Source organism: Chenopodium quinoa, unplaced genomic scaffold (assembly GCF_001683475.1).
Source record: "Chenopodium quinoa cultivar QQ74 unplaced genomic scaffold, ASM168347v1, whole genome shotgun sequence".
NCBI lineage: Eukaryota > Viridiplantae > Streptophyta > Magnoliopsida > Caryophyllales > Amaranthaceae > Chenopodium > Chenopodium quinoa.
In genome coordinates, this window is record NW_018743032.1 from 1,095,280 (window position 1) to 1,167,368 (window position 72,089).

The window sequence follows — 72,089 nt, forward strand, 5'->3', positions numbered from 1 at the left end:
TTATAGCTCCCACTAAACATCTTGTATACATAAGACTTTTTCTTCATTTTACGAGAACATCAAACGATTTGATTAACTCGCAAAATTAAGAACACTAACTCCATGATGCTTACTTACTCCATTAATGGATCTTTTATACATCTTTAGGATTATTGGATTTTCAGAACTTTTGATTGTATCATATACGAATCTTCTTCCATGAACAATTTCAAGAAATTTTGAAATCCATCTACCAAATCTCATAAGGTAGAAACCACTAAAATATCTTTAATAGATCTTTGAAACATGACTAATGTAATGGTTTCATCGTAGTCATAGTCATACTGTGAATTAGTTGAATCCTTTAACAAGTCTTTGCTTTAGTTAGAAAACATTTTTCTTTCTTGTCTATTTTGCTTATAATGGTTCTCACCTAATTAGGTAGTTTATTCAAGTGTCATACACTTGTTTATAGAATTAGAATCTATATCTGATTTCCTGATTTCATTTTAAACCAGCTGAGTTGTAACTTGTCAAATCATCTTTATTACTTGCATAATTATATTTTCAAAAATCAATATTTTGAAACTCTTAGTTAATATGATATCATATTTCTTTGGCTAAGGTTTACATATGCTAGTCATCATAGTGGGTTTTTTATGCAACAATTGAAACTTATACAACAACTTTGTTAGTTTCAATGAGAAACGACAATAGAGGATGTGCACTTGGAATGTACTACCTTCAACACATGGTTATTATTCCCATTACACTTAATGACACCACGCGTTTTCATTTGTAACATGAGGTGAATCATGCTCAAATTGTTGCTTTTATTTAATTATTTCTCGAATTTCTTCAAGATTTTTGAATTCAATTTTCTTGAACTTTTCAAGATTTTTGAACTCTTTCGAGATTCTTATACTCCCACTTTCCTTTTTAAGGAGGTGTATTTACCATAGGGTGAACTAACCATGGTTTGAACCATGTTTGTTTGTTACTTTTATTAAACTCTTTCGAGATTTATACTACTCCCACTTGACCTTTTGGAAACCATAAGGGCACCTACTTGAGCAACAAACATTTAGTGCTAAGTACGATTTGTGTAGTAGTACCTCGTGCTCTGTATAGGAATTTATCGTGCATTAAACGATTTAATACAACTTTTATTCCTTGCTTTGTAGAAAGACCTTTTAAGAACTCTTCTTGTTTCGGGGTTTTCTGATGTCCTGCGGGAGAGTTACAATTCCGAGACTGGAACCGGACGCCTGTACCTGCAAAATAACGGAGACTCCTGAGAGCTCCGCCTCCAACGGTCAAGTTAGTACCCGATTAAGGAGTAATCAATACAGAAATTAAAGTAATGAGATCTCTCTAGGTGAGAGTGCTTAGTGTTGGTAATCTGCGTTGTTAGCGAGATTAGCCGGTTGTTAATAAGTCTGTTCTTCTCTGCTTGATCTCTTAATTATTCGGTCTCTTGATTAATGAGGATTAATCGAGTATTTATAGCCTTGGGAAGCGTGCAACTCTCTAGGTTTAAGGTAAACCTAGGGCTGACCGGGCCTCTAGACTGGACTGGGCCTTGATGGCCGGTTTTTCCCATTTGGCATGGGCGGACACGTGGCGTGTCTTAAGTGGTCCGTGGAGGACGTATCTGTGATTGACACGTGGCAGGTTCCTGTTGGCCTTCGTGAAGAACACGTGGCGGAACCTGATTGGTCCACTTGTCAGTCGGTGATTGGTGGATAAAAATCCCCTAATCATTTGCCCCTCACAGGTGGCACGCGACTGGTCACGTGTCGCCTGTGACAGGTGTCGCACGGTGACAGGCGACGGCCTGTTACAGGTGTCACCTTGCAGACGGCCGAGAGATTTTCCCGCTCAAATTTGAATTTAGAAGCGACCCTTCGCCTTCTCACTTTGCCTATAAAAGGAAGTGCTGACTTCGGTCATTTTCACATTTGAGAACTTTTGCGAGAAAATTCGGACCCCTGAACTTGCTCTGACATTTCGGACTTTTTCTGCCTACCGCCTGTTCTGACAAGCCGACTGACCCGAACTTTCAGGACTTCATCAACCGTCACTCGTTCAGGTAACTAAGTTCTCTTACTCTTAATTTTCTTTTTATTTTTTGAAATGGCACCATGGAAGCACACGACACGCCCTAAGTTAGTGATCAGCCGGTCACCGGGGACGGCTGAATCTAGGACTAGGAGTGCCGCCTGCCCTTTTCTGGACCCATCTTTGCCCTTTATACAAAGTCCGACTGTATCTGTGTCTATGCAGAACGTGATGGCCAGAACAAAAAAGACTGCTATGATATCAAACTCAGACGGCTCCTCCCAAAGGGTGCTCCTTAGTGAAACATCTGACCAGGCGCCAGATGTAGAACGAGGCGACTGTCAAGCTGACAGTTCTGAGAGAGGGACCAAGGTGTTCCCTTCCCATCTTACCGTGGACATGTCTAATTTTCCTTCTGCTCCTTCTAAGGGAGAGGAGGCGGGCCCCTCTAGGAGAGGGGAGGAGTCGTCCTCTTCGGACTCGTCAGGGGACGAGTCCGAATCCAGCTCTTCTGACCATAGTTCTTCTGGCTCAGAAGAAAAACATAGCCGCCTACAAGAGGCGAGAAGTTCTCATGCAGTGGAGAAGGGGGATAATTGGGCAGAGCCGTCCGCCTCTTACAGAGAGGAAAACGCCCCCTACTACTGCAGGGTACCCCGGGGCCGGATTGCAACCATGCGAGACAACGTGGCGAGCTTTATTGCTAACCACAAAATGGGCCCGGAGTATTTACTGTTTGTGCCGGATCCAGAAGATACTGTCGTCTGGCCGGCTGGTACCAGCTATGGCGACGGCTGCTTTGGCTGCTATGTGGCGGCCATCAAAGCTGGACTGCGCTTCCCATTACATCCGGCTGTTCAGCGGATTTTAGATGGTTATGATCTGGGGTTATGGCAGTTAGCCCCCAACTCTTGGGTAAACGTACTCGGCTATGTGGCCGGGTGCGAACTGAACGGGGTGGAGCCAAGTTTTGAGGCTTTCGCCCACATGAACTATCTCAGCCGGACCCCTAAGTCGGGAGGTACCGGCTGGTATCAATTAACAAGCCATAGGGGTTACCTCATGACGAGAGGTAAGGCAAACAAATGGAAGGATTGGCGGAACACCTTCCTTATTATCGAGAGTTCAGACACGGAGCTGAACAAACGTTTTAACAAGTGGAACAGGGATCCGCCTCTTCTCGCAGGCGGCCGCAGCATGCCGCCTGTTCCCCCAAAGGCTAAAAAAGAGATCCTAGACAAAGGACTCTTCAAAGTAGAGACTAGGGTGAACTCTACTTCAGGGGTACGAGAGCAAGTACCCCTAAACTGCGTCCCGAGCTTCAAGTGGCTCTATGACGAGTACTTCTTGGCCGCCTGTGGCCTCAGCAGTCGGTGCTCTAGAGGTAGCCGGCCTGACGAATACTCTGTTTTTTCACGCCTTGTTTACTTGGGATTTTTACTAACTTTGCTGTTTATTTCTTTCAGCCGACGCCATGAGTAAAATAACAGCATCTAAGACTGCGGCGGCCATGCTGCGGGTCTCGCTAATGAAGCAGTCGTATGCCGACTCCCCCAGCAAGGAGGCACCCTTGGTAAGCTTTGAAAACTCTTCTCCTTTTAGTTGTCTTATGCATATACTAACTCTTTTTGTTTTCAGTCTGGCACTCCAAGGGCTTCTTCCTCGCAACAGCCGGACCCCAAGGCCCGGAGGACGACTGTTGCAAGCTCTCCTGGGTCTTCCAGGAAAACAGTGGCGGCTGAGAAGCAGCCGGCCACTTCTTCAAAAACCCAGGCGGGGCCGCCTAGATGTATGGACACTTGCTTGTTAAAACTCACCCTTGCTTCCTTCTTGATTAGGTCTAACTTGTTTTCTTTTCTTTTGCTTAATGCAGCCGGCCCCCAGGGACTTGACTTGGTTGAGGTAGCCAAGTCAATGGTTAAAGTAGTTCCTCCATCTGACAGGGAGGCGGTCAGGGGTGCCGGCACCCTTGACCTCGATGGAATTTCAGGGGTCCTTGCTGAGGTATACTTAGTATATTTTTGAGCTTTTGAGTTCCAGGACGCCTGTTAACTCTTTTGATTGGAAACTGACGCCTCTTTTTCTTTGTACTTAGGCCCTGCTCCGAGTCAACAGCCTTCGCAAGCCGATTGATCGGAAAAACAAAGAGGTAAAAGCCGCAAAGGCTATGGCCGCCTCCAGCTGTGATAAGGCAATGTTTCAAATTGCCCAAAATGAAGTACTGACCATTGATCTTCTTTATTATCAGGCGCAGGCGACCGCCGCTGTTCGGGCTCAGCTAGAGGCGGCCCAAAAGAAGGTTGACGAGCTGGAGGGGACCGTCACCAACCTTAAAGCCGAGCTGAAACCCCTTCGCCAAAAAATGCACTCTTACGAAGCCATGGAGAAATCTTTGGCTAACGTAAAAGAACGCCTGGTGAACCAGGAGAAGAGTCTTACCCAAGAGCTCTCGGACAAGGCCGAGCAAGAGAAACAAGAGCTCGTCCGGGAGATGGTGGAAGACTCCGCCCAAATCCAACGCATGACCTGGGAACGACTGTTCCCCAGTGCCGACTTTGCCTCATGGGAAAGAACGTACCGCCAGTGTTCGGAAATATACAATCAACAGATCCTGGCGGCTGCTGAAGAAGAGGCGTTGGACGTTGCGTTGGAGGAGGAAGAGCCGGTTGTGGCGCTTGTGCCACTTGGGGGTAAGGCATCAAAAGATGGTGCAGCTAAGGCCGAGTCCAGCAAGAAGAGTGCTGACCAGGCGGCTGCTGCTGATACTGAACTGCCCCCTTCTTAAGCTTTAAGTATTTTTTCTTTTCACGGCTTGCGTGCCGTTTGCTTTGTAATTACCCGGCCAGGGGGCCGGGGTTTTGAATATTCTGCTGGTCTTTTATGGCCGGCTCATTTTAATCAAATTTTTTGTTTTGGTTCAAATTTGTCTAAGTATTTGAAATTTGCTCACTAGACCGACTGTTGTGTATGGCCGAACGTTAAGACAGGTACAAATAGTAAGTACACCGCCTATGCCCCTGGACGACTGGTTGTCTGTTTCCAGGATAGATGATCAGTCGGCCATTTAATCAATCGGTATTCGAACTCTTTATTCAATTTGACCAAGTAAATAGAATTACCTAGTAGCCAAGGAATTAAATAGGAAAACAAGCGGCGGGTACCGGTTGTTTCCCTTTATTGCCAATGTTGGCTTTTAATTTGTTATTTGTTAACCTAGCAAGAGTATTGGTTGAGAGCCTTTGTTTATTAAAACAAGTGGACGACTCATACCTTTAGGCTCCATACTAAGTTTGAGTGACTATTAAGTTAACATAGGAGTTACTTAGTCTTTGTCACAATCTTGTTTGAGTAGTAGAGGCATCAGGCGGCGTAGGCCGGCTAGACCCCTTGATTTACCAATGTCTGTTGGCTATTAACTCAATAGGTTATCCAGTAGGAATAGGGGTTCGAGTGCCCTTGTTTGTTTAAAACAGGCGGACGACTCAAACTTTTTGGATTCCATACCAAATTTGAAGGAGTGACTATGAGTTAACTTTGGAGTTACTCAGTCGCCGTCACTTTTGTTTGAGAAGTAGAGGTACCAGGCGGCGTAGGCCGGCTAGACCCCTTGATTTACCAATGTCTGTTGGCTATTAACTCAATAGGTTATCCCCTGCATTTATCCCAAGTAATACAGGCGGTTATCTGACTCAGATGTCAACTGCTACCATTGGTTTGGTTAGTGATAGAGTTATCTTTGTCTCAAAAACGGCTACGTGGTTGCCCTTGGGGACAGTCGTATAGGTGCCGTGTAATTAGTTTATAGAACAATGTTCCACCCAAAAGGGAGCTGCTCTCTGCGACGAATTTCATCCGGAGGGATGCCGTCGGACGCCTGCTATGATGTTGGGACAGGTCGAATTAGTTTTGTAGTTTTGATCAGGTGGCTTGTCGCCTGGTCTGATCATTCGGCCAGTGGCCTTGGTAAGTTCTTGGTGAACGTAGGTGCTAAGTAAAAGAAGGGTAGCCGCCTGTTAGGTACAGGATCGGCCAGGCCCTAATCTTTTTAGCTAAGTATTGTGAGTAAAATACTCGATGGAGAGTAGCCGACTATAAAGGAACAGACGGCATGCCCCTCTAAAGATAAAGAGTGAAACTCAATGGAGAGTAGCCGACTGTAAAGGTACAGACGGCATGCCCCTCGTAATACAATATTGAATAGTAAGTGCAAACTTTATTAAGTAGCTCTTTACTTTACATCATTCAGAAAAAATATTTTTTAAGGTTATCTACATTCCAGGTTCGAGGCAACGGTTGTCCGTCTGGTGTTTCCAGACGGTAGGTACCGTCCCTGACTTCCGCATAGATTCGGTAGGGTCCTTCCCAGTTGGGAGTTAGTTTTCCAGACTCATTAGCCCTACCAACTGCTTCCATTTTTCTAAGTACAAAGTCCCCTACTTTGAGTGGACGCCTGTGTACTTTCTTGGGATGATCTTTCTGAAGTTTAGTCTTGACAATCATATCATCAATGTATGCCTCGACGTTTCTCCCAATCTGATCAAAGAACACTGTGTTTATCATTCGTTGGAAGGTAGCCGGGGCATTCTTAAGACCAAACGGCATGACCGTGTAACAGTATAATCCCTGATCAGTGACGAAGGCCGTCTTCTCCTGATCTTTCTTCCATAAAGGAATTTGATGAAAACCAGAATAGGCGTCCATAAAACTCATCAAGGCATGGCCGGCTGTTGAGTCGACCAGGTTATCAATTTTAGGCAGAGGGTAACTGTCTTTGGGGCACGCCTTGTTCAAGTCTGTGTAGTCTACACACATTCGCCAGGTGCCATTCGGCTTTTTAACAAGTACCACATTTGCAACCCAATCTGGGAAGTAACATTGCCGAATGAACCCTGCATCAAGTAATTTTTTGACTTCGGCGGCTGCCGCCTGACCTCTTTCTTCACCATGGTTCCGTTTCTTTTGTCGTACCGGCTTCTTTTTCGGATCCACAGCGAGTTTGTGTACTGCCAGATCAGGACTAATGCCTGGCATTTCATGGACTTCAAATGCAAAGATGTCCTTGTATTCTTTCAACAGGTTGTGAAAGTCGTCACCAAGGTTTCTCAGAGCAGTCGTCCCTACTTTAACTGTTCGGTCAGGATGGGAGTCGTCTAATATCAGGTCTGCATGCTCACCAGCCGGCTGAGGGCGGAACTCATCCGGCCGGTCCTCTGCCAATGATTGCTATTTTCTTGCTTTTCTTGCGGACTCAGTCTGGGGTGCCTTTCTCTTTTTGTCGCCTGTTTCTTGAACAGGCGCACTTTCCTTGACATTGTCAAGGTCTGTTTTTTCTCCACTTGACCCAGTGGCCATAACAGTGGGTTTGACATCCGAGAGATAGCACTCTCGGGCCATCCTCTGATCTCCCCTTAGGGAGCCGACTGTTCCATTGTCCCTTTCAAACTTAAGCAGCATAAGTGACGGGATTATAACAGCCTTGGAATTATTCAGGGTTGGTCGACCCAGAATCATGTTGTAGGCCGAGAGTTCCTCTACCACTAGGAACCGGACTACCATGTGTCGTCCTTCCCCTTTTTCGCCCAGGCGAATGGGTAGATCCACTCGTCCCAGGGGGTGAACGACTCCTCCTCCAAAACCTATTAAAGGGTGGGAGGCCGGATGTATGCAGTCCGTCTGATATTTCAGTTTTGACAGACATTTGCTGCTGATGAGATCTGAAGAGCTCCCAGTATCTATGAGGATTCGGCCAACTCTCTGGTTGGCCACTTTACATTCAATAACGAGAGGGTCGTCATGCGGCCCTCTTATTCCTCCTAGATCCTCTTCAGTGATGACAATCTCAGGAAAGGTATATTTGGACGGCCGTTCTTGGTGAACGGAATTTACATCTAACCGCCTTATATTATCTTTGTTGCCCCTAATAGTGGGGCCGCCTCCTGAGAAGCCGCCTGCAATGGTGTAGACGACTGCATCATCTGTATCGGAACTGTCGGCCTGTTGATTCTTTTTGGCCGACTGCTTTTTTGAGGAAGTATTCCCCGTAGATTTCTTGACATAAGTGTCAAGATCACCTTGATCAGCCAAGCGGTCTAGGTACCGCATGAGACTGATGCAGTCATTGGTGTGATGACCAATGTCATCATGATAAGCACAGATTTTGTCTTGGTTCCGGTTGCTCGCAGAACCCTTCATGGGGAGCGGCTTCTCAATTGAGAGCCGTCCCTTTATTTCTTTTAGGATAAACTGGTTATCCTTGTTAAACACATACTTTGGGGAGTATGGTTTGAATTCTTTTTTCTTTTTCTGGGCCGGCTGTTTAGAGGAATCAGCCGCCCAGACCTCTTTTCTTTTTTCATCTTTGTTGGACGACTGTTTCTGTCGTCCCTCTCTTTTGTCGAACTTCTTCCCGTCCGACTGTTTCATCGTACACAGATCAGTCGCCTGTATATAGGCTTCTGCTTCAATCAAGGCCTCTTGAAGAGTCGCCACCCTTTTTCGAACTAAATCAAATTTGAAGGTAGACCCGTCTTTGAGACCTCTAAAAAAGTCAGTATAAGCTACCTCATCCGGTAACCCTTGAATCTGTATTCTCATCAGGTTGAACCGCCTGATGTAGGAACGAAGCCCCTCCTTTTCACCCTGCTGAATTGTTCCCAAATCAAGGGTCGTTTTCTTCGCAGGGATGTTCATAGCGAAGTTGGAGGCAAATAAGTAAGCAAGTGTCCTGAAGCTGTTTACACAACCAGTCGGCAGGTTGCCGAACCATTGCTGTGCAATTCCCTTGAGAGTCGGTGGGAAACACTTGCACCAAGTGGGATCATCCAACCCTTGAAGGTACATCAGGTTGGTGAATGCCATCAGATGGTCTTCTGGGTTAGTAGTGCCGTCATAGGCGCCTACTAGAATATTTTTTACTTTGGCCGGCTGAGCGGCTTCAGTAATTTCCTTGGAGAAGGCCGACGGCTGTTCACCAAGTCTAAGCAGCCGTAGCTGCCAGTCCATAGGTTGGACGTTTTTTGCTGCAGGTCCACCAAATGGAGGTGGCTGCATAAAATACTGTTGTTGCGGCACAAATGGTAAGTTTGGTACCGCCTGGGCACTATGAAAGCCGGACTGACGGGAGGTGCCGCCTGACTGACTCTCATGGTACGACTGAGTTGGCCTCATCGAGGCATTTCGCAAACTGTCCTGAAAATTTGAAGTAGAAGCCGAATCTGATAATCGGTCACTCTTCTTCTGCTCTAGCAGGTGCCGAGCATCTGTGAATGTTTGCTTTGACCCGTCCGCCTGAATATGACGAACCGGTTTCCTATTTCCCGTAGGATAACGGAGTTTTGTGAAATCAAGAGCAGACGGCTCCCGCTTCTTGGATTTAGGATGGGGAGTCGCCTCTCGCCCTTGAACTGGCTTCCTCTTTAGTGAAGTGGAAGGTTTCTTGGCCGACTGCTCTTTGACTGAAGCAGGCGGTTTTTTGTTGATCAACTCTTGGATCTCTCCCTTGAAGTCCCTCATGAAGGTCATGAGTTCGTTCCTTGTGATGGGAGCAGACCCATCAGTCGGCTGTTGCCGAGCAAGCGGTGCGCCTGCTGGCTCGCTTCCTGTTTGAAGATACTCCCGTTCCCTCATTTCGGTATGACGGGTACGTCGGGCCCTTAGGGTCCCGTCTGGAGCTGTATGAGTTTCAACTTCAAATTCACTTTCGGTATCATGGTCCGACTGAACTTGAGGGTCGTCTAGGGGACGCCTCTCTTCTGGAGTCGGTACAGACTTGGATGCCATCTCTGAAGTACTCTCCCCACAGACGGCGCCAAATGTTTCGGGGTTTTCTGATGTCCTGCGGGAGAGTTACAATTCCGAGACTGGAACCGGACGCCTGTACCTGCAAAATAACGGAGACTCCTGAGAGCTCCGCCTCCAACGGTCAAGTTAGTACCCGATTAAGGAGTAATCAATACAGAAATTAAAGTAATGAGATCTCTCTAGGTGAGAGTGCTTAGTGTTGGTAATCTGCGTTGTTAGCGAGATTAGCCGGTTGTTAATAAGTCTGTTCTTCTCTGCTTGATCTCTTAATTATTCGGTCTCTTGATTAATGAGGATTAATCGAGTATTTATAGCCTTGGGAAGCGTGCAACTCTCTAGGTTTAAGGTAAACCTAGGGCTGACCGGGCCTCTAGACTGGACTGGGCCTTGATGGCCGGTTTTCCCATTTGGCATGGGCGGACACGTGGCGTGTCTTAAGTGGTCCGTGGAGGACGTATCTGTGATTGACACGTGGCAGGTTCCTGTTGGCCTTCGTGAAGAACACGTGGCGGAACCTGGTTGGTCCACTTGTCAGTCGGTGATTGGTGGATAAAAATCCCCTAATCACTTCTTATCCATATCATATATGGAGTCTTTGCTACATTTTGATTTGACATATATAGTATGTTTAGTTTTGTAGCTCATCTTAAAATTATATCCCTTAAACAATGGTTGGAATATAGGTAATTTCATCCATTATCAAAAGATATCTCATATAGATTAATAGCTCCTTTCATAAACACTTCACAAGGTTTTCTTCTCAAGTTTGTTGTAAAATGATTTTACAACTCTTGGATGTTTATCAAGGTCTTGGCTTAAATTCTCATTATTACGATCATATCGCAATATTTTGAGCATATATTTCCAAGTTAATGTCTTGACTCAAACTTTCACCATTACACTCATATTGTAGTGTATTTATTATCTTGTCAAGTTAATTCTGAACTTCATACTGGATTGTTGAACTTTTCAAAACTTTCACACTTTAGCTTCAACTAAGCATAAGTTATCATATCACAAATGAAGTTTCATTCTCCGTCTCTAGCCTTTGAACCTTTGGTTTTCTTACATCGATATGTATTCAACCTCAAGTTTGCATCATCATTTCTCTAAATGGTGACTTTATCAAAATTTCAAATTAGAATAATAATTACAAATATCAATACATTCATAATCTAATGATATTGAAAGCCCATCCCTTTGGATCTTCCGCATGCAATGTTCATTGTCATTCGAATTAATTGACATATTTGACAAGGGAATAAACGCGTCGTCAATTGTCTATCCCTAGATCAAATACAATTTATACAACCTAAACAAAACTAATACGAGTATAAGTTAAGCATAGGGGTTGAACCACATGGAACGAATAAACACCCCCAAATGTTATCGACAATAAAGCTAGTCCGGAATAAGAGACAAATAAACTAATTCTAAAGATGCTAAAACAAGAAATAAAACATTAAGGGAAATGGTTTAGGTTTAGCATTCACTTGAACATAAACAAAGGCATAGAAATTGAATTAATTATGAACTAAACATGCTCGAATACCGAAGTAAAAGATCTAATCTAGCCGCCTTCCGGGGTCAATTGGCTTCTCCTAACATAGCCTCTATGTTTTCACATTAGAACCATATACTAGGAGGTACTATTAAATAGCAATCGATAGTAATGAACCTTAACTAAGTCAACTTCCGTTCCTTGTTAGCAAAGATTCACCTTTAATCAACCAACAATGTGCACTTGCAAGAAGATTAAAGAATATCAAGCATATAAAGACTTTAATCACAAATAAATCAATTCTAAACCCAGAATATTCTCAAGATCCAACTACACCACAACCATCCCCTTAATGGGGAAATTACTCACTAATCATGCTAATAACAAGATTTTAAATTAACAAATAATCAAGAATAAACCTGATTAACAAGAAATACCGACAACTAAAATAATAATCAAAATAAAGCACATAAAAATAGAGGAGAGAGAGTTAGAGATTCTCATTGATTGAATGTGAAAATCTACAAGCAAGATGATCAATCTTCCTCTTCAATATCCAAGCTCAACAATGGTAAAACCCTTACTTTCTCTCTCTAAACTACTCTAATCCTAACCTAAACCTAGAGAGAGAAGCTCTCCTAAAAACTAATTAGAGAATAGAATAGATGGTAATTGTTTTTTGAATTATAATAATTACCCCAAATATGGGTATTTATACTAAGCTAGAAAAAATAGAAAAATAAAAGAAGGAAATAAATAAAGAAAGAAAAGTAATTAAAACCAAATAAGAAAAGAGAAAGGAAAAAGGAAATAAAATTAAAAAGAAAAGAAAATAATAAAAACCCAAATCCCCCACAAAACAATCAGACTCCATTCCTTTTCTTCGATCTCTATGGCTGCTCTGATTTGTGATCATCATACCACCATCATCAACCATTATCATTAAATCACCACCGTCAATCATCGTCTCTTATCATTGAGCATCAATCAAGGCCGTCCGTTCTTCATTAAAAACCATGTGTGAAGCTCGTGGAGTGGTTCGGTCGAACCATGGGTTGGTGTGGCCGAACTAATGGGTTGGTTCGGTCGAACCTTGGGTGTGTTCAACCACACCTCTTCAAATTACAAGACCTCAAAAGTTTCTGACTCGCACTTCGACTGAACTCTTATTGGTTTGCTCGAACTTGATTAATTCGTAATTTCCTCTGATTTTTCTCTATTTCATGCGCGAATTGGAGGGTTGAGTAGTTTCGGGTCAGGTGTGGTGAAGGGCTGCCGTTGTTGGGTGGCTGAAAGTGGTTGATTGCGGTGGTCTGGGTTGTGGTTTGGTGAGGTTGTTGCTGTTCGAACGAAGGGGCTGCTGTTGTTGTGGGTTGCGCGGTGGATGGATATTGAGGGTGAGAAGGTGAGCTGGTGTGGCTGGGTTGTGGTAGGTAGCGGTTTAATTGATGAATTGTAGAGAGGTTGATTTGGGGTTGACATCAGCTGGGCAGTGTTGCTGTGGCTGGAGGTTGGTGGTGGCTGTTGTTATTGCTGGAGCAGGGGAGTTGTTAGGTGGGTGAAATTGGTGGGTGATGGTGGTGGTGCGACTGCTGTGGTTGGAGGTTTGTGGTGGTTGCTCTGTTGCGTGAGTGAAGGAGAGGGAGCAGCAATGGTTAATTGGTGAATGGCGAGTAGGGGCTGTTGGATGTTGCAGGTTGCAGGAGCTGGGGAGAAGTGTGGTGTAGGATAGGATATGGTGGGGTGGAGGATAGGAAGGGCAAGGTGCAGCAAGATGAGCAGCAATTACGTGGAGCGAGGGGCATTGCACATTTGACTTGAACCTCGGACCTCCGAACACGATCCTACAAAACCAAATATACACAAGGGAGAATCGGGAAAAATATAAAATAAAATAAAATGAAAATAAAGAGAAAAAAAAACACAAACCAAAAATAAATAAATACGAAAATAAACTAAAACTAACAAAATTAATTACAACTATACAAGTAAATAAAGGAAAATAAAATAACAAAATAAACATAAAGGTTATTTAAACTATGAAAGTAACACATAGAAGGAACGAAATAAAATAAATCAAAAGCAAATAAAATACGAAAATAAACTAGAAACCAATTAAATAAAGAAATAAAATTAAAACACACTAAAACTAAGAAATGAACTAGAAACTTTATTAAAAAGAAAGCAAGATAATAAAAGGGAAAATAAACACGGAAATAACTCTAAAACTACTCCCTAAGAGTGACATAAATGTCACTCATCAAATTCCCCCAAGCTAAACCTTTGCTCGTCCTCGAGCAAAGCTAAGGCAAAAGAGAACAAGATGGAATTATTGAAAGAAAAAGAAACAAAATAGAAACAAAGAGAAAGAATGTACACTAACTCATTGTCGTAGGAATCACGCGTATGCATCAAGCCCTTTAAACCTACATGTCGCCAAAGAGGACGAGTAAGCTCTCGTGAGGGTTTCCTAAGAGGTTTAACCCACAACTCTTGGCAATACATAACATTCAAGGCAAAGGTGAAATCAAGAAAACTCGAGTTTTGATATTTCAAACCAAACACAAACAACGGGTTAAATGCACAATAATACAATCCTTTCTATACATTAAAGGTAGCTAAGCAAAAGAATAGCTAAGTTTGGTGCACACATAAAGCATGCAAAGGGTAGAGAACTTAGAGGGACTTACACTCCTCCTTATCTCCAACCAAACTTCTACGTCCTCACTTGTTTCGCATCCACTTTTAAGGTGATATCTCGAGATTCCTCGAAGGAACCGGAAGAAATAAACAATGAAAAACATTTAGGCTACCCGACATCTTGGCATCGATAGCTTGCTCAATAGGCTTGGCTTGATTACCCTCCACCGGTAGTGACTAAACCTCACTAAGGTCAAAAGGTCTTAAAAGGGTTGAAACGTTTAGGCTAGGGTAAAGGGTGTGGAAATAAATTTGGAAATTGGTGGTAAACTTAGAAATGAAGCAAGGTTGATCATTCCTCAATTCGAACTCAATAAACTACCAACTTTCAAATAAAAAATTCTAGCAATAGATCACAAAGCAACTCCTCCCCCAAGCTTATTCTTTTTCAACCAAACGAAAAATATTTTTGTATTTTCTCACTATTTTCTTTATTTTTCTTTTTTTCATTTCTTTTTATTCTTTTCTCTCGCCTCTTTTAACTTTGAGCGGCTTTTTCTTTCTTTTCTTCTCATTTGCTCAAACTATTCAACATAACAATGATAATCACAAGCACCAAGATTTGAGTTTTTCACTTCTTTTTCATTATTTTTCTCACTTTTATTAACCAAAAATACAAATCAAGTCCCAAGAATAATCACAAAAACTAATAAAGGTGAAAATAAAGCAAAGGTACATTGGTTTGTAATGTGGTTATGCCAAAGAAGGGAAAATGGCTCAAATTGGGGTACTAATTGAGCAAATGCAAAAGAAAAAAAGAATGGAAAATAATAAAATAAAAGAAAAATCCTAATTGCCTTCGTCTTCCCCTAGGTTTGTTCGGTCTCGGTCTTGGGTAGATTAAGCCAAATTCTCGATATAAGCTAGCAACGCCAAGGATCCAAACGCCACTCATGCAAGAAATGTAGAAGGCTAGAACAATATAGATACATCCTCACAAAAATGACGGTAGTGGAATAGCAAAAATCACCTTTAAAGCTTCAACTAGCTAGAGAGCGACAACCATCTTACCACAAAACAGAGTGAGCTAAGGTCTCATAGCCCTTAAGTTCTACTACCTTGGCAATTATATATGTGTGAACCAACCCCGACATCCAAGTGCACGAAAAACCTCTAACAACTAGGAAAGAGAGTATTCTAGGTGCTAAAGCCCAAATATGTCCAATATTGAAACAAAACATTTTGAAACCTTGACTTGAATGCCATGTAAAGACACTATACACACGAATATTCACAAAGCCAACAATACTCAAGAATGCATATACGATTGTGCAAGTATTCTTAAGGCTCGCTTGGTCTTTCGATGAAGTATTTTCAGGGTATGTGCCATGGGTAATATATTGAAGGATATGATCATACCAAGGATTATCTCCATCGATGTCAATTATTTCCTCTATTGCGTTGCAATATGCTGGTTCTTCTCTTCTATCAACGCATAATGGCATCATATTTAAGTGATCTGGAATGTTGATCATTGAGGCTAAATTTGCTAGCGCATCAGCAAATTGATTATCATCCCTTGGGAGATATTTAAAATCAATATGTTCAAAATTCTCGATGAGTTGCTCTAGGTGTGCTTGGTATAATAATATTGTGGAGTTCTTTATTTTCCATTAATTTAGTATATGATTTATAATCAAACTAGAATCTCCATATACCTCTAATTTTTGCACAACTATGCTAGCGGGTACTTCTAATCCGATAATGCACGCTTCATATTCCGCGGCATTATTAGTAACCTCAAATTCTAATTTGACATAGATTGGAGTATGTACTCCCTCTGGACTTATGAGTAACACCCCTATGCCACATCCTTTTTGATTGGAAGCACCGTCGAAGTACATTACCCATTTGTCATCTTATGTCATGAAAATCTCTTCATCTGAAACATGAGTAGTTTCTGCGTGACTTGTTTGAATTGGATGTTGTGCCAGAAAGTCGGAAATTACTTTCCCTTTTATTGATTTTTTAGGAAATATTTTAGCTCGAATTCGGCCAACATCACCAAAGACTTGGATATCCTTCCTTGTATAGGTGGTTGTTCAAACAAATACTTTATCATATTTTGTTGAGAAATTACATGAGTAGTGTGTGGTAGAATATAATGTCGTAATTTTTTAGTTTCCCACACTAATGCTAGACTCGTTTTTTCCAAGGTGCTATATTTTGTTTCATATTGAATGTACTTTTTACTTATGTACGCTCAACTTTTTCTACCTCTTGTGCTAACATGGCGCCTGTGGTCGTGTCTGTAATTGTGATGTATAGCGTAAGAGGTAGTTTGGGTACTGGTGGTGCTAAAATTGGTGGACTTTTGAGATAATCTTTGCTTTTCTCAAAGGCCTTTTGACATTAATCGTCCCATTCATATTTTTCCTCTTTTTCAGGTTTTTAAATATTGGCTCACAAGTCATAGTCAATTTGTTGATAAATCGACTAATATGCTGTAGTTTGCCAAGGAACCCCCTAATTTCGTTTTCTATTTGAGGGGGAGACATGTCAACAGTTGCCTTTATTTTAGAGGGATTGATCTCAATACCACGTGTGCTTACTATGTATCTAAGTAACTTGCCAGAAGTTACTCCGAAGGCGCATTTTTGTGGATTCAATCGCATTTTGTAAAGCTTTTATATGTCCCATTCTATCTTTGGACTTTACGATCATATTATCCACATACACTTCTATTTCTTAATGCATCATATCGTGCAAGAGATTCGTAGCCGTTCTTTGGTACGTAGCTCCTGCATTTTTTAAACCAAATGTCATGAATGTGTAGCAATATGTACCCCAAGGGGTAATAAAGCATGTCTTTTCTTCGTCTTCTTTTGCCATTAAAATTTGGCTATAACCGGCGTATCCATCCATAAAGGATAACATCGCATGTTCAGCCGTGTTATCTACCAATACATCAATATGTGGTAAAGGAAAATCATCTTTAGGGCTAGCCTTATTAAAGTCCCTAAAATCGACACACATGCGAATTCGACCATCCAATTTGGGGACTGGGACGATATTCGCCACCTATTCTAGGTAATTACATACGCGAATGAAACCTGTGTCCAATTGTTTTTGTACTTATTCTTTTATTTTTAATGCGACATCAGGTTTCATTCGTCGAAGTTTTTATTTTACTGGTTTAGAGGTAGGGTTCAAGGGAATGGTATGTTCTGCGATTTCCCTATCTATTCCAGGAATATCCTTGTATGACCAAGCGAACACATCTTCGAATTCTTTGAGCGTCGATATGAGGTCGATCGCTCTTTCGGATTTAGAGTTAAGCCAATTTTGACTTCTCTTTTGTTTTCATTGGTTCCTATATTGACTATTTCAGTTTCTTCAATGATAGGGTTCTTTTGTTCTCGTTCATTCATTAGTTCAACCAATTTATTAATGTCATCATCTTTATTAGATTAATTATTATAGCATTCGAAAGATTCAAGAGAAGGCATATACTCGGAAATAGAGCTCATATTATTAAATTCAAAAGAGAGTACATCAAGAGATTCCTTTTTGGGATCCTTGTCCTTAGAACTAGAAAATAAAGATTCAGCAATGGCCACAAGGCCTAAATTTTCAGCTTCCCTAGAGTATATACTAGATTCATCGTCTGATTCTTCAAACATCTTCCCTTCACCTGTGATGATCTCCAGTTTATCGCCTTTGTGATTGGTCCATTTGAAAGATTTCCTCCGTCCATGCTCAAAGGTTTCATTATCAGGGGTGATCAACGAGGTTGGGTCAAAAGCTTCATCTTGAATGGCATTCTAATTGGTCATTGTAGCGACATGATTTTGCTCTAGTCAAAATTGCAAGTTAAACACTTGCCCATCATAGCACCCTGGAGTTGGGCGTTTTGATTCAACGATTTTAAGATCGTCATTCAAGAAGTAGCAATCGTGGAATATTTCGAATCCAGGCTTCTTGATTCCTTCCAGAACTAATGGTTCTGGAAAGTCATAACATGGGTAATCTTCTCCCTCCCTAATGAATTGTCCATTAAGGGTCCGTTGGTAGGATGGGAGTAAAGTGATTATCCCTTTCTTGTTGTTGTCTCTACGTGTTTTGTTTTTTGCGTCGTGAGACTCTAGTTCTTCTTTGGTTGGTTTATATCCCAATCCAAAGGAGAAACTTTTCTTTGGGATAGGAAGTAAGAGGGATATCTTCATTCCCATTCCCATTCTCAAAGGCATCCCAGGAAAGTAACTACTCTTGAATAAGATGTTGTTTGATATCTTGGTGGAATATGGACCAAGCTTGAATGGTTCTTCAAGGCTTTCTTCCATTACAATTGTGTAGATTTCTCTGTAGCAAATCTCCACATGTCCTCTTCATCATTATCATGGTTTTTTTCAAAAAGTGATTGGTCATTTATGGCTATTTTGAGTGGAGAAGCATGTATAGTCATAGGAAGACCTTGATAGTTCAATCTAATCATTTGATGCAGTGAGGATGGTATTGCACCAAGCTCATGTATCCAAGGATGTCCAAGTAAAAGGTTGAATGTAGGTTTAATGTCCATAACATGGAATTTAACCATCTTTTGAATTGGGCCTATGGTAATTGGTAGCGTAACAGTTAAACACACCGATCTTCTCGAGTTGTCATAGGCCCTAATACTTTGTGTTGTTGATTGAAAGTCTTTTTCTGGATTAAGGCCTAAGTATTTTGCAATTCGTAATGGGCATACGATTACAGATGACCCATTATCTACCAAAGTAAGAGGGATATTGTACCCCTTGCACCCCACAGTTAGGTATAATGCATTGTTGTGGGTAGTGTCTTTTGAAGGCAAATCATCATCAGTGAAAATGATTGATTTATCGGATTTTTTGCTAGTAAGCAAGCTAACGAGATCCTGAGGGGTCGTGTTTGTGCTTACAGACAAGGCTGTTAGAGCATTCATAAGAGAATTCCTATGTTCTTTAGAAGTACTTAAGAGTTCCCAAATGCTAACATTCGCCTTGGATTAGCGAAGTTGTTTAACCAATGGATATTCCACCTCAAGTGGAGGTGGTATTGTGTTTTGTATTTGACCTTGAGTTTGATTTTGTGTGGTCGAAGATCCATTTGGTGGTGGTGGTGCTTGATAAACTCGCCCAGAACGAGTTAGATGATCCACTTCATTTGGATAAGTCGTAGGACTCACAAACCAACTTTCTTCTAGAGGCTTTGGATGTGCCTCCATTTCAAGATGTTCCATGAGTTGTGCTTGATGCCATTGTTCATCCAAGGAGAGATTTGATAGGTCTTGTAACTTCCCCAAGAAATGATCCCAATAAAGCGCTCCATTTGTCTCATTTTGTAAACAAGATGGAGGTGGGACGGCGGCATACTTAGAGACATATAAGTCTTGTAAGTCGTCGTCCCATAATCCACATACTTTGTTAGTTTCCCCTATGAGTAATGTTGCTAGAGGTTTTTCTATAGGTCTGATATAGTCCAAAGGATTGAATGTACCACTTCCCATATGATCCTCTTCAATATGAAACACCCCTAATGGGGATGCATTATTGTTAGGTTTAGGCATGGGAATTCTCCCATTGTATACTAAATCTTGTACTTTGTGTTTTAAGACATAGCAACGTTCAGTATCGTGCCCGACGCCTCTATGATAAGCACAATAAGCATTACCATCCCATTGAGGAAACCTTCTTTCTGGTGGAGTGGGTGGTGTTGGCCCTGTTAGCGCAAGTAAGCCTTTTTCTCTTAATTTTTCTTTTATAGCTTACAGGAAATGGTGTAAATTTTCTTTCTTTTGTCCACCTCCTTCTAGGATCATTATTGTTGTATTGATTTGTATTATTGTATTGCGTGGTGGTCGCAAATACATCAATAGAGGATGATGTATTATCATTCCCCTTTTTGTAGTTATTCTTACTTTTTATTTGCTTTCTCTTTAGCAAGATCATCTTCAATCCTAGTAGCCATAGAATAGACCTTCTGAAAAGTGTCTAAACCAAGTTAGCGTAGATGTTTGTTGTACTTTTCATGACAGTTGTCGATAAATTTTTGTACCAACTCAAGTTCAAGTGGTATTTGGGCAAGGTGGGCTGCCTTTTCTCGCCATCTACCATAGAAAGCAAGGAAACCTTCATCGTCGCCTTGCTTAAGCATTTCAAGCTCACATAGATTCGATTTAAACTCTACGTTACTCTCATATTGGGTAATGAAAGCCAAAACTACATCTTCCCATGTTGTTTTAAATTTTGGATCTAACCCATAGTACCACTATCTCGCGGTTGGGTCTAAAGATAAAGGGAAAGTCAAAGAATAAAGCTTAGGATCAACTCTCTTTAATGCCATGGTGCCAATAAAACACATTAAGTGGTTTTGTGGATTATTGGTCACCTTAAATATTGGCAAGTCCGTAGCTACGAACTTTTCTGGTAAAGCAAGTCCTGATGGAGGAGCAAACTTTTCTGCGTCGAAGTAGTTGTTCCTCATGGTTGAACGAAGAACAAGCTTCTCTAACAACTTTTCTTTGACGGATAATTGTTCCATATTTTGTTGCAAGGCTAGAGCCTCGACATTTTTCTTTTCGGCTTTTTCAAGTTTCTTAATTCTTCTTTCCTCAACCTCTTGAGCCTTTTCTTTTCTTAATCGAGAAATCTCTTCTTGGAGTTGTTCGATGGTTGACATTGTTGTTGGACTAGGACTAGTTGTTGAGGGAAGGTGGTATGAAAGAGGTGGATTAGTTAATGATAAATGTAGAATACGAGCGCCCGGGAGTCTTCTTTCCCAAGCTTGAGAACCGGCCCTAAAAGAATTATGAGAGGATAAGTAAATCGATACGCTTGTTTAAAAGAAAGGAAAAAGAAATGACGCAAGATATATTCGAACGGGTAACATCACCTTAAACAATTCTCCGATGAAGGTATTGTTTGAACGAGTCAACTTGTTTTTTGAAAAATCAAATTGACTTGTAACTGTGGGCGCGCGCAAGAGATTGAGCTGTGCAAGGATGGCGCGCGCAACAAAATCTCTTGTGCTGGTAGGGGTCGCGCAACTTATCAAGTTGCGCACGCCACTTATCAAGTTGCGCGCGCCACCAGCTCGTAAATTTTTTTTTTTTAATTCTAGTGTTTTTTTTTTTGTCATCGATTTTTTTTTATATTACCCTTCGAATATGACTCAAAATTACGAAGAGACTACTTCGTAATTGGGAACCTAGACCGAACTAAAAAAAGAGAAAAAAAAAAAAGAAGAAGACTATCCTAACACGTCGCATATAGTCACATAAGCACATACATCATATCATAAGCCAAGATTCACGCAATGCCATTCTAAGGTCAAAGAGGCTTGGGTGTCAAAAGGTACCATATCTTAATAAACGATGCACAAATCAATCACTCAACGTTTTGACCCATGACATCGTCCTCCCAACATTTTATTGGTGATATGGGTAGGATGATTGTTATTGATTTCGCGATAGAAGCCTAGTGTTGGCGACCCCTAATCAATGAGGCAATCCCCAATGGTAAAGTGTGCTATACTTATGCATGATGCAATGTTGCTTGTTTGGTTTTTACTTTTGCGCAAAAGGAAGATATTATGCGTTCGAGTCTCGCTCTCTAACTAGAGATTATTCAAGTTAATTCTCATTACAACCCATAGGAAACCTAGTGTTGGAAACCTTGGACCATAACTAAGAACTAATCATGTAACCTCTAAGTCCCTAGCGGAGTCGCCACAGTAACGAGGGTATTCCCATCGTAAGGGGATCCTTCCTTAGATGCCCATTGGCCCTTTAAAAGCCTAGGACATTACACTTGTTAGGGTGTATTAGGATTTGAATTCCTGACTGTTTGGGAGACCTTGAATTAGAAATGATACTCTCTTCAGGCTTTTTTGTAAGAAACAAGTAGGAGTCGACAATGAGTTTTAGGAAAACTCATAAACCTCGTTCATGCCTTTTCTTCCATGTAAAGTTCATGGAATAATTAGAACGAATCGTAAGTTTACCCATACCCAAATTGATCTACATAAACCAAAAATGAGTTCGGGAGCGAGGGTACCAAAATAGCGTTGCTTTTAGGGAGGAATCGCTATTCTAGCCCTAATACGGCCTCTAGTAGCTCTTCCTTTTTTGCAATTTCATTACCAAACTATATATTCAACGCGATATCTAAAACTGAGTTGATTTTATTTACACACGTTAATTCACATAGGAATTACGTTGCAACGTCGTTATTCTTTATTTAATCAATTTTGTGGAAAGAACAAGAAAATAAACAATATTCGCCTTGGCTTAAGTGATCAGCCAACAATTAATTATCCAATTCTAATCTTTATTTAACGCAAGATACTAAGTGGAAATAATTAATTAGTCCTTTTAAGGTGATCAAAAATCACTAATTAATTAATTAAGATTCTTTGAAATAAGAAAATAAATATGATTTATCTAAGTGCTCGGGAATTTACCACTTCTCTTTGCTAGATCTCCGTTTAGGACACTTATGGACACCTTCTTTTTGGGGAACCTCCACCGTAGTAACAAAATATCAAGGGGTGAGTGTTTAGGACAAAAGGGTTAGGTAACACAAGTTCACAAGTTTTCCGCCAAAGTTTTAGGTTATTTTTCTGTGTTTAAGCCTCGGATTAAGCCTCTATATATAGGGAATGGGTAGGATTAGGGTTTTGAACATTATGCTGCAGCAGGTGTCGTGCGCAACAGGATTAGTTGCGCGCGGCATACCAGCGCAAGTGATTGGGTTGCGCTGCTATGGGCAACGTAACTAAGTGTCTTGCGCGCGGCATTATGGTAAGATTCGATTCTATATTTTCGTAAAATACTAAATCATCCACGAGCGCATCTCTAGAGGTTGCGCAGAGTGTCGCGCACAACTGAATTAGTTGCGCGCGCCTGCCTAGCACGACTGATTAAGATGCGCGCAGATTTTCCTGTGGCAGCATTTAAATTTAACCTAGGCGCTCTTAAATCCGTCATTATTGGGTTAAGCATGGGCTTAAGCCTAATATTGATCGGATTTAGTTAATTGGACCTTGTTTAGCTTTGTTTTTTTAGTTTGGGCTAGTTTTTGTGTTTTGTGGCTTAACCAGTTATCCATAAGCATTCTCCACTTCAATCTAACACGAATATGGTTTTATTTATCGCCATTGCACTGATTGTCGAGATAGGAGGCCAAAAGTAGATGTCTACACTAATCAAAGCAATTAAACAAGACATGATGAAAGAAATAAGGGTTTTTCTAAGCTATACTCCTAAGGTATTCGAGTTTCTAAGGTGTACCAAAACTTTTTCAAGTTTCTAAGTTGTGCCCCTCAACTCACTACCATTACTGAATGGTACCCTCCTTGGGACTTCCACGTCACCTAAAGTTAACTATAAATTTCATAGAAAGATGATAAAAAGGTAAGGAAATGATAGGAGAAATAAATCTTAGCCATCACAACCCTAATAATGAAAACTGGTGCCACGATATCACACTCTCAAATAACTTTCAAGCAACTAATAAGGGTACATTTTAGTATTGATAAGGAGTTGAAGGGCACAACTTAGAAACTTGAAAAAGCATGGGTACACATTAGAAACTCGAATACCTTAGGAGTATAGCTTAGAAAAACCCAAGAAATAAAGTAAATAACTAAGATTAAAGTAGAAGAAATCGTTACCAACGTAATCGGAATTAAAGAGTTGAATTAAGAACAAAGTATATAACAAAGTTGTAGAGGGAGAAAATAATCTAAAACTAAGTAGAGAGAGAAAGTCAAAGAGAAGAAGTACTAAAACAAAAAAACATTAAATCGTATTTTATACAAAATAATTACTCCTAATTAAAACTAAGAAATTCCACTGAACAAAACTCCTCAAAATCTCGCGTCCGATCGGGCGAAGGGCCGCCCGATTGGGCCCGCCTTTTTCAATCATGGGCGTCTCTCACGCCCGGCCGGGCGCGCCTACAGGCGGTGCCTATTTTTGCCGGGCCACACTCCTTTGCAACTTGGACCACTCGATCCAAATACCTCATAAACTCAATTACTGAGCCCTTAATCACCGGTTTGACGACTCTAACTGGCCCTGGGCTATGAAAACTCGTCGTGCTCCTCCAATGCTCGTAGTTGCTCCATAAAAATCCCAAGAAAATGCTCCAAAGGTGCAAATCCCTATGAAACTCAACCAAAACTTCGAAAACACTAGAAAACACCAATTAGTAATAAAAGTGGCTCTAAAGAGCCAAAAACACTACCAATTATGACCAAGGGATGGGGGTAAAACACTATATAAAATGGACATATTAAACTCCCCCAAGCCAAACCTTTGCTTGTCCCTAAGAAAAGATCTCATCAATGAATAAATAAATACATGCGTCACCCCAAATAGTCAAAATCAATCACAAACAATTCAAGGCAAATCTAATAAACATGCTTCAACATCAACCAATCTCATCCATCCAATCACTCGTCCTCCCTAACAATTGTCAAATAGAGCAAACCACAAGAGCATATAGAATTCAAGACTAGTGCTCACACACTCAACTCTCATTTATGTGGCGAGTAAAAGATGTACTCGATCGCTCTCCATCCCAACCCCTTTATGTGAACAATGCCCTCCCAAACTCACAACTCTCGTGTGTTTAAAAAGACAAGCACTCAACCTATTAGTCGACTCGAAATATGTCAAGTCATTCCTTGCATTGATAGACAACACTTTCACATTCGCACGACTCTATGCACAAGGTCGGAAGGCCTTTAAATATTGTAATGTAAGGCTAGGGTAAAGGGTAGGATATATTTTGGAAAAAGTGAGAGAGAAGTCATGCTTAAGGGGGAAAAAACTAATAAAACCAAAGTCAAAAATAAATAATGACCAATCATCTCCAACATACTCAACTCCAACAAAAGTTCACCAAATATAACTCCAAACATAACAAACAATCCCAACACTTATAATATCACTCACAAAAGTATAACAATGTAGAACTTGAGTGAATAAACAAACTTTATTTTCCGAACATGATTTTCATTGAAACTTACTTTTTTCTTTGTTTCTTTTGATCAACCTCCAACTAGAACATTTGAACATTAAACAATTTTTTTCTTTTTTTGTACTTTTTTTTCTATTGAAGTTCACTTATTTGTTTACTTTTTTTCTTGAACTTCTCTTTTTTTCATATCATCATACTTTATTTTTTTCAAGAAGATTAAACTTTAAAACTCATCAAAAATAAACTAAGATCAAGAACAAAATAACTTCTCATAACCCACCCAAATTGTTCAAATAATAAGCACACTACAAACTCCCTCACCTCACTCACTAATAGCTCCCCCAAGCCAAGCTTGGGACTAGTAACCAATGGGGCAAAATAGTCTTGTAATGTGGTTTATAAACAATAAAAAGTCAAGGCAACAACATAGGTAGCAAGAAGGGAACAAATGTATCTAAAATCACTTGAAGACTACCTAACAGAACAAATGCCTTCGTCCTCCACAATGTGGATAATAATGAGACATGAAACACTACTCATAGTTGAAAATCAATACTCAAATTCATTGACATACCAGGAACTAACACACATTCCTAACCAAATCAACTAGTCAAGCACTATATTCACAAGTAGTTGGACAAAATTGACGCATGTTAGGGCATCAAAGCAATCAAACTTCAAATCATGATCAACAAATCCACAATGCTCATCATCATGTACCAAGAATCAAAACATTATTTTTTTTCAAGTATGGGGCACATGGAAGCATGATTTATAATTCATTGAACATATTTATTAATTTTTTTTATTTTTCATATAAGAAAGCAATAAAACTATACTAGAAAGCAATAAATCTAATCTAAGAAAACACACCAAAATAAAAGAAAAGGGAAAAATAAAGAAACCAAATCCAAAAATCTCCCCAAGCTAGAATCAGACAATGTCCTCATTGGCTCGGGAACAAGCACAGCTATCTAATCATCATCATCCTCATCCATGGAGCCGAATCCTCCACCGCTACTACTTGCACCACCTACGCCAGAAGAGCTACCACCAAAATAGTTAGGCTGAAACCACCCCCCCAGCCGGTCCCCCAAAAGGTATGTCCCGGTCGTACCCGTGGAAAGATGAATAGTCAGTATAATTACCACGGGCAGTGGGATCTCTATCGTATCCCTGGGGTAAATAGCATTGTCGGGTATATTGCCCCGACGAGCATAATCATCATACATAGGATGCAGGCCTCTACCCTGGTTCCTCTCAAGGTACCCTAATCGCTGGTTAAGGGAACCTACCATCCTTATAAGGTTTCTATGTGAAAACTCTATGCGTCCTATGGTCTGCCTATACTTTGAAGATCCCAAATTGTCTCAGAGTCGCTATGGGGAGGAGGTGGGGATGTATGATACATGTGAGGTGGTGAAAGCACTACCTCGGGCTTAGGGTGGGGTGGTGGTGGAACTGGTGGTGCTTGCCCCCGAGCGTGGGAAACTAAAAGGTCATATCTGTAGGACTCTTTCCCAGGGGGAAAATCGGTCAACTCGGGATTAGGCAAGGGAAAGATAGGCAATGGTTGCTTTAATTCTGTCCTAATGCACCAATGGGGGACTCGCTGGCTATCCAAACGTACCCAACCCAAATCCTCAAGGCACCTATCAGTCATGTAGGTGTCTAGTCCATAGTTAGTGAGATCGTAAGGTCTAGTCTCAACAAACCCGGCCTTCTTAACTGATATCCTGGTAATTAGGCCTCATAGACGAATCACGGTAGTAGCATGGTTACTAACCGAGTCATGTCTACTAAGGTGAAAGATGATGTATCTAGCAATGTTTAGTTTACCGCACCCAAACACATAATGTCCAATTAATGCTAGTTCATTGGTTTGGGCGTTATGCGGCTCATTTCTACCTAGAAAACAAACACTTGCAAATCTTTGCCACATTTTAGGTACAGGGTGATGGATAGGTTTGGCACTAGCATGTTGGGTGTTAGGTGGCGGTAAAAAAAGTCAAAACATGATAGATATCTTCCATTTTATATTGTTCATGCCATTAAATAGGTAATTCAGAATTCAAGTCAAAAATTTTACAAAAATCAACAAAGGTTAAAACAATATTTCTATTATTTAACCTAAACATCATTTTCGGACCATTTTTACTATTAACAACAAATAAAGAGGAAAGGAATTCACACGTTAATTCACGATTAGTAGGGTAGTGCATATCGACAAATTTCCTCATTCTTATATCGTTCAAAAAACGTTTAACATAATCATATAAACCATAAGACTCAAGAATAGAGCGACGTAACCGGCGTGAAGGGATTACCTCTCGCCCGTAGAGTTGCTCAAGTCGTTCTTTCCGGGTATGCAATTCAGATAGTTGGCCATTTAGAAAGTTGCAATTCCAGATCATATTCTTGACTTGAGCTAGAACTCCTCCCAAGAATTGTCCTTGACCTCTTTGATGCCATACTTGAAGAGTGGGTATGATTTTTTTTTATTGGAATTTGGGGATTTTGGTATAGAAATGTAGAGGATGAAGAGAGGGTTAGAACCATGTAAGAATTATTGGATTTGGGTGAGAAATGGAGAGGATATATTAGAGAGAAGTTAGAGAGTTTAAGGTTTTAGAGAGAGAAAAAATGGTGGAAAGAAAAGGAAATGAGAAAAGAAAGAAGGAAGAAAAATAAAAGCTGGGCGGAGAAGCTCGCGCCCGGTCGGGCGATCTAGACCTCTTAAATTATATAGCTTTCGCGCCCAGTCAAGCGAAAATTCGCTCGATTTTCTTCGACTCTCACGCTCGGTCAGTCGCCCTCTCTCCTAATAGAGCAACATTCAATATCGTATTCGTTAATTCTCGCACCCGATCGGGCGCCCTTTGCCTGGTCGGGAAAAAATTCTTGATTTTGGACCCTTACTTACTCTCGCGCCCGATCGGGCGATGCTTCGCCCGGTCAGGCCCGAGATAATACTTGGTACGAGAGAATTCCGTTTCTTTTCTCCAAATTTGACTAACTTTTTTCCTTGAAACCTGTAAAAAAATCAATAAACTCATTAAACACCCTCCTCTCTCCTCTCACAAGAAAAAGGAAGAAATCTATACTAAAAAGCAAGAAAATACGGGTTGCCTCCTGCAAAGTGCTGGTTTATCTAGTCCCGCACGACCCTCTTACCAAGATTAAAAATTAGTACCCTTGGCCTACCTCTTGATCAAGTGCTTTCTCACCCGATCGAGCGGTGTTTAGACCATGACTAGGCTTCCTGACATGCCCTGTAGGACGCTAAATCACCTTATCTGTTGGATCCTCCTTGTCGTGAACTGGGGGTTCTTTACTACTACTCACAAGAGTCCCCTTATTGACCGATGGTTGCTTCAAATTATCACTAGATTGAGCAATTGCAACTCGATCTGGTGGAACACTCACTATGGGCTCAGTTTCAGTACCTTGCTTGTTTGTTACCACCTTCTCATCTTCAAAGTCAAGACCGACAGTGTAGAGGGCTCTTTATATTACATCAACTTCCTTTTTCCATTTGTCTATTTCATCTGTAGAAGATGCAACACAAGATACCGCGTCCAAGGGATCTTTTACAAAAGCTTGGGTCTTATTAGAACAATTATCAACCATATTTACACTAAAACACTTCTCCTCTATCATGGGGCTTTTAGGGGTATTATTCAAATTGAAAGTAATTTTATCATCTCCTACTGATAGCGTCAGTTTGCCACATTTCACATCTATAATTTCTCCTGTAGTGTTAAGGAATGGTCTACCCAAATTAATTGGGGTTTGCAAATCCTTAGCCATATCAAGAACAATAAAATCAACAATTATATAAAATTTACCTAATCTAACAAGAACATCCTCTAAAACACCTAAGGGGTATTTCAAAGAATGGCCGGCCATTTGTAGAGTAATATTAGTAGCTTGTAATTTACCCATATTCAGCTTGGAACACACAGACAATGGCATGACACTAACGCTAGCACCCAAATCACATACGGCATTATCAATCATTAGATTGCCAATATGACAAGGGATAGAAAAACTACCTGGATCTTTCAGTTTAGATGGAGATTTATTTTGTAGTACGGCACTACATTCTGCAGTAAAAGCGACTGTCTCTACCTCACTAATAGATCTCTTTCTAGTCAATATTTTCTTCATGAATTTTGCATATGCAAGAATTTGTGTAATTAGTTCTGTGAAGGGGACCGTTACCTACAAATCTTTAACCATCTCCACAAACTTACCAAACTGCTTATCTAAATTTGTATTTAAGTGATGAATGGGGAATGGGGAATGGTAGTTTTATAACCGACTTTAGAGCATTACTTCTCTTATCTAGAGCTGCTATCTTCCCTTGAGTTGTACCCTGCAATGTATTATCAGAAATATTAATACTACTCTTTAGCCCTGTAGGGCTATAAGTAACCTTGTCAGGTTTAATGGAATCAAGATTATCATTATTCATTAAAACAGGTTCATTATCTCCGGGCATAGGGGGCCCTTCATAGTGTGAACCACTCCTTAGAGTAATTGCGAAATCTTGATCCGTAGGCCTGGTTGGCTATGCTAGCAGGGCTCCCTGTTGACGGGCTTGTAGAGTAAAAGAAATTTGCATAATTTGATTATCTACAATTTTATTATGTGTTATGATCGAATCAATTTGAGCATCTCTACTCTCCATATGCTTTTGCATACTAGCCAGCATCGCTCTAATTTCTGCTAAAGCAGGGTCGAAAGATGAGGAGGATTGTTGTGGTTGGTTTTTTCTGGCCAGCGTTGGGATGGTAATATTTCTGTTGTGGTTGTTGTGGCGTCTGTGATTGGTGTGGAGGCGGCGGATTTTTAACATTGGTGCTCCCGTAAGAGAGATAAGGATGATTCCGGAACCTGGATTGTAGGTGTTGGAGTATGGGTCATTCTGCCTATAAGCTTGAAAAAGACATTGAATTGCTCCACGGAACTCCTACAATCTTGCTCCTAATGACCTACAATTCCACAGTTTTCGCCAAAAGTCTCAATAGAATTATTATTATTTGCAGAAACATTAATTAGCTATATTTGTAGTACTAAGATTATCTAATTTTTTACAAATAGAGGTTAATTGAGCTTGTAGAAAGGATATAGAGTCGACACTATGTTTCCCTTTGTTAGCAAAGCCTCTAGGATTCCCATATTGGGAATTGTGGATTGTTATATCTTCGATAACTTGACTTGCATTATCAACATTAAGGTTCATAAACCACCCACTAACTGTACAATCCAATATTGTTCTAGATCAATTTTTAATTCCATTATAAAAGGCTTGGATCAACTTCTACTTTGCCAAATTATGGTGGGAACACTCCCTCTGCAAATCTTTAAATCTTTCCCAAGCCTCATACAAAGTCTCATCTGGCTCTTGGTCAAAGTTTTGAATTGCGCTTCTTAGCAAAGCTATCCTCTCTACAGGGTAATATTTGTTATAGAAATTTAAAACAAGAGTCTCTAAGTTAGTTATACCAAGTGCAGTTCTATTTAATCCATTATACCATAATTTGGCTTTTCCACATAAAGAAAAAGGAAATAGAATCTCCCTGATTTGGTCATGTGTGACCCCAGCTTGCCTGATGGTATTACAATATTGACAGTAGTCTGCAATATGAAGATTTGGGTCTTCACCCTTAGCTCCACTGAATTGCTTCCTTTCTATCATCGTGATAAATTGGGGTTTAATCTCGAATTGTACCCCAACAAGAGACGGAGTGGGAGTAAGGTGTGGAAAATCTGTAAGCGTCAGCTGTGAATAATCACTAAGATTCTTAGGTGTCGTCATCTCTTATTCTGAATCGGAAGGTACTTCTGAATCACTAGAAGGGTCTCGACGATTATTGTTATCCCCAGAACCCGCTAGGATTTGCCTATAAAGATTCTTTTGTCTATGGAAAGAGATTTTGATCTCAGGATCAAATGGGATATAACCTGATCTGGAACACCTAGGCATAAAAAAAGAACTAAAAAGCAAATATGAGACTTGCCTCAAAGAACTAACGTTCTCTAAGACAAGAAGAAATAACCTAGACTATAGAAAACAATCAGAAATAAAAATAAAACCGTGTCCCCGGCAACGGCGCCAAATTTTGACAGGCTAAAGTCGTATCACCCAATCAAAAGTAATTCCTAAATCCTCTAATTAATGCAGATAGGGAAGTAGGGTCGAATCCACAAGGAAATTGGTCTTTCTACTCTTAATTACTCAATATAATCTAGTTTATCAATTAACCAAAATTGTTGTTATTAAAAGGAACTAAACTAAGGAGATTAAGAGTAGGGAGAAATCAATAATAAAAGGCCTAGGGCATAGATTCACCAATAAATAACATTCCAGGGTAAAACATAACAATCAATCATCAATACATCAATTAATCAGATCATAAAGGGTTTTTGCTACGTATTACAATCACATAATTAATCTACCGGTATTAAGTCTCATCTCTCGAATCTCGACTTAACCATTTATAAATTAGTCTACCTAGTGAAACTAAGCCTAAATATCAATTTTAATCTCTAAAATCTCGAATTAATATTGCTAAACTCATACATAAAAGACCAGCGCTAATCTAGTTGTAGAGCATTAAATCAATCAATAGGAAATCAATAAAGCATTGACAATCAACAACAATAAATTACCCCTTCATATTATTTATGAATCCCCATAAACCCCAGAAAGAAAGCTAATCAGACATAATTAAAACTAAACTAATCAAAGCAATTAAACAATACATGATGAAAGTTCATTGTTATATTCAACCCTAGGCATGGATCTTATTTATAGATCGTATCAATAAATAAGAGTCCATGTCAAGCCCAAACACTTTATCCTAAATAAACTACTCTAGACCAACACTTTACATGGTATGTCATAATCTCATAAGGCCATTAATGGGCCTCTTACTTGCTTAAGCCAATACCCTTGTTGTGCAACCTCATAGAATCCATTCTATTGGGCTTTGGACTATTTAACTAGATCAAAGATCATTTTTCATATCTAGCACCAAACAATGACGACCTAAAAGAGCGAACTTATTATCTCCATAATAGTGATCCTTGATATATCTAGTAATTGCACTTATCCAAGGCATAGCTCCTTCAATCTCCAACTTGTCTGAGACAAGTGCGCAATATTTAAATTCCTTAAGTCAATGTGTGTCGATTTGATAATATGATTGCATCTCATGTCGTGATCATATTAATCATAATGATTTCGAACTAGGAACTTAAAGAATATATGAATTTAGTTCATCTGTGGGGTTTTATTCACCAGGTTATCAACCTTATGAGCCCAACAATCCATAATTATTTTGGAAATATTATTTAATTTCAAAAACCATAATTAGATAAGAATAATTGCTCTTTATACTAGACCAAGAAGACTTTATAGCTCCCACTAAACATCTTGTATACATAAGACTTTTTCTTCATTTTACGAGAACATCAAACGATTTGATTAACTCACAAAATTAAGAACACTAACTCCATGATGCTTACTTACTCCATTAATGGATCTTTTATACATCTTTAGGATTATTGGATTTTCAAAACTTTTGATTGTATCATATACGAATCTTCTTCCATGAACAATTTCAAGAAATTTTGAAATCCATCTACCAAATCTCATAAGGTAGAAATCACTAAAATATCTTTAATAGATCTTTGAAACATGACTAATGTAATGGTTTCATCGTAGTCATAGTCATACTGTGAATTAGTTGAATCCTTTAACAAGTCTTTGCTTTAGTTAGAAAACATTTTTCTTTCTTGTCTATTTTGCTTATAATGGTTCTCACCCAATTAGGCAGTTTATTCAAGTGTCATACACTTGTTTATAGAATTAGAATCTATATCAGATTTCCTGATTTCATTTTAAACCAGCTGAGTTGTAACTTGTCAAATCATCTTTATTACTTGCATAATTATATTTTCCAAAATCAATATTTTGAAACTCTTAGTTAATATGATATCATATTTCTTTGGCTAAGGTTTACATATGCTAGTCATCATAGTGGGTTTTTTATGCAACAATTGAAACTTATACAACAACTTTGTTAGTTTCAATGAGAAACGACAATAGAGGATGTGCACTTGGAATGTACTACCTTCAACACATGGTTATTATTCCCATTACACTTAATGAGACCACGCGTTTTCATGTTTAACATGAGGTGAATCATGCTCAAATTGTTGCTTTTATTTGATTGTTTCTCGAATTTCTTCAAGATTTTTGAATTCAATTTTCTTGAACTTTTCAAGGTTTTTGAACTCTTTCGAGATTCTTATACTCCCACTTTCCTTTTTAAGGAGGTGTATTTACCATAGGGTGAACTAACCATGGTTTGAACCATGTTTGTTTGTTGCTTTTATTAAACTCTTTCGAGATTTATACTACTCCCACTTGACCTTTTGGAAACCATAAGGGCACCTACTTGAGCAACAAACATTTAGTGCTAAGTACGATTTGTGTAGTAGTACCTCGTTCTCTGTATAGGAATTGATCGTGCATTAAACGATTTAATACAGCTTTTATTCCTTGCTTTGTAGAAAGACCTTTTAATAACTCTTCTTATCCATATCATATATGGAGTCTTTGCTACATTTTGATTTGACATATATAGTATGTTTAGTTTTGTAGCTCATCTTAAAATTATATCCCTTAAACAATGGTTGGAAGATAGGTAATTTCATCCATTATCAAAATATATCTCATATAGATTAATAGCTCCTTTCATAAACGCTTCACAAGGTTTTCTTCTCGAGTTTGTTGTAAAATGATTTTACAACTCTTGGATGTTTATCAAGGTCTTGTCTTAAATTCTCATTATTACGATCATATCGCAATATTTTGAGCATATATTTCCAAGTTAATGTCTTGACTCAAACTTTCACCATTACACTCATATTGTAGTGTATTTATTATCTTGTCAAGTTAATTCTGAACTTCATACTGGATTGTTGAACTTTTCAAAACTTTCACACTTTAGCTTCAACTAAGCATAAGTGATCATATCACAAATGAAGTTTCATTCTCCGTCTCTAGCCTTTGAACCTTTGGTTTTCTTACATCGATATGTATTCAACCTCGAGTTTGCATCATCATTTCTCTAAATGGTGACTTTATCAAAATTTCAAATTAGAATGATAATTACAAATATCAATACATTCATAATCTAATGATATTGAAAGCCCGTCCCTTTGGATCTTCCACATGCAATGTTCATTGTCATTCGAATTAATTGACATATTTCACAAGGGAATAAACGCGTCGTCAATTGTCTATCCCTAGATCAAATACAATTTATACAACCTAAACAAACCTAATACGAGTATAAGTTAAGCATAGGGGTCGAACCACATGGAACGAATAAACACCACCAAATGTTATTGACAATTAAGCTAGTCCGGAATAAGAGACAAATAAACTAATTCTAAAGATGATAAAACAAGAAATAAAACATTAAGGGAAATGGTTTAGGTTTAGAATTCACTTGAACATAAACAAAGGCATAGAAATTGAATTAATTATGAACTAAACATGCTCTAATACCGAAGTAAAAGATCTAATCTAGCCGCCTTCCGGGGTCAATTGGCTTCTCCTAACATAGCCTCTATGTTTCCACATTAGAACCATATACTAGGAGGTACTATTAAATAGCAATCGATAGTAATGAACCTTAACTAAGTCAACTTCCGTTCCTTGTTAGCAAAGATTCACCTTTAATCAACCAACAATGTGCACTTGCAAGAAGATTAAAGAATATCAAGCATATAAAGACTTTAATCACAAATAAATCAATTCTAAACCCAGAATATGCTCAAGATCCAACTACACCACAACCATCCCCTTAATGGGGAAATTACTCACTAATCATGCTAATAACAAGATTTTAAATTAACAAATAATCAAGAATAAACCTGATTAACAAGCAATACCGAAAACTAAAATAATAATCAAAATAAAGCACATAAAAATAGAGGAGAGAGAGTTAGAGATTCTCATTGATTGAATGTGAAAATCTACAAGCAAGATGATCAATCTTCCTCTTCAATATCCAAGCTCAACAATTGTAAAACCCTTACTTTCTCTCTCTAAACTACTCTAATCCTAACCTAAACCTAGAGAGAGAAGCTCTCCTAAAAACTAATTAGAGAATAGAATGGATGGTAATTGTTTTTTGAATTATAATAATTACCCCAAATATGGGTATTTATACTAAGCTAGGAAAAATAGAAAAATAAAAGAAGGAAATAAATAAAGAAAGAAAAGGAATTAAAAACAAATAAGAAAAGAGAAAGGAAAAAGTAAATAAAATTAAAAAGAAAAGAAAATAATAAAAACCCAAATCCCCCACAAAACAATCAGACTCCATTCCTTTTCTTCGATCTCTATGGCTGCTCTGATTTGTGATCATCATACCACCATCATCAACCATTATCATTAAATCACCACCGTCAATCATCATCTCTTATCATTGAGCATCAATCAAGGTCGTTCGTTCTTCATTAAAAACCATGTGTGAAGCTCGTGGAGTGGTTCGGTCGAACCATGGGTTGGTGTGGCCGAACTACGGGGTTGGTTCGGTCGAACCATGGGTGTGTTCGACCACACCTCTTCAAATTACAAAACCTCAAAAGTTTCTGACTCGCACTTCGACCGAACTCTTATTGGTTTGCTCGAACTTGATTAATTCGTAATTTCCTCTGATTTTTCTCTATTTCATGCGCGAATTGGAGGGCTGGAGAAGGGGAGTTGTTAGGTGGGTGAAATTGGTGGGTGATGGTGGTGGTGCGGCTGCTGTGGTTGGAGGTGGGTGGTGGTTGCTCTGTTGCGTGAGTGAAGGAGAGGGAGTAGCAATGGTTAATTGGTGAATGGCAAAGTAGGGGCTGTTGGATGTTGCAGGTTGCAGGAGCTGGGGAGAAGTGTGGTGTAGGATAGGATATGGTGGGGTGGAGGATGGGAAGGGCAAGGTGCAGCAAGACGAGCAGCAATTACGTGGAGCGAGGGGCATTGCACATTTGACTTGAACCTCGGACCTCCGAACACGATCCTAAAAAACCAAATATACACAAGGGAGAATCGGGAAAAATATAAAATAAAACAAAATGAAAATAAAGAGAAAAAAAAAACACAAACCAAAAATAAATAAATACGAAAATAAACTAAAACTAACAAAATTAATTACAACTATACAAGCAAATAAAGGAAAATAAAATAACAAAATAAACATAAAGGTTATTAAAACTATGAAAGTAACACATAGAAATAATGAAATAAAATAAATTGAAAGCAAATAAAATACGAAAATAAACTAGAAACCAATTAAATAAAGAAATAAAATTAAAACACACTAAAAGTAAGAAATAAACTAGAAACTTTATTAAAAAGAAAACAAGATAATAAAAGGGAAAATAAACACGGAAATAACTCTAAAACTACCCCCTAAGAGTAACATAAATGTCACTCATCAATATTAGAGATAATTTATATATTGAAATGGTTTAATTATTTCTATCATATAGAATTTTAAACCTATTCAGCAATTCAAAAAATATTATGACTCAATGAAGCATAGAACAACATTTTCTCCATGTTTTTCAATCTTCAATGCTTAGTCATTACTAACATTGATTAGTATTTCAATAATGGCAAGAATAAATGACATTCATTTAATTCTATCAAATAACTAAGTAAGGTGAAATATAAGTTCTACTTGTAAAGTTGCTACTTTTGCTTCTAGACTTGTAGATTCTACTTGTGAAGTAGCATCATTTGCTTCTAAACACTTGTAGATTTATTTCTCCCTTAGCCATAACTTCTTCCTTTAGTTCGACCACATTGTTTAATGAGTGAACTAAACAAGACATCGTATGTCCAAGAAGTATCAATATGTTAAATCAATTTCTATAATATACTTCTTAAATTGGAACATTTACATTCTTTTACCTTCCAACTATATGAGGTAGTTTCTAATCAATTGGAATTGGTCCATTTAATTTGAAACATTTGTTGTTTATAACAACTTTTAGCATGTAAGTAGTATAGGTTTGAAAAGTAGCAACTTGTTTGCATTTCTTGGCCTATAACTTCTTAATGCAATCCGCATATACTCCTAAACCTTTCCCATTTGAGCCACTTAGAACATTTCTCTTAGGTTTAAAATGATGCTTTGCTTAACTACTTTAAGCACTTTTCATGATTTTGCTAAGACTATTCAATCATCATTTATACTAGAGTTTAATAAACTATCCAAATCTATATAAAATCCATGAAAAATAATGTCATTTGATCAAATTTTGATCATAGAGATTTCCAATCACTTTCTTATATTCAATCATATTGAAGATAATAGATTTTATTGGACTTCTATACTTGTCTTTTAGAGGGTTTGTACCTCCTATCTCATTATATCCCTTGAAACACTTTTCAAAATGAAGATGTGTTGGCATTTTACTCAAACATTTTGAATAAAATCAACCTTAGACATTTAACATGGGTTTTTTAAACTTGCCTTTTAGATTCATCTTAGCAAAATTGGAATGTAGGTTTATGGAGTATCTTTTAACTTTTTGAGAACGTTTCTCAACTTTATTTTTAATCGAGGAGATTATATATAATAATAAAATTAGAACGACTTGTTACTTGTAAGTAAGCGTAAAATTCATTTATGTTTAATAAAATTTAAAGTACCATAAGCGAATTAAATTAGTAACTTTAAAACATTTTATTCAAATATTAATTGATCCCAATTGAATTAAATTATTCCAAAACCCTTTATTTGTATAATAGTTGACCGGATTGAGGCCCTACCATCAAGCATTAGATTTTCAAGGTGAGTAAACTCTTTACATATTACAACTCTTCTCGGATTTGGAATATTAAATGATGTAATGATTGAATGTGCCCCCAAAATGGGGGAAACCTCCCTATTTATAGAGTCCTTGGGATTTGTGCCCTTGTCCCAGATTACGGAAATGGAAACCTAGGCATGGTTTGGCTGCACCGTTTTAAGACTTTCTAGGGATTTGGGCCTTGAAGGCTACCAGTTCCCTAGGGGTATTTACCTGCCACGTGTCATGCCCCAGTTGGTTTACTTTGGACTCTTCATAGAATGACACATGTCATACTCTAAGAGGTCCACGTGGCAGGGTAAAAATACCCAAAATAATAGGTAATTTATTTTTTATTTTTTCTTTAATCTCTCTCTTCCCACCTTATACGTTCTTTCATGGAAATCCCTCCAAACCACCACCATAGGTACACCCCTCATGGCCTCACCCTCACCACTCACCGTCTCTTAAACCAAACCACACCCTCATCGCGCACCCCACTTCCACCTGACTTGTCGGACTAAAACCCTATCCCACTAGTTCAAAAATCCCACCTCACCTCGAAACCCACCATGTCAAACCAAAACCCCATGTGCGCACAAGACCTAAATCCCAACTGAAACCCGCCGCATTCGGTAAATACCCTACTTCGCCTCGAAGCAAGAAAGCCGGATTTTTTTTTCCAAAACATTATTTCGGGCAAAATAAAGTGGTCTTTTTGGGTCAAAATTTGAATGAGCCTAATTTTAACTAATAAATATAGTTTTAGGTTGCCAAAACCCTAATTATTATATAAAAATTGGGCTAGGGGGATTAGAATTCAGGCCCAAAAATCCTGTCCAAATCTTGACTTTTTTTTAAGGCTTGGCCAACTTTGATCAAGTTGCATAACAACTATTTTTTATTAATGTTAAGAAATCTACTATTACTCATTGAACCAAATTATTTAATATTTTTCTACGAGATTAATATTATGGCCTTGTTTGGCAAATGGCTATTGGCAGTTGACGGTTGGTTGATTCACTTGGCTTGTTTGACTATTTATAACGGCTTTTAAAGTTGGATGTTTATAATGGTTGTTTATAAATTAGTTATTGGTTGTTAGCTGTTTATTAGATAATTTGTGGGCCAACAAGCCAAAAGCCAACAAAAAAAGCTACTCAAAGCAGTTTTTTCATTTTGGCTTAAAAGCCAACTTTTTCACTGACCGAAAAACCAATTACCTGTAAGGAGGGTGTGCCCATCGTAGGGGATCCTTCTCCTTATATGCCTATGGCCCTTTGAAATCAAAGGACTTTACACTTGTTAGGGTGTATTAGGATTTGAATTCCTGGCTGTTTTGGGGACCTTGAAATGGAGTTTATCCTATCATTATGCTTTTTTTTGTAAGAAACTAGTAAGGAGTCGCCAATGAGTTTTAGGAAAACTCATAAACCTCGTTCATATCTTTCTTCCAAGTAGAGTCAAGGGATATTTAGCACGACTCGTAAGTTTACCCATGCCCAAATTTGGTCCACTTGTACCAGAAATGAGTTCGGGAGCGAGGGTACTACAATAACGTTTCCTTTAGGGAGGAATCATTATTCCAGCCCTACTGTGGCCTTTACTAGCACTTACTTTTTCACAATTTCATTACCAAACAATATATGCAACGTGATACCTAAAAACTAAGTTCGTGGATTTTATTTACAAGCATTAATCACGTAGGAATTACATTGCAAAAGTCGTTATTCCTTATTTAATTAATATTCGTGAAAAGAATAATAAAAAACAATATTCGCATTGTCTCAAGTGATCAAACAACTATTAATTATTCAATTTTATTCTTTATTTAACATAAGATACTATGTGAAATTAATTAATTAAAAGTTTGTTAAAAGTGATCAAACAAAACTAATTAATCAATTTAAGATAGTTTAAACAAGAAAAGAAAAGGTGATGATCTAAATGCTCGGGAATTTACCACTTTTCCTTGAATTGCTAGATCTTCGTTTAGAACACTTATGGACTCCTTCTTGTTCGGGAACCATCACCGTAGTAACAAATAAAGGGGGTGAGTGTTTAGGACAAAAGGGTTGATAGTACACAAGTTCACAAAGTTTCTGCTAGAATTTCGGATTAATTTCGGTCTGTTTAAGCCTCATATTAAGCCTTTATTTATAGGGAATGGGTGCGTTCTGCTGCAGCAGGTGTCGCGCGCATCTGAATGGGCTGCGCGCGCCTGCTCAGTGCAAGTGATTCAGGTGCGCTGCTACGGGCATCGCAACGGAACGTCTTGCGCACGGTATTATAGTCAGATTTGATTTTATATTTCGGGTTTTGAGCATTCTGTCGCAGCAGGTGTCGCGCGCATCTGAATGGGTTGCACACGCCTGCTTAGCGCAATTGATTCAGGTGCGCTGCTACGGGCAGCGTAACGGAACGTCTTGTGCACGGTATTATGGTCAGATTCGATTTTATATTTTTATAAAATTTTGATTCTTCCGCGAGTGCATCACTAGGGGCTCTGCTGGTCGTCACGCGCAACCCTATGAGTTGCGTGCACCTGACCAACACAACTCTTTGAGATGCGCGCGGATTTTTTAGTGACAACTTTAATTTTTAACCTAGACGCCTCTAAGTCCGTCAAAATTAGGTTTAGACTTCGAGTTTAAGCCTAATTTCTGATTGGGCTTAGTTAATTGGACTTTAATTCATTTCGTTTTGGGTTAGGCTACATATTTTGTATTCTTGTTGCTCAATCAGTTGTCCATAAGCGCATTATTCACGTTGATCAAACGCAAAAATGGTTTTATTTATCGTCATAGCAATTTCGGTCGGGACAGGAGGCTAAAAGTAAATATCTACATTACAAAATTTTTTTTTGAATGTTTGACCAAATAAATAAGTCAAAATCTAACCAAAAAAACCATTTACCAAACATAACCCATGTATTAACCGTACACCACAAAAATACCATAATCTAATTTCTCCGTTATTATTACTCTAATGATTACAAGAGTTGCAAACTTACAACCAAAACTTGTGAAATGAAAACCTAGAGCGTGTCATATTACAATTACGCTAAACGGATGTTCCATCATATTGCAGTTCATAAAATACAAGTACTAAAATTGATTTATCACTTCCGAGAGACTCTAACATGGCGCTCTCAACTACCACACCCTCATTTTCAATTCAAGCAAATAAAATCACAAATTACACTTCACCAATCTTCCTAAAAAAACAAGCTCTAATCTCTATTATCAATGGCATCTCCCCTTTATACCAACCCCTCAGTCAATCCAAGCCTTCTTCCCGTCGAACCCTTCTCACTGTTCCCGCCTTTTCTAGCTCCCAAGGTTTTTTTTATTTATTTTTTATTTTTTATTTTTTATTTTTTTTTTAAATTTGATTATTTTATGTTTCTTGGAATTTTGGGTCGAATTTGATGAATTTAAACAAATTTAACCAATTTAAATTGTTATTTTTAAAGGATATTTACATATTTTAAATATTGATCTGTGGCAGGAGTTGGGGCACTCGTTGGTAGTGAAAGCAATCTCTCTTTGTTGGATAAAGCTCTAGTTTTTGATTTGAATGGAAATGGAATTCCAATTTCTGATTTATGGAAGGATAGGAAAGCTGTGGTTGCTTTTGCTCGGCATTTTGGGTATTTTATTTATTTATTTATTTCTTTATTTGTTTATTTGTTTATTTGTTTTTTTTTTTTTTTTTTTTTTTTTTTTTTTTTTTTTTTTTCATCTTGCGAATTTATTTCTTTTAAAATTTGAATTTTTATTATGTATGTGGATTATGCTATCTTACTGTAGATATTGTGTATATATTTTTTTTTCCAAATTGCTTGCAACATTCATGAACTATCTATGTACCTACAATGTTGAGTATAGTAATTAATATGCAAAAACGATACTCAAAAGTTAAGAAAATAAGGTGGCAAGCAAGGGTTAGAGTTAGAGTGCTTAACAGAAGAGCAGTTCATGTTTTCGGGTTGAATTTTAAATGCCGAATAGCTAGATTACTAAAGTATTGGGGGTATGATATCAGTGTCCTTCGTAGCTTGCTTTAGATAGAGATTATCAATGATCACAATTTTCGACTTCTTAATTTTGACTTTTTATTCGGGAGTTTCAAATCAGGATGGATAAAGTACTATTTAAAAAAAAATAAAAATGTAATGCTTCTTTCCGTTGCATGTGAAAGCCTGTTCTTATATTTGTTGGTTGGTTGCAGATGTGTGTTTTGCCGCAAGCGTGCAGATTATCTTGCTTCCAAGAAGGTAACATGACATGGCCTTGCATTTGCTGAAAATATTAGATTCCTTATTGATGAATTTCCATTACAAAGAATGTGTGTATATGAAAACAGAACTAGACTATCTCAGCAGTGGATTGTATAGAAGCCCCAAAAGGCAAAAACTACCATATAATCTTTAGATTAAATAGCGGTCATAGATGCTGTTTCAAGTTTGCTGTTTAACACCCTCCTCAATCTAGATCCTCGGGGTGTAAACCATATTGTCCATATATAATTTCCCTCAACTCTCTTGTAACATATCTGAGCAACACTCAGGGGTATGTGTTTGCTGATTAGGCCGTCAGCAAAAAAATTTATTTATCACTAATGAAGTGCCTGTAGGACATTGTATCTTTTGTTTATTGTGGAAAATAGGGTTTTTCTTCTTGGCACTTGGATCGAAGTGTAAACCATAAAAATTCAAACCTGCAAATCTGCAATATACAATTAATGAGGCAAGAAAATACAGAAGCAATTATTTCATTGATAATTTGTGGGTTACAACTCTCGTAGATCTCTTGATTCCTCTCTCTAAAGGGCTAGGGTTTGATATTTGTTTGTAGTACGAGGCCTTGTTGGCTTATTCCATACTATGTACCTACAATGTTTGGTAGTAGGGAGGAGATGGAGTCTTTGTGACTTAATCTATTTGAGCTTCCTTAAACCTAGAAACGACGACCGGATGAGATGGGGTCTTTGTGACTTATTCCTTTGAGCCTAATTAAACTCTAGATTCGACCCTCTTGTACATAGAGTCGTAGAGTAGTTAACAAGATAATAATCAAATATTCTACGAGATCTTGAAGATAATATCTTATATTTATTGATATTATCTCCTAATTTACATATATTTAACACCTAAAAATTAACAAAATTTCGGTGTCAACCCGAAAGATTTCAAAAATGAAGAGAAACAAGATCAGCCAGACAATAGCGAGTTCTTTGAGCCATCTGTTTGAAATTAGTGATTTCAACCACTAATTCCTCATTGCTTTGTGCTACACTATATGTTTGTTATAGTTAACTAGTTGCTGGTTTTTGGCCGCACAAGGAATTATAGGTCTAGAGTTGAATCCTTAGCCTGAGTGTAGTTGAAGGAAATGAGGAAAACTGAAATTTTAAAGTACAATTGTTGTATTATTTGTTTCAAAGCCTTACATGGATTATCTTAGCTTTTTTATTATATTGGACTAGCTGAGCCTGAAAGACCTGCTGGTACTTTCGCATTCACCTTATATTCAATGATGTATATTTTGGCCCTGTTTGTGTTTCTGTAACAATCATATTCCCTCTAACTTGAAGAGTTCTGAGAAAATTCCTCATGTAGTTCAACCCTTACTTTCAAGATAATTTCTATTTTTTTGCATCTTTCAACAGCCATTTGTTTCAGTTTACTCTGTGGATGTAAAGTCTTTGAGATTTCTTTTTGGGGGAAATCAGGTCCATATTTGGTGGGATTTTAAGCTTCCAACATCTTGGCCATAGCTTTTTGTAGAGATGGATTTGGGATGCTTTCTTATACTGAGTTAGCTCATGTACTTGACTAATAGTAATGGAATTACTCGAGGTTTAGAAGTTTATTGTTTTTTGTTCTGAGTTGGTGAAATGTTTTTCCCTGATGGTTTGTCTTTTAATTTTAAAGAACGACTCAATAGGAAATGTTTTTGCCAAATAAAGCTGGTTTCTGCAACTGGATATATGCAAATCCCTGTCAAGTGGAAAAAAATAAAAGAAAAGTGACGGTTCCCTGGTTTTATCCTTGTTCAATGAACTTAGAACTTACAATATTGACTTTTACTTGAAACTGGGTGAATGAAACGTGGAAAACGATTTTAATAGGACTAAAAGCTGCACTTTTGATAGTCAAAAGATGTGTCCAAGTCAGTGACTTCTTTTATTATAGGCAGAAAATACCATAACTTACATGTTCTGGAATATCATAAACTCATCATATGTAAAACTAAACAAGCTCAAAGCTTTTTTTTTTTTTAATTTTTTTTTTTTTAAAGAAAATTTCTACATAGAAAAGGTGATGAGTGTTACATTTCCCAGTACAAAACATTACTAAGGAACATGTAATGAACAACTGGTCTTTTCTTATATTGCAATTTCATTAATAGAACATTAAATTCATAAAAAGGTTAATATCATGTGCCACAGAACAGCAAAATTTTTTTAGTGACAAAGTGGGATACGGCTGGCTCTCACTTCTGGAATCGGTAAATGTATTATAGTAGCAATAAAATCAGAAACATCACAAGAATTCAGTTTTTGGAACCTTTTTCCAGCATGGGTAATAATAAAACCAATCTTCTGCTTTACCGAAGAGAAAGGCTTCTTGTTGGGCCCAATTAAAAATAAGGCTGCAATTTATTGGCTTTGTTTATTTGCTAGCCTACAAATTGTATTTGAAATTGAGAACATATAGCACATCAGTTAAGTCAGTCATGTATTCTGATTGTTACTAGAAGTTGCTTTGATGCTTTGGCCATTGGCCAGTAGGTAAGAATGTGTGATATAGCATATATGGGGGGTTTCAATGGGAACTTTAAGTATGTGAACATGCTTTTAAAAAGTGAGTTATGGCTCTTTGTGCTGTTGTCAAAGAAAGGTTTCATAGCTAATGTAATTAATTATGTATTTCTCTAAAACAGAACAATCTTTTCATTTGTGTATGAATGAAATGGATATATTTTGCTGAACCACTTCATGTACAAGACTCTATCCAGCTGTTGCTATCTATACTGACAAATGTATGGTGGAAGCAAACTAACAAACTACAGTAACAGCATTAACTTGGTGCATGTTTTTTACAATAATTAATATACAAACAAACCAGGACTAATGAATACCATGGCCTCTCTTTTCTTGTGTGCTCTATTTGATTTAGTGAACTAATGACATGTATTTTTCATGATTGATAAAATTTATTTCATGTTAATGTAATTTCTTCCTCTCACCATCTCCCGCCATCACTTCCAAATATAAGAAAAACCCGAAAGGAATTTTTAGTTTCACCAATTTAGCTCAAATTGATATTCTTCTTAGACCACTGACGGGAAGCCCATTTACAGAAAAAATCCTTATGATTGTTGGTAATAACTTGGGCTTTGTTTTTTTACCAATTACTTATCATGTCAGTATATCACAGAGATCCAGAAGTTGCAATACCATATGTTTTGCTAAACCAAATGCCAGTTGGAGTGAATTGGTTGGTAAAATTTCAATTTCATCAGCTCAAACTCGAACAATTAATCAGAGTGGTAACAGATGTTGGGTGCCTGATTCAGAGCTACAGGAGGAAGTGTCACCACCGCTTCCTGTAAAAATAGTGAGCATTTGTGAAGATGGCAGCATCAGTCCTCTTAAATCTGCTCCTTGGCAAGATGTTCTGCTTCACACTGTAAGTAATTTGGAATGATTATATTAATACTTGGATTCTGAGTGTGGCACAAGGCCTGCTTTCTTTGAAGGATGTTGCACAATTGGATTAAATTTTCTTCCCATCTAATCTTTGAGCAGGCAGAAAGATTGAAGTGGGTTGATGAAGAAATTGAAATGCTTGTATTTAGTGATAGTCTCTGTCAATCCAGTGAAAGTATGGCTGAAAACCTTAAGAAGGAGCTTATGCATGCTGATATACTGTTGGTTGTTTCTGTAACCATTCAAGAATCAGTAAAGTGGATTCAGAATCATGCTCATAACGTCCCAAATGTTATATGTTTTGAGTCCTCTACTGTGTTAGTGAATAAACTAGGAGGCTCCCCTGTTAGCAATGGAAACGAAGGGAAGATGCTTGACATATTAACAGGCCTTTCAAAATCTAAGAAAGTGAATGAGAAAACTGAAGTAGTGAAAACTGTTACTGAAGCATGGGAACGACATAATTCCGATGACATTAGATTTTCCTTATTGGTCATAATCAATGCTTATTTAAAGCCAGTTTCTGTTTTGAAGAATTTGAGATCAAAGGGGTTTTCTACACTAAGTTGCATGGTAAAAAACTGCGGGCCCCAGATTCTGAATTGCTTGTTAGACCCTGCTTGTAGGAATGCCCTTCAATGCTTGAATAAGTGCAGTCCTGTGGATCAGGTATGCAATTATCGCTGCATTGCTTCGTATGAAAGTCCACAGCTTGAAGCATTTTCCCTTTGTGTATTACAAAAACATAATTGTTTGCAACTAGATGCCAAAATTCCTGACAAGCCATATGTACCTCCTATGGCCAAGTTTCGAGGATCTGAACTGTGCCATGAGACTGCTGAAGATCTCTTTGTTGGCTGGCTAGGGAGTATGGATTGGAGTTGGCGTGTTGTGGCAGGACAAAATCCTGCTTATGATCAATTTCCATGTCAGTACCAACTCTTCTATAGGGGAAAGGCCAAAGGTTCTTTTTGGTACGAGCCAATATTTCAAGTCAAAACCTTGGATGGAAAAATTGTGTGGAGAAGGAGAAAATATCGGGTGAAGAGAGGCCCAGTTCCAGGTAAATTCTTCTTCAGCGTTTTGGACAATGGTGTTGTCTCAAATGAGTCCTGGACAATTGTGGATGTTGTTGATGATCTTAGCTGGGGATTGTTTCATTATCACGGAGCTGCTCGAGTTGCAGGACAATCGTACACAGGGGCAGTTCTTGTTAGTCCAGATGGACGATTCCCTAGTGAGGCGGAAGGACCTAGATTAGATAGTGCTTTAGATAAGTGCGGTATCAAAAAGTGGGAGCTATTTACCGTTGATAATTTTTTCTTGTCGCAATCCACCGCTGGGAATTCCAAAAGGTTCAATCTTGCACTGCAACATTAAGAATTGAAGATCAGAAACAGGCTTGATATTAAAACATGTGATTACTTAGGGACTGGGACACCGTTCACGACATAAAAATTTCGAAAATTTTCAGAAGGCAAACTATGAGGCAAAATCAACATTGTATTAAAATTTGAAGCTTGTATAGCTTTAAAGTTATCCCCTGCCCCAGGGAATGATCTTACTCGAGGTTTAGGGTACTGAGCTACTGTGTTTTCTTACAAAGCATCACCGAAAGTCATTTTAGCTTCAGACTTGTTTCTGAGAAATATTTGGGTTTGGGACTGAAGGAGTTGCTAGTAGGATGTGATTATCTTCTTCTAGGGCCCTGTTATTTATTTAATTAATTTTTTTTTCCTATTATTGTATCTTTATGAGGACTTCATATTTTCCTATTATATTGTTCTCAAACTTCAGTCACGTGTAACAGTACTTATTTGATCTTAAATAGATGATTGAATATTTACGTTGCTTTGCTTGGTGATGGATGATCCGTGATTAGAATGTTTTCTACTTGTGTCAATTTATTTCTTTTAAATGGCATATATTCTTAGAAATTCTTGAATGGATATTGAGAGACCATCTTTGGTCTTCCTGATGACTAGTATGCCCAACACTTGGTTCGAATCTGTTATTCCCTTATCCATTTAAGTCATAAGTTTAAACTGTTTATATCCATCTTAATGTTCCTTTATTTTGCTCTTCTTGAAAAGATGATGACCATGAGAATTTACTACATGGTCTTTAGTTGCTAAAGCTTTTATGAAATTTGGTAGGAACAAATGGATGCAGCTGGTGTAGCACTTATTTTGATTGGACCAGGAAACATTGATCAGGTATTTTGCACAATCTCTTTGTACTGTGTTATTCTGATTTGGATTTCACTCACATTGCACTAACTAGACTTATTATGCAGGCCAAAGCTTTTTATGAGCAGACCACATTTGGAGGAGGTTCTGTTTTTTTTTCTCTTTCTGCTTCTGAGATTTGGAGTTATGTTAGTCTCATTCAGGGAATGAGGTACTCTTTATTTGTTTATTTTGGTTGGGGGATGGTGTTAATCTGATTTGAACTTGGTTCAATTTTAAGCATTATGGTTCCAGAGGAGATAACACCTCATTACTGAGGTAAAGTTTATGTAGTAGCTGTGGCAAAAGGCTTAAAAATTGCTGGCGGGGCTTAAAGTTCTCCACTCACTTTATGGTCTGGTCGGTAATGATGTTTTTCACAAAAGGTATCATAATCTAATAATGTGATAAAATTGATACCAATAAGAGAGGGAGAAATGTGAAACTGACATAACAGTGTTCAAGCTCAAAAGCATGCTGTCAAATGATATTAAAACAATAGAAGCTAATAATGTTTGGTAGTTGGGTCTTTTACAATCAAATTGGTTAAACTCAAATGAGTAATACTTTGAAATCTCACTGTTACATAATAAATGATTCCTGTAATTTCACTCCTAGCTAAAGAAAAACATTTGTAGAGATACCGCAGTTGTTCTTCACACAATTGTAATTCTGAATACTGATTAATCTGTAGAAACCTTTGTTGGGCAAGATGAAATTGATGTATTAGATGTATGATGCCACCTCTTGATTAAGAAAGTTGATTAAGAAATACTTTTAGTCTCATTTGAAGCCAATGGCTTGGCAGCACAGTATGTGAAATGTGACTGATGCACAATAAGGAACTCAGAAATATTCTGGAGATTCTGATGGACCTCTATCTTCTATTTGTAAAGCATAAATTACGTTTTGGTCAAGTTTTCAGACTTTCAGAGCTAGAAAGGTTAAGTGTAATATGATGAAAGTGGAGTTGGGCCTATTTTATTGATGTTTCACTTTGAATCTTGGTGAATGGGCACCTTAAATTTTATCTTAGGGTTATCTGTTCAAGATGGACCCAATTTCATCCCTTGTATATTGCTTAATTGTCGATATCCAAGTAGGATGATCAACAACAACATTGAGTGCAGGTTGGTTGCGTTCATTGGTCACTGAAGAATTGAAGAGGGCTGTTGTCATTCTTGTCAATAGTTTCATTGGAACTTTTTTTTTTCTTGTATTTTTGAGACAAAAACAGTTCCTAAACTTCTGTATATATTTAGATTAGACTAGAGGAGTTCTTACTGTCATTCAGGTCTTTGAACTCACTTTGAGTCTTAGGGTTGATTTCTCTCTTAGTGTTCTAAATACTAGCCCCTTTTGATATCTATATAAATATTAATTAGTTAGACTTCAAACGCACTACCTTCAATTTGTTATATTTTTCTTTTCATTATTCCTTTGGAGCAATATAGTTACATGTATATGCATGTGCCAACTCATGCATTCATGCACCTCATCACTTATCCTACAAGCCCATGTTCATGCCTTATCCCAACTGCGGATAGCCCATTGTGAGCTCCTACTTTGTCCATCAACCGCTGGCTCTTTGAAGCTTTCTTCAAGAAATTTAGACCCAGTAGAGCATCAACCACAATCTCACCCACCATTATATTCATCACACAACCCTAAAATCCGACACTACATCTGCTGCCCACTTCCCTATCTCAAAGACATGGACTATTATATCATAATCATCATCTTAACAAGTCTGCTGTAAAATTGTCTTATTAGAATTTTAGTTATTTTTTCTAATGTGATATGATATTAACTTATTTTTTCTGACTTAAACATAACTTTTATTCTCTGACCGAAACTTTTTTTTTTTTTCTTTTTATTTTTTATTTCTTTTTTTATCATTTGGTCTAGTATATATAGGATCTATTATTGAAAAGGATGGAGATGTAGCTCATAGGATCTAAGGGGGTGGTTGAAGTGGAAGAGTGCGACGGGGTTTTATGTGATTCCGACGATTGAAGGGTTAGTTTACTGAAAGACAATAGGCCTGCTTTATTATATGGTATAGTATGTTGTTGGGCTATAAAGCATTGCAACATTCATAAGATGGATGTGGCTGAGATGCGTATGTTGCGATGGATGAGTGGCCAAGTAAGAAAGGACCGGTTGAGGAATGAGAAGTGAAATAATTAGGAAAAGAGTAGGGGTTACATTGATTGAGTACAAAATAAAGGAGAATCGCTTAAGGTGGCTTGGCTCTAGTAGGCTTGAAAAGTTCCAAAGTGTTGGGATCACGAGGGGTAGTAGGGGAAGACATAATAAAACATGGAAGAGGGTGATTGAGACTGATATGAGTGCTTTGGGGATTGAGGAATATGTGGTGTGGAATAGCGCTGTGTGGAGGGAGAAAAGTCACGTCAACGACGTGTCATAAATATATATATACTTTTGTTTATTTTATGTTAGCATTTGCTTTTATTATTTTTCTCAATTCGTGTTTAATATAAGTTATTGGTTTCTTTTGCTAAAGTTTTTTCAAGCCATTATGTTTTTTACTCACACGTTTCTAAAACTCGTTTAAAAGCTTCTTAAAATTGTTCTTTGTACTCTTAAAAATCTCTTTAATTTTACTTGGATGCTTTTTCTTTTTCCCACTTTATACCCCTTGGTTATCTTGCCATGTCCTTTATTCTCTGTGTGCCAAAACCTTATGACGATTCATGTGAGCCAACCCCAATCATTTTGGGACTAAGCTATGATGCACGGAAATGTGAAAAATCATCGACGTATCATTTCCGAAACATTTCGGAAACGTTTTACGTTTTGAAATGCATTTGAAAGTTTCCTGGCTTTGTAAAACGTCTCACACCATTTGAAAGTTTGGAAACCTTGGGAAGGGTATTAAAAAGCGTTTCCCTTTTAAAAAATCACTTAAACCTCGGTGATTTGGGGTTTATTTTTGTTTTAATTTGAGAAAAAAGGGGAAAGCTACAATTTACCGTCATCGTCATCGTTATCGTTCATCTGCGTGACTCCAATATGGCCGTTTGTAAAAGATTAGAAGTTGGAGGAAAAGCCTAAATTATTTTTGTGTTATTATGATGAACAATTTTAGTTTTTATTCGCAATTGATGATCTTGAATTGTCTGCATATATATTCTTATTGCTGGGGAAGAAGAGAAAGATAAATGACGGTGGGACATTGTATTAGAAAAGAGAAAAAGTTTGGTCCTTAATCAATTGGTAGTTTATATAAAGAAAATATCTTTATTTATTTATTTATTTATTTATTATTTCGTTTCCCCGTTTCTCATAATTTAATAATTTTCATAATTTAATAATTTTCGTTTCCCCCCAATTCCCCAATTTCTCGTTTCTGTTTCCGTTTCCCGTTTTCGTGCAACCTAGGGACTAAGGCTTTGTTGTTGTTGTATGGTCTTGTATGATATGAATATTATATAGTTCAATTAATTTTTTATTCTTACTTACCCATGCTTCTTGGTTCTTTAAATGTTTCTGAAAAATGTTCTTTGTCTAGCCACAGGTAAATCAGGATATGGCTATTTAATTTACTTCGATAATTATTTCATTTAGACTTTTCAAAAATTATTTCCTGTTCCATGAACCTAACTTAGTTCTGTTATTATTTTTTTCAGAAGTTTATGCAGATCCAAATCATTCATCATATGGTGCACTGAATTTTGTTTCTGGGGCCTCAACCACGTTTACCCCCAAGGTTTTAAACAGATGTCATATAGGCTTAATGTCTCTATTTGCAAAATTCTGAGTTAAATTTGATGAATGATGATACAGGCAGGGTTGAAGATAATTCAGTTATACATGGAAGGATACAGGCAAGACTGGGGGCTATCATTTCAGAAAGACACTGTGTCTAGAGGTGGCTGGTATGTGGCCTTTTTTTTTCCATCATGAATGCATAATTGTCTATTACATGTAATGGATCCGTGTGTAAGTTGTATAATATCCATTTCCTGTGAGGATATTGGAAAATCTGCTAAACCAACTTCCCTTGCTAGCACAACTTTACGAAAAAATTTACCTTTGAGATGCAAGCACTGCAAGAAATGGGGAAACCAGTGATCAATTGCCTTCAGCACACACTGTCGTACAATATCTTCTATATATTAGAAAGGCTAAGATTCTGATAAATCCGATCACCTTTGCAATTTGCAAGCATGATTGATACTTTGTTATTGTCAGAATCTATTTGCTAAGTGCTAATAATATATTGGTATCGTCATTTTAGACCATCTTTTCCTCTTGCCATAACTTCCTTATTGTTCTGTCTTTAAGTCTATTCTCTTACAAACAATATTTTCATATTCTCTATTAACTCTGTGTCATAACCCAATCCAGCTAGATACTTGGTGATGTTATTTGTAGAAGAAAAAGGAAAAGGGTGAAGCAAGGCTAAGTTGCCAAAGTATTACTCCAATTATGAACTAATGAAATTCATTTATTTTTTGCCTAATTTATCACATATTTTGAGAACTTTCCTAATTATTTCCCTTGTCATCTCTGCTTCTCAAATAAATCCATGAAAGTGAAAGTTATAAATTATATTCTTGCATAGCATCATTTTATTGTTAGTTGAGTGCGTTATATCCTCCCCCTCCCCCCGGTCCCCCCCCCCCTCCTCTATTAACCCTATCCTTTTTTTTTAAAAAAAATTGGCATGTAGCAACTCTTTTTAGTATGACCTGTTCACTTTCATCCTTCTGAATGGATCAAATCCCAAGGCTCCATGCTTTTAATGCAAGTCCTGCAGAGCCTCTTCTGTGCTGGAGCCTTCTCCTGGCAAAATGGTGGGCATATGACTATTCTGGTTCACCCTCCCCTACATCAGTTCAGCTTCACTAGAAATCTCTATAATTCTAAAAGGAAATCAAGTAATGCGTTGCTGGTTCATAAAGATGATTTCATTCCTATATCAACATCGAAACCATTTCACCCTTCCATTCCCACGCCCAAGATTCTGTATATACATATAACTCGATGTTATAGTGCATTTTCCATTACCTGTCTGGCGTCTTTTTTAATTCAGAAAAATTTTGGACATTAATTTCCAGTATATGTTGGCCACCAAGATATCTTGAGCGATTTCATATACAATCTAGTTCCACACCATATCCTTAATCCAGGTTATATCCGGCTTCATCTGCTGTGAAGCCTAATCAGGTATATCAACGGTATTATTCGAACGCCTGTTCTTGAAATCTATATTTTCATTCTTGATCTATGTATTTTGTATTCTTTCATCTACTATAGCTAAGATCCCTCCACTAAACTAGTTTTTCTCAGACTTTTGGCTCACCACAAGCTAGAGGCTGCGCCTTACTCGTGAGCCAAACAAGAATCTTCTTTTGCACTTTGCTAAATATTCTGCTGACCTAAAAGGCCATGCTCAGTTACATCATTCATGTGTGTTAGAATCATTGCCACATTGAGGAATGAGACTTTTTGTAAGCCTAACCCACCCTGATCTATGTGCTTCTCCAAGAGAGGTTTCTTCCTCTAGTAGTTTTGCAGTATATCGCCTGATGAAGCCTGCCCAAATTTCAAAAGTGCTGACAAATTTGAAATTTTCCTTGGTTCCAAGATAATTGACAAGATAAAGATGCCATGGCAACCAGAATGCTATCAACCAAAATTTACTTCCCTGATTGAGAAAGGCCTAAGAATTTCCAGAAGTAAATGTTTTGAGCTGCTTAAAAACTGTAATTTAAAACTTGATATACTGATCTACCATCCACGTCAGTAACCCCAAGCAGAAATTCATCGTGACTGTTTCTTCCTAGGTGATTTCTCATCAGGTGTACAAACATTAAATTAGTTTTTAGGGTCATTGATATAGGATTTTTCAATATTTCAGTTATCTCCAAGAAGTCTACAAAACTAACCTATAACTTGCCTCAAATCTCCATATTAATTTGGCGTAACCTTCAGTGTCTTTCTATTTTTATTTACAGTATTGGTCTATTTTTACTTAAAATGGTATTTATCTCAGCATTTTGCTCATCTAACTGAGTCCTAATTTTTGTATTACTCTCAATTGAAGTTTAATTTGGTGCTCTGGGACTAAAGTTATGTAAACTCTAAACAATGGCTTTTAATGTTTTGGTTTGCGGAAATCTTAGTATTTTTCGTTGATGCTGAAATATCATGGTACATAGAAGTATCTGATGTATTTTGTGTAAAACTTCTATAAATAAAACTTGTTGGACAAGGAAAGTTATTACTCGTATTAGTTTATGTCATCTATGTTCAACTCTTACAAATATACCTTGAACATTTCTTTTTTCAGGCAGCAGGGAGGAATCATAGTAGCCGGTCCTGGTAAAACCAATATTTCATATATTCATAAGGTTAGAACTTATTGATTAATAGACATGTTAGCACCTTGCAAACAAAAACAAAATGTTATGAAATTGTTTCCTTGGTTTTGTCTAAAATGAAATGTTATTGTTAAAATGAAATGAACATGATAGCACATGTCAGAATGTGATCATGTGATCAGGCACAATCATTAGAGTTGAAATGACTCTAAATGAGAGCCTGAATGCTCGAATGAAAACACACCCAAAAGGGCAAAATGTTAGTATTGTAATGACATTTTCTTTTGTGGAAGTCGTTATAACATTTAATTGTGTCAAACTGTGCAAATCAGGATAAAGAAGCTGGGGATGATCCACCTATTGAAGATATCCTGAAAGCATGCTGCTCATATGAAATGAAATCTTAGTCCTCTTTTACTTTGTGGCATTATAATGAACATATATGGTTGTATACCTGATTGTATATAATGGTGTACAAATTTCAAACATTTTTTTTCCTCCTGTTTATGCCGCTTCTCTAGGCTATTCTAAATTGATATATGAAGGTATTGACCCTTTTCTGTATAGCAATTTTGTTTAATTTTTACAAGGTATATTAGGCCACCGTCTTGTAAGAAGACTTGTCTTATTTTCTTGTACCTTATCTTTAAATAAATAAAATCACTTTTGATCTTTAAATAAATAAAATCACTTTTGATCTTTAAATAAAACCAATTTTTACCAGCGACTGCGGCTTTCAAGCTAACAATGGCAGAAGGCGAGTTTATGATTTTGATTTTCAATTTTTGAATTAGTAATTACGTTTATTAAATTAGATCTTGAATAGTAAAAATTAGGATTTTTGTTTGCTATAATGTGATGATTTTGAATCACAGGCGCTAGTGTTAAATTCTTTGAACGTATGATTTATAAATTATAGTGTTAAATTAGCTAACTGAGGGTTTTTAGTAATTGCTCCATGTTCTAGCTGCTGCTATATTCTTAATTATTAAAATTTAGCTTTGTTTGCATTGAAATTCTTCTTAAACGAAGTTACTTTTACATGATTTAAGTCATTGGATCGTACCATTGTCAATAATTGCAGGAAGAAAGTGATATGATTTATTTAATTTTTTTTTTTTTTTTTTTTTTTTTTTTAACAAATCTAAACATAACTAAGCGTATTTAAGCGGCAATTTTTAGCAAAGGAACAAACAAATCTAAACATAACTAAGCGTATTTAAGCGGCAGTTTTTAGCAATATCGTTTGCCATCTTGACTTGATCTCTCGCGACCTTTAGGATGGTGCATCTTTTGAAAGAAGCACCCATTTCCTTTATTTCCTTTACCGTCCACGAAATCTCAATATCCTTACCTTGTTGGTTTTGAAGATTTTTAATGAGGGAGATTGAATCCGTGAGGATGAGGAGTCCTTGTTTGCCCTTTGTACGAGCTCATTTCATGGCTTCCAAGCATGCCCAAGCTTCACATTGTAGTACTGAGTTTGCGGCCCCATGCCTTCCTCCATCATTTGAGTTCATTTCCTCTCCATTTCCCACGACTGACCATCCGATCCCTGCCCTCTTTGTCTTTTTATCCCAAGAGCCATCCACTTCCACCAAGAAGTTTTCAAACCCCTCTTTTTCTTGTCCCAACTGAACATAAATAAAGCCAGGTGGTAGAGCAGGGTCATCCCTTTCTTTTCCTGCATCATTATGGTGTCGCTCTTCATTATGAGTGAAAGTCTCATGATCACTAATTGCTTGGTTAATAAATTCCTTAACTGACTTGCTCCTCCAGTCGTACCATTGAAGCTTCTCTCGTTCCTCGTTCTCCATAGACCCCATAGTGTTGCAATAAACAGAACAATACGGTTACTGTGCTTACCATCCTCACTATTGAACAACAGGATAAATGATTGGATCCAATTCCTCAACAAATTGAACCCAGCAGAATCAGAGCAAATAGCAAGGGGGCTCTTTCCCCATGTCTTTTTTGCTAGAATACAGAATCTGAACAAGTGTTGGCTATCTTTAGGAGCCACCCCGCAGTACCCACAGATATTATCAATTTGGATACCCCTTCTGGCTAAATTCTCCTTTACTGCAATTCCATCATGATAAAGCTTCCACAGGAAAATCTTCCATTTTGGTTGGATATTCATTCTCCAAATTAGCTTTACAAACTCCTGATCCTTTTCACTAGGGATCACATCTTGGGCTGATTTCTCTTCTTTCATGAGGTAAGAGTATCTTGTCTTTACCGTGTATCTTTCTGATGGGTGGAACTTCCAGTAAATGAAGTCATCCTTACTTGTAGAAGGAAGTTCCATTGCTAAGATAACCCTTGCACTTTCCCAATCAAAACATTCTCTAACCTTCCCCGTCTTCTAGGTACCTGTTGCACTGTCAATAAACTCACTTACCTTCCAATTCATTGCAGCCCCTAGATCGAGTTTGCCCGGAGTTAACGATTGGTTCCTCTCCATTGACCCATGGCATGCTTATGGCCTTAATCATATCCCCATTACCAGTTTTCCAAGCAAACCCCTTCTTGAACACGTCTGTGACCTTCTGTATACTTGATCTTCCCATCGAAGGGATCCCTCTCCGGACATAGGGCGTAGAGATTGAGCAAATTCCACAGGGTTGCATTCCTCTGTGCACCCTTGACAAAAGCAACTGCGGATTTAGATGCATCCTTGTTGCTTGTTTGAACAGGAGGGCATTAGATTTGCAGTCCCTCTAATTCCTAGCCCTCCCATACTTTTGAGGAATTGGGTGCTCCTTAAAAGGGTTCCCCCCTTCGAACACTTCTTCCCTTAGAACCCTACCGTAAATAGGGTCGTCCTCGGGGTGGTTGTGATGCCTCAAATCCACCCCTGTGTTGCGGAAGCGATACCAGTCAGGTAACCAGCGAATGAAATTGGAGTAAAACGGGTATTCCCTCGGCCCATAGAGCACTCTTATCCCGTCGGCCTCCACATCATCAAGCCTTCTCCGAACTCTCCTTCTTGCTACTATTGGATGCAGCCGACAGCGGGATGTGCCATGTCCAGCACACCCGCAACTTTTACAAAATTTGTAAAGCCCTTCATATAGCAAATATACCCAGATGACCTTATTACCTTCAAGGGGTATGAAACACCCCAGAATTAGTGGCATCGACAGGTCCACGAGAGCCCTAGCCCTGAGTTCGGCTTGCAATGGTAGGCCTTCCCCTTCGAGGTCTAATCCTCAATGTAGCCTACGTGCCTGAAAATATTCCTTGCCCAACTTTGCGTGAGATAGGCTAGAGGAAGCCCGTACACTCTGACCCATAGCCTTGTTAGAGAGAAACTCATTTGTTGTGGTACGTACTCAATTTGATGTTGCCTGAAGTTAATGAGCCTTCCGTCAATAGTTGCAGTACCAACCCGAATCAACGCATGTTGATCTTCACTTCTACTGCACTCAAATAAGAAATAGGGTCTCGATATGTAGACCCTAATTTCCCCACTCCTTATCCACCTCACATTCACTATTTGTTGCACCAAAGAAGCAGGGGGGACAGGGTCCTACAAACAGCCTTATCACGCTCAAATTGAAATTTATATTGATGTTTTCTACATCGAAATCTGGAGGGTTGGCAATTAGAGGTCCCCCTCTTAGATCCCTGAATTCATGCTCATTAAGAGCATTAGGTGACTGACTGCTATTACTCATATTAAAGACAAGAAGAATGAATGAGAAGGAGTTAAGAAGAGAATAAACAGAGAAGACAGGGGGAGAAAAAGACAGAAAAAAGGAATGAGAAGTTAAGTTATTCTTGCTGCAACTTCTTTCCCATTTATACTCAAACCAGAAGTTCTTGGGAAAATGAGAGGTCTGAGCGTGGGGAACAGGAAGATTGGGAGAATAAACACTAAACAGAGAATAGCCGTCTCTAGCTATACCTACTACCTTAGCATAAATTCAGAGCAATTAATGTTGTGATTGTATTGGTTGCATGAACAGCAGGGGCGGCTCAGCTTTCTTGAGAAGAGAAAAAGAATGAGAAAGGCTCTAGCCTTTAATCAGAAGCCGAGGAGTTTTTTGTAAAACCAAGAAATACTTTTGGACAAAGGAAAATAAGGAAGCTAATCCAAATCAGAAGCAAAAGATTGCAGCATCTCCTACCTAGAGGGAGCTATTAAAAATCTTACCCACCTAATAAAATAAATCAGAGGGGAGGAAACAAATCTGCATGCATGTAGCACCTCCAAGCTTGAAGCTTGATGAACTCTAGCAATGCTAGGAAGGACTCACTTTTAGTGAGGGGAGCTCTCGTTTCTAGAGAGAGAAAAAAAAAATTCAAATACCGTAAGCACACTATTGGATATTAGTTATGATGAGAGAATTAAAAAGTGATATGCTAAAATGATTAGTAAAATTCATAAATGGATTGTGAATTGTCTAATTGTCGTTTTTGATTCTACAACCATTGAGTTGAATTCATGAGTCATTGATAGTGTAGGAAAAATACACTTTAATAATCTCAATTATTACCGATTTAATTCTAATAATCCCAACTAAAGTTTATTTTTTTAATAATCCTAACTATTGGGTCAATTTACCTCCAATAGACCCAAAAACTAGTTACCTGCTGAAAAGTTTTTTTTTTTTTTTTTTTTTTTTTTTTTTTTTTTTTTTTTTTTTTTTAAAAAAAAAAAATAGCCATATGTCAGCACATGATTCGCCTAATGTTTAAAAAATAAAAAAAATTTAAAAGTTGAAAATTCCCAGCCATCTCCACCGTCAAAACCCAGCCACCTCCACCGTAAGATCCCAACCAACCCCCACCGTAAAAACTGTTGGGGTTTGGTAAGTCCAACTTAGCGTGGAAACGACCCCGACCCAAAGAACCACTCTCAATTACTAAAACCATAAAGCATAACAAATAAACATAAAAGGATAAAATCGGAATTTACCTTTGACGCGTGCTTCGCCCGACCTAATGGGCTCTTACTTGAAATCTTTAGCTCCGAAAATACCGAGCCTCCAACGGTATCCACCCACAAAGGACGAACACCGACTTTTTAGGTCCGCTACCTTGGAGTTAGCAAGGTCCAACCAAAACCCGAGTGATTAAATGAATTCAAAGGTTTTCACAATGGTGATGCCTTTTTCAACTCTCACTCAAGTGATTTTCTCAATACCCCAACTTGGGCATTTATAGGGAAAACTAGAGAGTGAAAAATCTCTTCCATCAATGTGGGAGAATTTGATTTTTCCATTTTATTTTAATGATAAAATAAAATAAATAATAAAACTAGTAATAAATCAACAAGTGGCAAGCTCATGAGAGAGGTTAGGTGAGGACCATTTGGAGGAGGGGGGGACCAAACTTGCTCCCCACTCCCTCTCCAAAAACCGGCCACCTCATTCCTCAAGCCTCCTCTTAAAATGCTCCACATGGCACCACACTTGGGCACCAAGGCACCCAAGGTGGGCTGCCAGCAGGCCCATCACAAGCGTGCGGGCTGCTTGGCGCTGCTGGCCAGCAAGCCCAGCACGGCTTGTGCGGGCTACTTGTGCACTCGGCCAGCAAGCCGCGCATCAAGGATGCGGGTTGCTGCTAAGTGCCGATGCTCCTTGCGCGCGTTGGCCAGCGCTGCTAGCATGCGATGCTAGCATTGGTGCGTTAGCACACACCAGCCAGCCTAGGCTCGGCTTGGTGCGCATGCTAGCCACTATGCTATACCAAATGCCCCTAACACTCGGTTTGCTCGGGGCATTCCGATGCTAGGGGTATTTTGGTCTTGTTGATTTATTATTTTCGTGTCTCGTCTTTTATTAATTTGACTAGACTTCTGACGCTCTAAGCTCGATTTTTCGACGTCTAAATATTTAATACACGGGCGATGAATTAATTTCTTCCGAATTAATTCGTCGAGTCGGTTGGTATATTTGCTAGGGTGTGACCCGAAGGGTTCAATCAAGATTAAGCTGTAATATTAATTATACATTAATATTATTGATCGGAAGCGGCCTCCACCCAGGCATTCCGATCACTTGACCTTGCTGAATATATTAGCTTTCTAATAATTCTGAACCCGCTATCAGAATAATACACTTGTTCGAAGGACACCATTCCTTTCAAAAACCGGTCAATCACCTCCCTAACAATCCGAAAATGGCCAGCCGGTCCTCCCAATCCCCAAACACACACAGCCGATCACCCCCCGCCCCTAAACCACTCTCCTCCCTTCCCTCTCCCATCGCCGGGAAACAAAAACAAAAAGAAAAAACCTTGGGTGATTTTGTGATTTCCCCTGGGACACTGGTCACGTTCTTCTGACAAATGGCCTGTACACCTACAAAACACGAATATTCAGTTGACGGAATATTTGCCTCCGTTGGTTAAGTTAGAAACCTAAAATCAGAAAAGCTAGAGAGAGAAAGTAGAGAGAAGTTAGAGTTGTTTATAATCCTCTATTGAATTTTATGTCACAAATCCACCGAGAGCTGATACACATACAATCATTGTATGTTATTTCTACATACAACACCATTAGAAATTTGACACATCAACAAAAAAATGGGTGAAAATTAGGAGTCAAATATAAATTGAATTTAATGGAACTTGTGCCTACTATTTTAGCTAATAGAAACATGAAAAATTAGAGTTGTATGTAGGGACCACATACAACAATTGTATGTGTAGCCTTTACCCAATCCACCCCTCCCATCATGAATGATTGGGGTATTTATAGGGGTGGGTTTTTGTGCTTTTTAGGGTTATTACCCCAAAATGACATTTTTCAGATTGGCGGCGCAATCAGGCATGGACACGTGTCCTTGGGGGGCGTCGTTTTGCGGCTTTCTCGGGATTTGGGCATCATAATGTAAGGATGCCCTTTTCTCTGGTTTTCAAGTTCTCTTAGCAGGGCTTACATACGTGTCATGTTCCTATAGTAACACGTGTCACCCTTCAATTGGGCCACGTGTCACTATGGATTGGTCTTTTTTACCGTAAACATTTTCCCCTCAGAGGGGGTGGCTCGTACTCTATGGGTCGCCTCCTTTGACTTTCTAATCGTCCGGATATGCCCGAGTATATATTTGTAGAAGTTTTGGGCATTGCTGTGGTATACGGACATCACCGTTCGTCTTATCTGGGGATTTCTCTCTTTAGCTGGACGCTTGGTCTAGTTAGCCTGTGATCCCTGTATTTGGACTCTTTTGGGTCTTGAGGTTAGTCGGACGCAGAAGGCCGACTATCCTTTTAGGGAGGACACCTATTGTTTGGGTTTTCGGGACAACGATTTGGATTCTGCTGACCTGGACGTCTATTTTGACTTGCTGTCAGCCTGTTCGCCTTCCCTTCTGTTTAGAGTGACGAAATTGGTTTTTAACAATTTGAATTCAAGGCTAACTTTTTCAAAAAGTAACCATTCAAATTCTTAAGCGGAAAAAACTGAATTACCATTTTGCCCCCATAACTTTTGAATATAAATATAGGATATTTGACTTCTTTTTTTTTTTACATTAGAACTTTGAAAGTTCTGGAGAGAAGTTAGAGCTTTTAGAGAGAGAAAGTAATTTCTTCCTTAAATCTTCAAGAGCTTCGCCGTACGTTAGAGGTTTCCGGTCAGAGTCTTTGAATTTTCCGGTCAACCTTCGAGATTATCCTAAGTTTTCTACACGGACAAAGGTAACCGTCTGCCCCCCTTTTTCTTCCTCTTTTTCTTTGCTTTGCATTTCTTTTTTGTTTTTAAATCTGGCTCAATACTCAACTTTGTCCGTTTCTCCACATGAGGTCGGCCGTTCACCTAGGACTGAGGAGTCTAAAGTGGACGGGGACGAGTCGTCTCCCTCGTAAAGTGGGTGCATTTCTATTGTGTACCAACTGATATCCACGTATTCTTCTCTGTCCCTACAGTCGCAAATGGCTCGGACTATGCAGACGTATGACAAGTACATCGCTAGAAATCCAGGCGACAGTCTAGTAAACCTAAGGGTCCCTTATGATCCGAGTAACACAGATGGGGAGAATGCCCGGCGGTCGAAGTGATTGCCTCATTCGAAGAGTGTCAAAGGCAAGGCATCTCTTTTATCAGGGAAGCGACCGAGCAGACTTCGGGTCATTGCTTTCCTCAATTCGCAACTCGGTCATAGATCCGACCCAATTGTAGTCTTTTAGATAACTTCCATCTTCTTCTCAGGTGGACGTTGGGGCGTCCGCTCGAATTTCTAAACTACCCCTTTCACAAACTACTAGGTCAGCCAGGCCTAGGCATAGTGATTTTTGAACCAACCGACTTGCCATCTCGCAGTGCTCCTCCTCCTGGAAATCAGGCGGGTTTCAGGAGGAAGGATAAAGGTAAAGGACCCTTGGTTCCGGAGGGAGTTTTTATCTCCGAGGGCGACCGGGGCTCTTAGACTAGGAGCTCGGTCGAGGCTGCTGAATTAGACACTTTGTTATTGACAGGGTAAAGTCGTATCCCCAAATCAAAAGTAATACCTAAATCCTCTAACTAATGTAGATAGGGAAGTAGGGTCGAATCCACAGAGAAACGGATCTTTTTATTCCTAATTAACTAAACTAATCTAGATTATGAAGTAACCAATATTTATAATTGAATAAGAAACTAAACTACTAAGATTGAGAATAGGGAGAAAACAATATATAAAAGGATCTAGGGCATAGGTTCACCAATAAATAATACTCCAGGGTAAAACATAATAATCAATCATTGACATTGCATAAATAACATGATTAACAGGCTCTCGCAATTTATTAACCAACAGAGATCTAACAGGCTCTCGCAATTTACTAGATCTAAGTTCCTATTGAAAATAGACTTTAATATCAAATTAACATCTGCTCGATTCATTAATTCAATATTGCTATACTTTTACAAGCCGCAATTTTAAAGCGTTAAAACAATTCAATAAGAAATTATCATGCAATACCAATAATCAATAATAGTCAATCATCAATGCATCAATTAACTAGATTGTAAAGGGCTTTCGCTACGTATTACAATCACAGAATTAATCTACCGGTATTAAATATCATCTCTCGAATCTCGACTTAACCATTTATAAATTAACCTGCCTATTGAAACTAGACCTAAATATTAATTCTCATCTGTCGAATCTCGAATCAATATTGTCAACTCATGCATAAAAGATCAGGCCTAATCTAGTCACAGAGCATTAATCAATCAATAGGAAATTAATCTAGCATTGATAATTAACAACAATAAATTACCCCTTCATATTATTTATGGATCCCCATAAACCCTAGAAATAAAACTACTCACACATAATTAAAACTAAACTAATCAAGACAATTAGAGGAGACATGATCAAAGAAAGAGAATAAATTACTGAAATTAAACCAAGAGTTATATATAGAGAAAATAATACTAAGAGTTTAAGAGGAGAGAGAAAAGAGTTAGAGAGAGAAAGTCTTAGAAAAATTAAGAAAGAGTAAAAAGAAGGTAAAGAAGTACTAAATTCGTTTTACGGAGAAGTATTTATACTCCGTAAGAATCCTAAACTAAAACAAACTTAAACGACGCTAATCGTCTCCTAACAATAACACGCGCCCGATCGGGCGAGGAACCACCCGATCGGGCTCGCCTTCGGGCGCCAGCCTTTGCTTCCCTCGCCCGGCCGAGCGCGCCTTCGGGCGCCAGCCTCTTTTGCCGGGCGCTGACCTTTGCTTCTCCCGCCCGGACGGGCGCGCCTCCGGGTGCCAGCCTTTTTGGCCGGGCGGCTCTCTTGGGCAACAATTTGAACTACGATTGGGCTCCAATTCTTTGGGCCAATATGGGGTTACTCTTTGGGTCTTGAATACTCGGTCCAAATGCCCCGGTATGACACATACCAAGCCCTTAATCACCGGTTCGATGGCTCTAACCGGCCCTGGGCTATAAAATCCGGTCGTGCTTCTCCAATGTTCGTGATTGCTCCAAAATATCTCAGAAAACTACTCAAAAAGTATAAATCCCTGCAAAAGTCAACCAAATCTACGAAAACACTAGAAAACACCAATTAGTAATATAAGTGGCTCTAAAGAGCCAAAAACACTACTAATTATGACCAAGGGACGAGGGTAAAATACTATATAAAATAGACACATCAAACTCTCCCAAGCCAAACCTTTGCTTGTCCCTAAGCAAAGATCTCATCAATGAATCAATAAATATGCTTCACCCCGAAAAGTAAAAATCAAGCACAAACGATACAGGGTAAATCAAATAAGCATGCTTCAAAGTCAACCAATCAAATCCATCTAATTACCAATCTTCCCTAACAATTTTCAAATAAAGCAAACCACAAGAGTATATAGAATTCAAGACTAGTGCTCATACACTCAACTCTCATATTTGTGGCGAGTAAAAGATGTACTCGATCGCTCTCCATCCAACCCCTTTATGTGAACAATGCCCTCCCAACTCACACTCTCGTGTGTATAAAACAATGAACGCTCACTCCTACTAGTTGACTCGAAATATGTCAAATCATAACTTGCATTGACAAACAACACTTTCACATTCATACAACTCTATGCACAAAGGTCGGAATGTCTTTAAAACTTGTAATGTAAGGCTAGGGTAAAGGGTAGGAATCATTTGGAAACAAGTGAGATAAAAGCTATGCTTAAGGGAGCAAATCCTAATAAAGCCATGATCAAAATAAATAATGATCAACATCTCCTACATAACCAACTCTAATATCAACCCTATATATTCCAATCATAATAAATAATCCCAACACTTACAATTTCACTCATAAGATATAATAATGAAGAAGTAGAGTGAATAAACAAACTTTATTTTCCAAACTTGAATTTTCCATTGAAGCTCTTATTTTTCCTTTTGATCAACCTCTAACTAGAACATTTGAACATTTTTTCTTTCTTTTCTTTTGAAGTTCACTTATTTTTTTACATTTTTTTTCTTGAACTTCTCTTGTTTTTTTCATAACATCATACTTTATTTTTTCAAGAAAATATAACTATCAAACTCATAAAAAATAAACATGATCAAAAACAAAATAACTTCTCAAAAGCCCAGCCAAATTGTGCAAATAATAAGCACACTACAAACTCCCTCACCTCACTCACTAATAGCTCCCCCAAGCCAAGCTTGGGACTAGTAACCAATGGGGCAAAATAGGCTTGTAATATGGCTAATAAAATAACAAAAAGTCAAGGCAACAATATGGGTAGCAAGAAGGGAACAAATGTATCTACAATCATCTGGAGGCTACCTAAAAGAACAAATGCCTTCGTCCTCCTCAATGTGCATAATAATGAATCATATAAACATTACTTATAGTTGTAAATCAATACTCAAATTCATTAACATACCAGGAACTATGGAAATATCACACATTCCTAACCAAATCAACTAGTCAAGCACTATATTCACAAGTAGTTGGACAAACTTGACGCATGTTAAGGTTTCAAGGCAATCAAACATCAAATCATGATCAACTAATCCACAATGCTTATCATCAAATACCAGGAATCAAAACAATTTTTCTCAAGTAAGTGGCACAGGAAAGCATAATTTACAATTCATTGGAACAAAACTAACCTAAGAAAGTAATAAAATCTATACTAAGAAAAATAAAAATAAAAAGAGAAGAGAGAGTGTGAAAGATGTACCATACAAACACGAGAACCTCCCCCCAAGCTAAATCAGACAATGTCCTCATTGTCTTAAAGGGAAGCTAGTAGTCAAGGTGACTACTCTTCATCATCACCACATCAATGTCACCAAAGCCTCGAGGATTGCAATGCATCTCTTTGGAACAAAATTGGACAAGAAAGAAACAAAGTGTTAGTGGGAAAAAGTTTAAATTTGAGTCAGGTGCACTATTCTGATCATAAGGTTTTATATATAATTGATAATACAGTGATTCTAATTGCATTGGAAACTAGACTTGAAGAGCTTTCCAACGAAAGGTCACACGTAAAAATCGGATAAGAAACGCAAAAGGTATGACCTGTCGAAGTTGACTAAGTTTGCTGACGCGTGCGCGCGCCCGATCGGGCCCGTGCTACTGATTTGACGGGGAAGCTTACTGCTGCTAATTGCCCCGGGATTCCTTTAGCCCTTCGATATTTTCTCAACTTTTCTAGTATCTCTGCACAAAATCACACCCCCACAAATATAAGTTATACTCTCCTCTACCTCTCTAAAACAAAACAAAAAGAATACACACAAACAAAAAAATTAAAAAAAAAAACTAAATAAAAAGCAACAAAATACGGGTTGCCTCCCGCAAAGCGCTAGTTTATCAAGGTCCCGCTCGACCATACTCCTTCTCTCAATCGGAAGAATTCAATGCCTTGAGTAACGTATCAAACGCTCCTGCAAACATTTCATTAAGCACTATATAGGGTTTAATAGCAAGCACATTTATCCCTACAAAGAAAAAGTTAGGAGCACAAAAAGAGAACTCAAGGTAGAAAGAAAAATCAAAAGAGGGATATGAAAATACACCACAACCTTCTACTTCCTCCGCTAAAATTTTAGAATTAATTGAACGAACATGGAGGTAGTCATTGTCTTTATCATCCAATAATGACTTGAAAATTCCACCCTTAAGAATAACCTCATTATCAACAAAGGAATTTTCAACCACCGTTTCTACAACTAATGATTTTTCAACCACCGATTCGTCAACTAATGATTTTTCAACCACAAATTCTATAACGGGTTATTCATCCTCAATAACATTCGTATTATTATAGTGTGCGTAAACTTTTTCACCAAGAGCCTTCCAATAACTTTCATTAGCAACTAATTGTTTCCGAATATGATCATATGTATATGGAAAGACTCTAAAATCATCCAGAGCACGCACAAAAAACTCACTATAAGGGCATTCAGGATTTTCATGACAAAGACGTTGACAACTACAGTAGTTAGGTGCTGCATAAAAATTATATAATTCTTGTAGTGACGTAAGCATGGATATTTTCAACTCATAAAAAAAATAAAAAAAAATAAAAAAAATAAAACAAAATAATCTAGACTCTAATAATAATTAGAAATAAAAATAAAACCATTTCCCCAGCAACGGCGCCAAATTTTGATAGGGTAAAGTCGTATCCCCAAATCAAAAGTAATACCTAAATCCTCTAACTAATGTAGATAGGGAAGTAGGGTCGAATCCACAGAGAAACGGATCTTTTTATTCCTAATTAACTAAAATAATCAAGATTATGAAGTAACCAATATTTATAATTGAATAAGAAACTAAACTACTAAGATTGAGAATAGGGAGAAAACAATATATAAAAGGATCTAGGGCATAGGTTCACCAATAAATAATACTCCAGGGTAAAACATAATAATCAATCATTGACATTGCATAAATAACATGATTAACAGGCTCTCGCAATTTATTAACCAACATAGATCTAACAGGCTCTCGCAATTTACTAGATCTAAGTTCCTATTGAAAATAGACTTTAATATCAAATTAACATCTGCTCGATTCATTAATTCAATATTGCTATACTTTTACAAGCCGCAATTTTAAAGCGTTAAAACAATTTAATAAGAAATTATCATGCAATACCAATAATCAATAATAGTCAATCATCAATGCATCAATTAACTAGATTGTAAAGGGCTTTCGCTACGTATTACAATCACAGAATTAATCTACCGGTATTAAATATCATCTCTCGAATCTCGACTTAACCATTTATAAATTAACCTGCCTATTGAAACTAGACCTAAATATTAATTCTCATCTGTCGAATCTCGAATCAATATTGTCAAACTCATGCATAAAAGATCAGGCCTAATCTAGTCACAAAGCATTAAATCAATCAATAGGAAATTAATCTAGCATTGATAATTAACAACAATAAATTACCCCTTCATATTATTTATGGATCCCCATAAACCCTAGAAATAAAACTACTCACACATAATTAAAACTAAACTAATCAAGACAATTAGAGGAGACATGATCAAAGAAAGAGAATAAATTACTGAAATTAAACCAAGAGTTATATAGAGAGATAATAATACTAAGAGTTTAAGAGGAGAGAGAAAAGAGTTAGAGAGAGAAAGTCTTAGAAAAATTAAGAAAGAGTAAAAAGAAGGTAAGGAAGTACTAAATTCGTTTTACGGGGAAGTATTTATACTCCGTAAGAATCCTAAACTAAAACAAACTTAAACGACGCTAATCGTCTCCTAACAATAACACGCGCCCGATCGGGCGAGGAACCACCCGATCGGGCTCGCCTTTGGGCGCCAGCCTTTGCTTCTCCCGCCCGGCCAGGCGCGCCTCCGGGCGCCAGCCTTTTTGGCCGGGCGGCTCTCTTGGGCCACAATTTGAACTACGATTGTGCTCCAATTCTTTAAGCCAATCTAGGGTTCCTCTTCGTGTCTTGAATACTCGGTCCAAATGCCCCGGTATCACACATACCAAGCCCTTAATCACCGGTTCGATGACTCTAACCGACCCTGGGCTATAAAATCTGGTCGTGCTTCTCCAATGTTCGTGATTGCTCCAAAATATCTCAGAAAAATACTCCAAAAGTATAAATCCCTGAAAAAGTCAACCAAATCTACGAAAACACTAGAAAATACCAATTAGTAATAAAAGTGGCTCTAAAGAGCCAAAAACACTACTAATTATGACCAAGGGACGGGGGTAAAATACTATATAAAATAGACACATCAGTTATCCTTAGAGTTTGGGGCCACCCCCACCCTGATTAAGGTGAGGCGGAAAATTAAGGGGCCTAGGAGGTCGGTGAGGAGGCTAATGCGGACAATTTTAAAGATCTGTACACATGTCTAATTAGGGACACGACCCTAGGCTTCCTCAATGATGGCCTGGTGGAGTTCAAGAGCTTCCTTATGCTGGGAGAGGGATATGAGCTCAAGGCTCCAAAGCACTCTCATTCTTTGGCTGCCTGGGAGGATGAGCGGTTGCGGTGACAATACTTTAGCGTGTACCGCGTTGCCCTTGAAGTGGGACTCCGCTTCCCTCTTCACCCGTTCGTCCAAGAGCTCCTAGACAAGTACAACATTGCCCTCTTCCAGCTGATGCTGAATAGCTGGTTGAGCATCTTCGAGTAATTGGTGACGTGCATTAGGCAAAGCTTTAAGCCGGATGTCCCATTATTTTAAGAGATGCACTCCTTGGTCTGCCTGGACAAAGTGACGAACGGTTGGTTCATATTATGCACCACTAATAAAGACTATATGGTGGTGATGGGCCGGCTATCCAAGTGGCGTGACTAGAAGAACCGTTTCTAACACATTAAAACAAAGAACGTGGAGTTCAACTTGCAGATGAATAGGTTTAATGCTTCTCCCATCCCGCTTGGCCGAGGGCAAGCAACCTGTCCATCCCGACTACGCGTACCAACTTGACTATTTTGGAGTCAGGAGGGTGACTACGGGCGGCACGTCAATGGTCGTGCCTAAGAGTTGGATTCCCTTGTCCGGCTGGCTAAGGGACCTGGTATTTATGTCGACATGCGGCCTTTACCGAAACATTCCCCTCTCATACCTTAGCCATCTACAAGTAAATTATTTCTTAATTTTTCTAACTCTTTTTCCCTTTTCTTACACAGACGAAGCTCTAGCCATGCTTGACCTAGAGAAAAAGAGGGATGTAGACATGTCCGAGCTTGACTTAGCTCGGTACAAGGCCCGCCAACAACTGTAAAACAAACTAAGGAGGTATTGGTCGTCTGCTTTTTCTTCTTTTTTTTTTATTGTGCCGAGTTGATAGGTTGGGAGAGGGGTACTTCCTGATTTAAAATGGACTACTCCAATTTGGCTCTTCGTCCGACTTGGGATTTTGGAAGGGGTTTCCTTCCTACTCATACTTGGACGCTTTATTATGAATTTACTTAAATTAAAATTGTTTTCTTTCAGTTGGCCACTTTCACCAAAAGGTCGAAGAGGATGCAGCCAGCCTCTACTTCAAAAGAGGGGAAGGTGTCCAAATTCCGCAAAAGCAATGCTTCTAAAGGGACGCCTTCTGTAGACACTTGATTGTGTCTCCCCAAAAACCAATTCAGTTTAGAATATCTTTCACGTCATTTGATTATCGAACAAGGTGAAATGTGAAAGAGCCTTGTGATGCACCTGTTTTTAATAAAAATACTTCTTTCTGTTTTAAAAAATATTTATTTTCGCACCTTATTTAGGAAAAAACGTCTAGTTCAATTTAATTTGGTCCATGATATGGCTCCAATAATAGTGTAGTTTGATAGGGTTTGAAAAGAGCTTTCTAACATTATATTATAAGCCTAATTCCGATGATTGGCCAAAATACTAAATTGGGCTCGAAATGATTTTTATAGCCCAATGATCAATTGGAGGCCCATTAATTATCTTTCCTAAAGTTATTAGCAATTACTTTAATTTTCTAGGATAATCTAGAGGGTTATTATAAATTCTAATGGAATTAGGATTAATAATTATACTTTTATTTTATTTAGAAAAGATAAAGAATTTAATTTGGAATAAAAGAATTGTTTCAAATGATAAAACTGAGTTTAATTAAGATAATTACAGAGTCTTAACTATCTAATTATATTAGGAAATGGACTCCGTATAGGATTTTTATCCTGATCGAGCCATCGCGCTGCGAAGAGCCTATCGCGTCACGATAGGCGTATCGCATCGCGATAGGGGCTGTTTTACTTCGAGTCAAATTAGACTCTTTTCTAAACGTTTCAGATGTTTTCTCTATAAATTGGGGCGTTATTTTCCCGTTTTTAATCATCAACAATCATCTAATTCTATTCTATTATCTCTCTCAAAACTAGAAATTTTTTCTTTCTCCCTCTTTCTAAGCCTTCCCTTTTCGAAATACAATACCGCATTCACGAGTCTTAGACGCACCTAACTATGGGGAATATTTCAAGCATTAATCCCCTTAGCTTGAACCCCAGTGTGATCATACACTAAAGTACGGTGGCGTCCAAAAGGGAAGAAGATAGAGCAAAAGAGTCGCCAAAAAGTTTTAGGAACTTGTAAACCGTTCACGAGGTGAAGGTTACACCCCTTAACGATCCAAGGGATCGTCAACTCCATAAGGTCTTGAACCAAATAAGGGTTCGGGGATGAAGGTACAAATCCAATATAAAAGAGATTGAACCTGCCCTAATAATAGGCCTCTACTTTATTCTGATCGTATTCATGTGCGCTTTCTGACTAACATGCAATTAATAGGAGCAACCCTAAACCTGTTTATCTATTTTGGTTGAATTTAATGCAGAAACAAATCTATTATTGGAGATCACTTGAATTATAATCAAATTAACCCTAAACAAGATTATTAAATATCTTATTAAGCGTGATTACAAGTACAAATTCCCTTTAAACATGCATAAAAAGGTGTGATCAAGAAATAACAATATAAGTATCAAGAAACATAATAATAATCATAATAATAATATTATAATCATCATAATAATAAATATAACCATAACAATCATACTTAAAAATAATCATCATAACAATAATTATAACAATTATAATCATAAATCATAAAAATAATCATAATAATGTTAAAGCATAATAATAGCAAGATCCTAGGCATGATACTAACAAGATTAATAACAAACCCTAGCATGTCACTAAACATTAAAGATCAAAGCTTTAACCCTAACATGATAATAACAATCATAAATATTAGGAAGAAAGTAAAAGGCATCGTACTTTTAATCATACTTGATATTAAAGTTACCCTAGACATGATACTAGGAATCAAAATAACAACCTAAGCATGAACTCTATATCATAACATCAATAAAACCATTAAAGTACTTACTTTGATTCCTCGTACCTCTTTCTAATAACAAAATACACATGTTAGTAACTTCAAGGAAAATAATAATCAAAACAATTAAATTAAATAATAATTGAAAGAGAGATTTGGGACCAAACCCTCAGAAATTAAACCTTTCACGTCTAGGGCGA

The 72,089-nt window shown here is 38.1% G+C and overlaps 2 protein-coding genes across 3 annotated transcripts; one reads left to right on the forward strand and one right to left on the reverse strand.

Annotated features, from left to right (window-relative positions):
* Positions 1-40,850: 40,850 nt before the first annotated feature.
* LOC110730376 lies at positions 40,851-54,723 on the forward strand. 2 transcript variants are annotated; one of them, XM_021910163.1, is made up of 11 exons: positions 40,859-41,198; positions 41,368-41,509; positions 42,091-42,136; positions 45,305-45,556; positions 45,676-46,245; positions 47,733-47,792; positions 47,873-47,909; positions 51,458-51,537; positions 51,615-51,706; positions 54,127-54,187; positions 54,490-54,723. In XM_021910163.1, exons 1-11 carry the CDS (start codon positions 41,000-41,002, stop codon positions 54,562-54,564), a joined length of 1,614 nt encoding a protein of 537 aa, XP_021765855.1. In that variant the 5' UTR covers positions 40,859-40,999; the 3' UTR covers positions 54,565-54,723. The 2 variants fall into 2 exon arrangements, with proteins under 2 accessions (XP_021765854.1, XP_021765855.1); XM_021910162.1 differs by lacking the exons at positions 47,733-47,792; positions 47,873-47,909; positions 51,458-51,537; ... (1 more) ...; positions 54,127-54,187; positions 54,490-54,723 and having other exon boundaries at positions 40,851-41,198; positions 45,676-47,419.
* An 867-nt stretch (positions 54,724-55,590) lies between these two features.
* On the reverse strand, positions 55,591-56,468 carry LOC110730427. Its single transcript, XM_021910232.1, has 2 exons — positions 55,925-56,468; positions 55,591-55,841 (listed from the first exon to the last, which is right to left on the reverse strand). Exons 1-2 carry the CDS (start codon positions 56,466-56,468, stop codon positions 55,591-55,593), a joined length of 795 nt encoding a protein of 264 aa, XP_021765924.1.
* Positions 56,469-72,089: the final 15,621 nt, after the last annotated feature.

Excerpts from the sequence above, each read along its gene's own strand:
- LOC110730427 (XM_021910232.1), bottom strand. The coding sequence starts at position 56,468 with ATGGAACTTCCTTCTACAAGTAAGGATGACTTCATTTACTGGAAGTTC. Across the intron at positions 55,842-55,924 it reads TGGTACGACTGGAGGAGCAA|GAAAAGAAAGGGATGACCCT; the intron begins GTCAGTTAAGGA and ends ATAATGATGCAG.
- LOC110730376 (XM_021910162.1), top strand. The coding sequence starts at position 41,000 with ATGGCGCTCTCAACTACCACACCCTCATTTTCAATTCAAGCAAATAAA. Across the intron at positions 41,199-41,367 it reads CGCCTTTTCTAGCTCCCAAG|GAGTTGGGGCACTCGTTGGT; the intron begins GTTTTTTTTATT and ends GATCTGTGGCAG. Across the intron at positions 42,137-45,304 it reads ATTATCTTGCTTCCAAGAAG|AGATCCAGAAGTTGCAATAC; the intron begins GTAACATGACAT and ends AGTATATCACAG.